The sequence below is a fragment of the Adelges cooleyi genome, unplaced genomic scaffold (genome assembly GCF_023614345.1).
Source record: "Adelges cooleyi isolate 19-005CV unplaced genomic scaffold, UGA_ACOO_1.1 ACOO_flye_CR_arks_rails_tigmint_CR_PRNA_31, whole genome shotgun sequence".
NCBI lineage: Eukaryota > Metazoa > Arthropoda > Insecta > Hemiptera > Adelgidae > Adelges > Adelges cooleyi.
In genome coordinates this window covers 1,086,234-1,158,322 of record NW_026095981.1, presented here as the reverse complement: position 1 = coordinate 1,158,322, position 72,089 = coordinate 1,086,234, and the positions used below count along the sequence as shown (strand labels likewise).

At 31.7% G+C, this 72,089-nt stretch overlaps 2 protein-coding genes and 2 non-coding genes across 4 annotated transcripts in view; all 4 read left to right on the top strand.

The window, feature by feature from the left end:
- Window positions 1-3,020, top strand: part of LOC126839945 (uncharacterized) — a 7,745-nt gene extending 4,725 nt beyond the window's left edge. Inside the window, exon 2 of the mRNA XM_050575413.1 lies at window positions 2,075-3,020. Coding sequence (XP_050431370.1) covers window positions 2,075-3,020 — 946 coding nt within the window. The remainder of the gene's footprint in view (window positions 1-2,074) is intronic.
- A 12,872-nt stretch (window positions 3,021-15,892) lies between these two features.
- Trnad-guc (transfer RNA aspartic acid (anticodon GUC)) lies at window positions 15,893-15,964 on the top strand. The gene has a single exon. It is a non-coding gene; the product is annotated as a tRNA-Asp (tRNA).
- A 7,934-nt stretch (window positions 15,965-23,898) lies between these two features.
- On the top strand, window positions 23,899-23,970 carry Trnad-guc (transfer RNA aspartic acid (anticodon GUC)). The gene has a single exon. It is a non-coding gene; the product is annotated as a tRNA-Asp (tRNA).
- A 16,349-nt stretch (window positions 23,971-40,319) lies between these two features.
- On the top strand, window positions 40,320-43,753 carry LOC126839943 (cytochrome P450 4C1-like). Its single transcript, XM_050575412.1, has 7 exons — window positions 40,320-40,330; window positions 41,304-41,498; window positions 41,685-41,934; window positions 42,063-42,357; window positions 42,977-43,053; window positions 43,137-43,326; window positions 43,405-43,753. The coding sequence occupies exons 1-7, from the start codon at window positions 40,320-40,322 to the stop codon at window positions 43,731-43,733; spliced, it is 1,347 nt and encodes a 448-aa protein (XP_050431369.1). The 3' UTR covers window positions 43,734-43,753.
- Window positions 43,754-72,089: the final 28,336 nt, after the last annotated feature.

The window sequence follows — 72,089 nt, the reverse complement described above, 5'->3', positions numbered from 1 at the left end:
AAGTATACTTACGTAGTGATTTTGTTTTCCGACCATATATTATGAAAATATTTAACACACATTGAAATCGATTTTTGGAAGTTGTTTAAACAGGTATTTTTTCAACAAGTGTATTAAACATGGCAAGTAGTAGCTTGAATTTAAGTTTTTAGTCGAGAGTATACATCAACCATATACAGGGGAAAAAATTGGAGTGACGTTTTATCAAAATGGCGTCTCCATTAATTACACAGGTAATTATATTTTGCACTATTTTTTCATTTCCATCTGCTAAGTCCATGAAAGATGAAGTTATGAGCCACGACGGATTAGATAAAATACCCGGTTTGGAAATTCTCAAAGATGTTACCATACGGAAAGACAACAAAGAAACATCTCTCAGCATAATGTTCGGTCCAGACCCAGAGAAATGGAGTGTCGACTTTCAAGTTATAGCTGATATGTCTTTTACTGCGTTGTGCTGTATGTGTTCTTCGAAAATAATTGATACCATACGAACAGCGGAAAATGATTTTGACAAATGCGGTAAGTTCCGAAACACATCACTAAGTAAGCATATTAAAGATTGGTCACACATACACAACTTTATCAAATGCTCTGATGCTGTAAAGTTGCAATTAAAAGCATCGCGACTTATTAGTGTTAAAATGTTAACGACAGCATTGAATTATACGAAAATATTCAATATACGACCCAACAAAAACGTGTTGAACGCGATCATGTCTTTTTACTTATTTGTAAATAGTATCAAAACCGAAAAGTCTGAGTACGCCACGTCAGTCGAGCCAAATAAAATAGAGGAGAATTTTTTTAAAAAACTTATGGGTGTTAAGTTGTATACGCGATACTTGATTGAGACGTTTGCAGTCCTAAACTGTTCTTGGTCGGCATTCGACGTCGATCATTTAAACAAAAGCGGTGGTTATAATTACGCAACGCTTAACAAATTAAATTTACCACAAACTTACTTTAAACACGTGTACTTTGATCAGAAAAAATTGTTTTTGCCCAATGTTTTGGAGATCCGGTTAGATCCTGACAATCATAGCAGCAAATTAGGATACACGCGTATGTATTTTGAACACGATGAACGATACTTGAGAGCATTAATCATCCGTTACGCTGAGGACTTTCGTTCAGAAGTCTTAACACAAAGTCAAACAATAGTGTTCCAGAGCATATTCTTGACAGCTTTCAGCTTGATTAGTCTAATAATTGAAAAGTCCTTAAAGAATTGGAAAACAGTAAATTCAGACACAGAATCGGAAGTGAATAATGCCATAAATATATTAAAAGATTTTAATTTTCCTGGACTGTTACAAGCAAAATTGAGAAAAATTATATATCAGAGAATGTTAAGTTTAAACAGCTCTGAAACGTTTCACGACCTTTTCGAAGGCTCACAATTCGATAGTGAAGTATTTGAGGACAAATTGGAATACCTAACCGAATATCGAACGAAAATAAGCGTGGAAGCGTTAACGAATATTTTGAAACAATTAACGTACGATTTGAAAGCCTTAGGATCTGACATAATAATAGTTAAAAATATAAATCAACATTTGTGTGACTATGAATATGAAGAAGTGGGCTTCTTGCAATATGACAGTTCGTTGTTGAGGCCCGATTCACTTAGCACATGTACAGATTGTAGTCTATCACATGAAAAGCAAGTAATCCCAATTTTGCAATCGTTAAAAGAAAATAATTGTCAGTTTTCCTATGCTACTGTTATTCATTTTATATTAATTGATTTTATAATATTACAGTGCGAAGTGATTTTATATGATGTAAATAATTTGAATATGGTTACGTTATTAGGATCATGTTTTGACTCGATAATCAAATCTATCAGATCAATAGGAAAAACGATGGATCATACGTTGGTTGCTATGATAAACGTATTGATATCGACTAGGCCACATAACAATGCCAACCGCAAAGTTATTGACGCAATTCTAGCAATGAAACTATATCTTAGCAATGGAAATATTCATAATAGCGCGGTACCGCTAACGGAACAAGAAACCGTAGACGTGAATTTGGTGGTTACTAAATTGGATATGTTTAAAAGGTATAATCGTTTTATCACAACCCAAATAGAACATTACACGTTACATAGCTGCTCGACACAATCACCACGCGAGTATTTTACAAAAGAGACTATGACTAAGATAGATAATCAATGTAGCAAACTTGTAGACAGAAATGACATAATTGACCTCATAAAATGTGTTGAGATTATCATTGAAGATAATTTGAAAAAATATGAACCTCTTGTATCCCAAATCAAAGTAAATGATTTTACAGTTGACAATTTGTTAATGACGGATATTTTAGAAAAAGCTTCGAATATTGATAACAGTTTATCGATGCTACGTGTTATAAAAGTTTCATGGGAAGGCAATGCCATGAAGTTAACGGAAGTTGTTGATTTCGTGAGAAATCAGATCAACCCAAAATACCTTTGTAAATATCAACTGACCATGCTTAAAGCGATTGTTTTTATAGCCTATGAAATAATGAAAACAATTATTCAATCTACTGCATCAAGCGACAATTTCTTTCTTTATTGTTACAATATGAAAGAAATGCTGAAGGCATTTAATGTTATTAGCAGAGATTTTGTCCCGTTAAGAATATTCCGAGTTTATCAAATGATTGTTAATAATTTCAAAGAGTACTTCCAAAGTGACGCTTCGATTAATATAGATGCACTCATTCGTATAATTGAAGTAGAACAATACTATTTGGTGTCGCAGAAAGAGTCATCTGATGCAAAAGTCGATGAATTATTACATTCAAACGTAGATCTTTCATTAGGTACGACTTCTGAGTCACCGGATGTCGAAATGACCGATTCTTCTGGACTTTGGGAAATGGATGTCTACACGGCCGAAGGTCAAAAATATATTAACCACTTACTAACGTATTCGGTTAATGTTAAAGAAATTTGGTCCAATCTTACAAATGTAGCACTTGTGTTGGATTTAAAACGAATGAGCAATTTACAGGTCTAGTATTATAAAATACTTTGATTGATGTCATATTTTTAGGAAAATAAATCTGTTATAATATTTTCTTATATTTCACAGTGTTAAATAAATAATATAATATTAAATAATTTAATACCGTAAATATTTTTTTTTTTTTAGTTAATACATGTTAAGATAAAAAAATATAATCCAATGTTTCCCATGCAAATTTAAATATTTCTGGTACTGTTTGAAAATAATAAATAATTATAATAATGATAAATAATAATTGTATTTTTCTTGTATTTCTTAAAGTGGCATACTATTCATTAATCGGCTCATTAAATGTTATTTTTGTAAACAATAATACTACGGCAATACAAACTTAAATATTATCGACACACCGAGATAGGTATTTTACAATTTGCAGCATCTATTAGAATAAAATAGCTACACCACAAAGAATACGGTTTTTCAGAATTTTGAAATAAACTTGCCTAGTATAAAACAAATCTATGCTTTTTTACACAGCTCTTTGGTTGTTTTTTGTATATATAATAAACATACTATGTTCAAACTTAAATAAAGAAATATGGTTAGTATGAGGCCACAAAAACTGTTTTTGATCTGAACAAATTGTATATTTTAACAATAAAAAATAAGAAGTAGCGGGCATGTAGACTATATTTATATTTAACCTGGAAGACACCAAAATATGTTACTACATAAATTTGGTATCGTTCTCTAAAATATTTTGCTAAGACAGATTGAGCAATTGTCATCAGTCTCTTCATCTAAGATTTTTTTTTCATTCAAGGAAAGAAAAATATTAACTTACAACATAGTGGCACAATACGTTGTTTGTACCAGATTTTTCGTAATTTTTACCAGTCTTCTATTAAACTGTGCATTTTTTAAATATTAAAACTCCCAAAATATTCAGACAAAAATTTTAAATTTAAGTTAGACTTATGCCGAATGTTTTAACCAACAAAGCATAAACTAATTTGTAAGATAATACTGAATGTTAATATTTGCCAAATTAAAATACTATATTATGTACATTTGTTTAATTATAATTGTATTTAAATAAATTCTCCTCATATGTGCATGAAATACAATATAAGAATAAAAACGGTTTTTATTCTACAACTATAACTTTTAAGAACAGTAGAATATTCTGACGATAATGGGAGTACTGGGTCTAAGAAAAACAATTATATAGACGGCGATGAACACAAACGTATCTAAGAACACACGATGTAACTTTTACTTTGTGTCAAAATATATACAATAAAAAAATAGTATGTCAATTATTGGCTAAATATTAGTTAACAAACAAACTACTTTTAGCCAATAAAAATAATTTGACAAATATTAATTATTGGCCAAAACAAATATTGGAGTAAAATTAATTTTCAAAATGTTATTCTTAAATTGTTTGATTACAACATACAACTATGGCAGTGTTGGTGTTAAATTTGAGTAGTTTTATATTAACTGTAAAACTAGGTATAAAGTTAGATTAGGTTACTTAAAATTTCCATTTTGGTATCTTACTAACAGAAAATATTATATTATATATTTTTTAGACCTACATATTATAACGCCTAACATTTACTACACGCTTGATAAACAATAATATTTTATTTATTTACAAGTATACCAACGTAGTGTTTTTGTTTTCCGACAAAGTATAACATTATTTAATACATATTGAAATCGTTTCGTGGAAGTTTCGTTCAAGCAATAACTTCATAAACAGATGTTTTAAAACAGCGCACGTAGTAACACGAGTTTAAGTTTTTAGCCGACACGATTGTTTTTGTTATACAAACATATTCTAACGATATCGCTCATCAGATCTAAAACAGAGAAAAAAATTGGAGGGACGTCATATCAAAATGGTGACTTTGTTGATTATCCAGGTGATAACGTTATGTGTTACTTTTTTACTTCCGCCAGCTAAGTCGACAGGAGATAACGCGATGAGCTATAACGAATTAACTCAAATACCCGGTTTAAAAATTCTTAAAAATGTAAACATATGGCGAGAAAACGGAATCACGTCTCTCAGTAAAATGTTCGGTCCTAACCCTGAAAAATGGACTAGCGACTTGCACGTTATAGCCGAAATGTCTTTTACTGCGTTGTGTTGTTTGCATTCGTCGAAAATAATTACTTTCATACAAACGGCAGAAAATGATTTCACCGAATGTGAGAAGTTACTAGTTCAGATACAGAAACGTGTTTGAATAATGCTTTAAATATTTTAAAACATTTCAATTTTTCTGGATTGTTGCGCGTGAAATTGAGAAAAGTGTTGTACGAGGAAATCATTAATTCCAACAACGATAGAGCGTTTCATAAACTTTTTGAAGGTTCACAGTTCGCCGATTATGACATTAAAGAAAAATTGCTATGCATGACCGACTATAATAAAACAAGAAGCGTGGAATCGATGATAACAATTTTAAAACAATTAACAAACGAATTAAAAGCGTTGCAAACTGACATCAAAATAGTTCAAGAGATTAATCAAAATTTGTGCGATTACGAGTATGAAGAAGTGGGCTTTTTGCAATATGACAGTTCGTTGTTGAGGCCCGATTCACTTAGCACGTGTACAGTTTGTAGTCTAACACATGACACGAAGGTGATCCCAATTTTGCAATCATTAAAAGAAAATAATTGTCAGTTTTCATATGTTGTTGCTGTTCATTTTGTATTAATTGATATTATAATATCACAGTGTGAAGCCATATTAATTGATGAAAATAATTTGCAAATGGCAACGCTTTTACAATCATATTTCGACATAATAATAAAGTCTATCATGTCGATAGGTGAAACAGTAGACAATTCGTTGGTCACTATACTAGAACTATTGCAATCGACTAAGCCACATAACAATGCCAACCGCAAAGTTATTGACGCAATTCTAGCAATGAAACTATATCTTAGCGATGAAAATATTCTTAATAGCACAGTACCGCTAACGGAACAAGAAACCGTAGACGTGAATCTGGTAGTTTCTAAATTGGATATGTTTAAAAGATATAATCGTTTTATCACAACCCAAATCGAACAATACACACTACATAGTTGCTCGACACCATCGCCATGCAAGGAATTTATTAGTAGGACTGAAATTGTTGTAAATGTATACTGTAGCAGCGGTATGAAAAATAATGAAAAATCACAGCTAATAAAATGCATTGTCAAAGTCATCGAGGAAAATTTGAAAAACTATGAAGCTGTTGAATCCGAAATTAAAATAAATAATTTTACAATTGACAATTTGTTAATGAAAGATATTTTAGAGAAGGCTTCGAATAATAATAACAGTTTATCAATGCTGTATGAACTGAAATTTTCGTGGGAAGGCGATTACAAAAGATTAAATGAAATTGTCGGATTCGTGAACAATCAGATCAACCCAAAATACCTTTGTAAATATCAACTGTACATGATAAACGCCATAATTTTTATAGCATATGAAAGAATAAAAATAATTATTCAATCCAGTAACACATACAATTTCTCAATATATTGTAATAATATGGGTGCAATACTAGAAGCGTTAAATGTGATAAGCAATGATTTTGTCCCGTTAAGGGTATTGCTGGTTTATGAAATGATTGTTGATTATTTAAAAGAGTACTTTCAAAGTAAAGCTTCAATTGATACAAATGCATTTATTCGTATAATAGAAGTAGAACAATATTATTTGGGATTGCAAAAAGTATCGTCTGATACAATAGTCGATGAAATAGTGCAGTCAATTCCTGATGAAACATTAAGAACGATTTTCGAGTCTCCCGATGCCAAAAAGACTGAATCGTCTGGAATTTTGGAAATGGATTTTAAATGGACTGATGGTCAAGATAATATCGATCAATTACTATCATATTCATCTGCTGTTCAGGAAATTTTGACCAATTTGACAAAGGTTGCACTTGTACTGGATTTAAAACGAATGAGCGACATACAGATCTAATGGTTTGCATATTGTAAAAAAAATAAACCTTCCATATTGTCTAATAGATTCAATATTATATTCTAAGAATTTTATAATATTAATACTATTACGATTTTTTTAGTCTTTTTTTTTAAAATGTGTAATTCGGTAATATCTATGCAAATGAGTTTATTCACAACTATTGTACTATTTAAAAATAAATAATGATTTTATTTAGCTTCGAGTCCTTGAAGTTCGAATAATATCAAAAAGAAAAAAAAATATTAGTAACTTTTGTAACTATGTGATGAGAGGTGGTGGTTATGTGCACTTGATATTGATGTGTTAAATATATATGTTTCTTTGGCAATGTTTATGTCCTACTTTTGTCTCTGTGACGATCTAGATTATCTCTTTTCGGCCGACTGTATCTTCTTTGTAGAGTAAATTTAATTATACGCTTTAGTAAAAAACACTGCTAGTTAAATTATACTAGACTTCGAATGCATTATACTGTCAGTATTTAAATAAACGCTGTGTGTAAAGTAGGTTCAAACTTCAAACCAGTACAGTACAAACCAGGCACAGTATAACCAGCATAGTAAGAAAGTATTTTGCGTAAGTGAGTAGTAGTAGTAAATAAAAAAGTAAAGGCCATTCAGTGTACTCAAAAAAAAAAATACAAATTTGGACAAAAGCGTTGTGTCTTATGACAATTATATGTGCTTAAAAAAAACTTTTAGGAGTTCGGTTGAATACGATTATAGCTGATAATCGTTTGTCTATAAAAATGTATAAAGCCATAGTTACCTAACTATCATGTATTAACGATGTGATTAAAATATTTTCATTACCCGTTGACTGTTGATTCACTCACAAACAGTAAACTGGATATTGACTACGGCCAATGTATAGTATATGGTTCATTTCATGTTACAATATCATCTTTCTAAAATACAGTAAATCATGCGCTTTAATATCGCAAATTTCGCACATTAAACAGGACATAATATTATAATATTCATTATATTAATATAGAATATATTTTAAATTCGTTGACAATTATTCACAACCTATTTTTTAAGTATCGAGTGATTATTAATTATTATATTTGTCACATTTATCTTCAAGATCGATATAATTCAAGGTCATTATCAATATAATTGATAGAGTTTATCCGATTACCTGAAAAAAAGATGAAAATCCTTTAAGACCTCGTTATCAGAAAATATTATATTCTATATATTATTTTTTAAATAACCCACCCAGAAGTATCCACATACTGCAAAATATACAGCTGCTAACATTTTCTACACATCTGATAAACAATATTATTGTATTTTGTTTTTAAAGTATACATGCGCGGTGTTTTTCTATAAAAATATCTAATACACAATGCAATCGTTTAGTGGAAGTTGTTTAAACAATTATTTAGTAAACAAGTGTTTCGAAACAACGCACGTAGCAACTTTAGCTTAAATTTTTTTGCGACACAGTTCTTTTTACATCGTACATAAGTATATTATTTTGACAATTTCGATACAACAGTTCCAATAACAGAGGGGAAAATTCAAGTACGGTCTAAAAAAAATGGCGTCTTTATTAATTATCCAGGTAATAATGTTATGGGTTACTATTTTTTTTCCATCTGCTAAGTCAATGGACGACGAAGCGATGAGCTACAACGAAATAACAGCCGAAATACCCGGCTTGGAAACTCTCAAAGATGTAAACATATTGAAAGAAAACGAAATCACGTCTCTGGGTAAAATATTCGGTTCCAATCCGGAGAAATGGAATGGCTATGACCTTAACGTCATAGCCGACATGTCTTTTACTGCACTGAGTTGTTTGTATTCGTCGGACGATAATTGATTCAATACAAACAGCTGAGAACGCGTTCGCCAAATGTGAGACGATACTAAACCAACAACCAACGCCATCTGCTAAAGATAATACATCGATTGTACAAGATTTTATCGAATGCTGCCGCGACGTAAAGTTGCAGTTAAAATCAATGCGTTTCTGTAGTGGTAAAATGTTGACGACGGCATTTAGCTATATGGAAAAATTCAATATACGACCCGACAAAAATGCGTTGAACGCGATCATGTCGTTTTACTTGTTCGTGGACAACATCAAACACAAAAAATCGGATTACGGTTTGACAATCCCAGCGAATAAAATCGAGGAAATTGTTTTAAGAAAATTCAACGATATGAAGTTGTATACGCGAAACCTGATCGAGGCATTTGCTGTCTTCAACTGTTCTTGGTCGGCGTTTAACGTCGATCGTTCAAACGCAACACACGAATATAACTACAACATTCTTAGACAATTCAATTTGCCAAACACTTACATCAAAAACAGTTTTGATCCAGAAACCCTGTTCTTGACCAAAGTCACTGATATTCGGTTAGCACCGCGGATGGCAAACAGTTCATTAGGAAACATGCTTGTGCCGCACGAACTGAGCACTATGCGGTTAAGTGATTATTACACACGTTACGCGAAGGAATGCCGTTCAGAAATGATATTGAAAAGCCAGGCAATAGTGTTTCAGAGCATTACCACGGTAGTTTTTTATTTGATTAGTGAAATAATAAAAACATCCGGTATGAACGGGCAACCGATTAATTCAAATACGGAAACGCATATAAACGATGCTATAAATATGTTAATCGATTTTAATTTTCCTGGATTGTTACACGTGAAATTGAGAAAAGTGTTGTACCAGAGAAGTATCAGTTCCAATAACGATAAAGCGTTTAAAAATATGTTCACAAGAACACACACTGACGGTTTTCAAATTAAAGACATACTGCTCAACGTGACCGAATACGCTAGTACAGAAAGCGTGGAATCTTTAGCAATGATTTTAAAACAATTGACATGCGATTTGAAAGCTTTGGAATTTAACATAAAAACGGTTATAGAGTTCAATCGAAATTTGTGCGACTATGAATATGAAGAGGTGGGTTTTTTGCAACACGATAGTTCTAAGTTGATAATAGACTCTAAGCCATATTTTGCGACTCCAGGAACCCCATCTTTGCAGTTATTAAATGAAAACAATTGTCAATTTTCCTATGTTGTTGTTGTTCATTTTGAACTAATTGATTGGATAATAACACAGTGTGAAGCCGTCTTGTCCGATGAAATGAATTTACCGACGGCTTCGCTCTTAGAATCATATTTTTTCTCAATGATACAAGCCATCTTATCGGTATTGGACACGATCGACCGTGCGTTAGTTACAACGCTTGAACTATTGAAATCGACTATGCCACATAGCAATGGCAACCGCAAATTAATTGACGCAATTTTATCAATGAAATTGTATTTGAACAACGACAATCTGCTCAATAGCAAAGTTCCGCTAACGGAACATGAATCCATAGACGTCAATCTGGTTGTTTCCAAATTGGACATGTTAAAAAGATGTCATCGTTTTATCATTGGGCAAATCGAACATTTCACGCTTCATCATGGCTGCTCGACACCATCGCCACGCAAGGAATTTATATGCACCACTGAAATTGTTGTAAATAAATTCTGTAGCAAATTTTTGGAAACAAATAACACGGCACAGATCATAGAATGCGCTGTCAAAGTCATCGCTGAAAATTTGAAAAACTATGACACCGTTGGGTTAGAATCTGAATTGGAAATAAAAAATTTTACAATTGAAAGTCTGTTAATGACTGACATTTTAGTAAAGGCTTCGACCAATGGTAACTGTTTGTCAATGCTGCGTGAACTAAACGTTTCGTGGGAAGGCGGTCACAAAAGATTCAGTGAAATTGTCGATATCGTGAAAAAAAACGTCAATTCAAAACACCTTTGTAGATATCAACTGTTCGTGATCAAATCTATTGTCTTCGTGGCCTATGAAAGCATGAAAATAATTATTCAATCTAGTAAAACGAACGACAATTTTTCACTATATTGTAGTAATATGGATGCAATACTAGACGCATTCAACAGTGCGTTCTATGAATTTTTTCCGTTAAAAATAACTCGTGTGTATCAAATGATCGTTGAATATTTTAAAGAGTACTTCCAAGGTTACGCTTCGATTAAGATGAACGCACTCGTTCGTATAATTGAAGTGGAACAATATTTTTTGGGATTACAAAAAGTATCGTCTAATACAATAGTCGATGAAATAGTGCAGTCCATTCCTGATAATACGTTGGGAACAATTTCCGATTCACCTGATGTCGAAATGACTGAATCGTCTGCACTTGAATGGGATACCGACGATGGTCAAACAAATATAGACCAATTACTGTCGTATTCGATTGCTGTTAAGGAAGTTTGGACCAATCTGACAAATGTTGCACTTTTGTTGGAGTTGAAACGATTGAATGACTTGGAGATCTAATAGTTTGAATATTGTTATAAGAAAAAAACTATTATCTATGTTATATTATTATTTATTTTAATTCAACTTTAAACTTTAATAATATAATTATTTCAATACTATTACAATTTGTCTTACATTAAAAATGTGTATTTTAGTATTATCTATGGAAATAAGTATTTATTATACAACTATTGTATACTGTTTTAAATTACATAATGATTTTATTTGGGTTCGATTTCTTGAAGTATTATATTTATTAATGATTGTAAAACATTGTTTAATTCACCACACATATTGGTTTGAAGTAACCTTGTCATTATATTCACTGCATCATTCTTGATAGTAATAAAAATAAAACGGTCGAAATAGATTGTTAGATTAGGAACGGATGTTTTAAACAAATTATTATTTTTTAACTCTGTCTTTAAATTAACGGCAAGTCCCATTATGTGTTAGACATCGTATAATAAATACAGCGAATGTACCAAAATTAAAAGAAATCAATAATAATATCAACTCGGGCATTCTTAAACACTAGAACAGGTATAGAACGAGACTCTAACCAATTTTTTTTGTACAATTAGGACCCCCAGAAAAGGGCAGCCCTGGTCCACTTATCTTTTTGATTCGTCTCTGCTAAAAGATTAATGCCCTTATGTCAATTTGGGGCCCATAGTACTTATGTATTGGTCATTTATGTGATTGTTATCAATTTCTCGTTGCATAGTCGTACTTATGAGATAGTTACAGATAGAACAGCATAATTTGCTAATATTTCTTTTAAACGAGTTACATATTATTTTATTAGTTTCCTCTATGTAAATTATAATTAGGTATTTGTGATTAGTGTTTGTAGTTTATCTACTATACAAGTATGAAATTTATTTTTTTTGTGAACTATTTGTGCATTATGTTGAATTAGAAATAGGCGATGTTGATATTGACATTAATAAAAACTTAAATGGTAACGCATATATTTCATTAGCTTTTTAATTGGCAATGATTTACTAAAGATTTTAACCGGTTGATAACCAGTTTTGACAACTATTTTTAAAGTTACAAGAGTTTAAAAGTTAGGATGGGAGGGTAAGTGCGGTTCGAAAGTGCATGCAGATAAAAATAATACTACACTCGACCTTTCCTCTTGGCCTAAATTGAAACTTCAATAACTTCAAAAATAGTTATCTGAAACTGGTTATCGACCAGTAAAAATGTTTAGTACATTATTCTTAAATTAAAAAGTTAATGAAATATATGCGTTACCATTTGAAATTCACAAGTTGCTATCGAGAAAACTAAGTTAGTGGGAAAAAACCTAAAAATGTTTTAAAAATTTAGATCACATTGTATAAAAACAATATGAAAAAAATATTTAATTTCTTATTAAACCCTACGAGATAGTGAGTGGCCCATGATGAAATAATCGCCTTGAATATGTATAGAATATGCATACCCATAAAGCTATAATTAAATCAATTAGTATTATTCTATTTTATCACTCACAACAAATGACAGAACAAAAATCATAATTATAATTACAAAGTTGTGACAGTTGTCTGTACAGTTAGGAATCGGGATTTTTTTTATAATTTATTTAGTTTCGACTTAAATATTTTAGTTATAACACCTTAAATTTAAGTAGTGTAGTAGTTTGTGTAGTAAGGGTCAGAACCGCAGAACTAGGGGTATAAAATCATCGAATTGAACGTTTTATTTTTAATGTATGGAAATACTTAACTACAGAAATCACCAACCCTAAAATGTTTAACTCCCTTCGTTTCTCGTTTATATTTGTATATATTATTTAAAAATCCTATACATATATAAAGGTATGTTTAAATATCGTGTCGTTTATTGTGTTACGCCACGCCGACTTTAAAATAATATATACACAATAAAGTAGTTTTGATATTTTTTGTTAACAATATTATTACTATTCAGTTCTTGTACATTAACCTATAAGCTCCAGAGAGAACAAAAACACCGAAAATAATAGAAAAGAAATTTAAAACAATTATTTTATATTATATTTAGTGCCAGACTAATCGTTAATTCATTCAAATGTACCAATTTTATTAAAGTCGGGTTTTTTTTTTTCATAATTTTATCTTCGGCTTTTGAGTAGTAAGGATAATAGTTGAATATTGACGAAATAAGAATATAATTCATTTTATGGGTATTTGATAAATATAATAATGTTAATATTATATTAACAATTTAATTTTATTGAACGAGTGCATATAAAACTAACAAAGTCGTGATAGATTTAATCGTTATTGCGTCTAATATAAAACTTGGTTAAGCTTGGCTCATCGTTGATGTGTCGCTGTTGTCTGTTGAATTCACGGTCTAATTAATTGTACCTACTCTTGAATGTCCTAAAATATTAAACATTTTTTCTCTTAATGTTTCTTACATTTCTTCGTTGCGTCTTTCATGCATTCGAACCGCCTATTTTATGTACCCTCCTTTTTTTTTTTTTTTTTTACAAAACAATCTATACAAAAATATGTACAACAAGTTTTTTTCTAAATTATACTACAAAGCTTGAATATCTTGAAAAGGAAGCCACCCATTAGTAACACCTCTACATGTAAAGTTAAGTTACGTTATTTAGTTGTTTATCTATGTTATACAGGGTGATCCAACTAACGTAAGACACTCATTTTTTCTGAAAATATAAATATTTTGTAAAACATTTTTTTCCTAAGCTTTTAGGTACATGTTTTACTACATTTTTCAATATTTTTTTATCACCAGTCCTTATAAGCCAAAAAGGGGGATTTTTGTTTTTTTTAAATTGCAACATATGTTTTTAATTACGTAAATTTGTAGACAAAAAATTAAAAATTATGTTAGCGTTTGAAGTTTGAATGTTCATTTATTTGTTCTTTTGTTATGACTTTACAAAGATTTGATTTTTTGACTGTATTTCTTAATATTTTCAATCGTTACTACAAAGACGAGTAGTTCTATTACGTTGCATACAAATAATTTGACATGTTACCGTACTCTGTATCATAATCAGATATAATAAATAACCTATAATCTAAGTAATCTGTAGATAAGACCTTTGGACCTTTGAATAGACCTTTGTCTATTTCAAAATCTTTTATAGTGAATTGCTAGTCGTTAGAATGTTATCGCCAATTGGACAATACTTTTTGGCTTATAAGAACTGGTGATAAAAGTTTCATCGAGTACGTTACTTCCGTTCAATGTAAATCTAAGCATACAGACCACATTTACATCGGCCAACGTCGAATAGAGAGAGAGAGAGAGAGCGCCTCCTCCTTTTCGGTTGTCGGTTAAAAAAAAAAAAAAAACAGACTCTGGAGAACGACGCGGTGACGGGTGTCGGCCGTCGCGCGACTCACCTCCACAGTGCGCAGCGGTAGGCGAGCAATGTGTTGACCCTTAAGCCACGCCCCCGCCGCCCTCGGCGCGGCCGCCGATCGTGCATCGTGTGCGCGTGCCTGTTTGTTCGGCGTACTCACCCCGCTCGCTGCCCGACTCGTCGCCCGTCGGCCGCTTTACTCCACTCTGGACCTCCACCCGGAACGCTCACGGTACGCTCACTAATAGTAAGTGAGTCGCTACGCGCAACGGTATTGCACGCGGATCGCCTGGCCGACAAAAGTGAGTAAGGTAAAGGTAAGTATTAATACGTTTACTTAACATGTCAATGACTAGTACCAGCTACCAGAGTGTAATGTCTAATTCGAATAATAATTATTGGCCAAAAGAAAAATCAATCAATCGGGGCTTTTTTAGGAAAACAAGGGGGGCGGTCGACAAAGTCCTATCCCCACCTCCACGTGGTGTCGGCCGGAAACGTCCTTAATTGGAACGGCTAACGGGGAAGGCGACAAACGGTGACCCTGAGAGGTCGCTCTTGTATTGTACAATAATATTTACTTAAAGACTTCAAATTTGAACACCCCAAAGGCAAACAACTTATGATATGCAAATAGATACAATAATATCACAGTACATATCAAATAATATTAGGCGTATAATCCAATAATAGTAATGTTATGCGGAACGAAAATTATCTACTTGAAAATAATTGGTTCTATTGGACTCACTTAGATACACAATTAATTTACCTGCATTATGGTTATCATGCATAATGTATAGGTGCAAAATGCAAATAGCAATAATTATTAAAAATCCAGAAACAAATCTCTTTAACGACCTTTCTTTATATTATACTTCTTGTAGCAACATTAATATGTTATATGGCAACGGACCCACTTAGTTTTTTACAATTTATAAAAAGTTAAGTTGAGTCACACGTGGAAATGTTTAGTACCCACCAACCTACCTATTATTAATAATTAAAAAACCCTATCCACAAAACTACCAATGTTGCCCCATCTTCAGCACGAACGGCTGACGACATTTACTATGCACTTACTTATGTTTTGTGGAATGAAAAATGAAAAATTCCTACACCGTAGACTTTTTTAAATATATTAGTACTTACTACTTATACAAGTTTGCGTATATAATATAAAATATAAGGCATAATAGCTGTTAATGCCATCGATTTAAAAGTAGTCTTTTTTGATCATTTTAAACAAGTCCTCGGTAGTATAGTGGTAAGTATCCCCGCCTGTCACGCGGGAGACCGGGGTTCGATTCCCCGCCGGGGAGGAAACTTTTTGCGTTTTTTTCTTATATTTTATTTTTATTAAACTATAACTATACCGAGCTCTATAGTTTGTACAAATAAAAACAATATTAATTAACAACTAATTATTTTTATAGTTGAGAAAATAGGCAAAAACATTAAAATAATATATTATCTACTACGCTTCAGTATCTAGACAATTATTTATTTTGAAAAACAATACATAAATGTAACAGGCACCTATTAAATCTTACAATTAATATGCATCCATGCTATTTAAAATATTTGTTTTCGATTTATTCTTTTTAGTAAATTATTTAATCCATATTATTATGATATAACGTACTGTATATTTCAAAATCATTTGCGCCATTCGTGTAACGGTATCATCTGGTGTGATAATAATTTGCAATCCAATTGTAACTAAAACAAAATAAAACGTAAGCAAATTACTATAAATTACACCTATTACACATTCCATAGCAAAATCAAAGGAATCGTCAATATTAAATTGTACAAAGAAACTATTAACTTTTCTCATGAAATGGGAAACGGCTTGTACTAGGATTAACCTAAAAAAACAACAACTCAAAGTTGGGAGTTGGGATGTTTAATAATTGTTAGAAACTAAGTAAAGGTGAATGTATACATATTATCATTATCCGACACGTTTATTTTCACAATAAATCTAGGCAAAACTACAAGTAAAAACCGATTACTTTTAATGTAAAAAAAGCCAGTACAGTGGGGACGGAGAGGTCACGTGTCTGCAGATTTTATTATAACTGAAAGTGATATCACTTTTAAATAAACGCTTCGATGCGAATCTGTGGATAGTATGTTTTAAACCAGCTATAGTGGTTTAGAAGATATCGTGGGACCAGCAATAATAATGTACTTAAAATTTAATATTTAGTCTTGTGCAGGGTGGATACGACGAGGGTTGATCGTCCGTCTATAAAAATGTACTGTCATAGTTACCCATAAATCATAATTAACAATATAATGAAAATATTTTCATTACCCGTTGACTGTTGATTCACACACACAAAGCAACCTAGAAACTGACTACGGCCAAAGTGTAAATTTACCCTATTTTTTGGGGTTTAATAAAAACAATTTTACTACAGATTTTTGAGAAAATTGTACATTTACAGTTTCATTTTAAATCCACCGTCGGTCTAATTTTCAAATCAAAATCTCCAAAACTTTGCTTGAAATAGTAAAATAAAGAAAAAAATTCTATCCCTTCTAGGGAAAAGTGCTTATGATATTTGTTGGTTTGTTAGTGTGTTTAATGAACAATTCATATTAATTTGGAACTTTTTCGACTGTTTTTAAAAAAGTTATAGAGCATCATTTTAAGTTGAAAAATTTGTACATTTTTTGGGTGTTTTTCTCAATTTTGGTGGGGAAGGGGTGACTTTTTTTAGTTTTTGGCCTAACAAAGTACCTTTCTGGTATGATTTCTGATCTATAGAGTTGCTACACGAAGAAATCGGTTCAGCGGTTTACAAGATATCGTAGGTCCAGACACAACAAAAAAAAAATAAAAACACAGCATTGTAAAAACAATACCTTCTCAGCTACGCATCAAAGCTAAAAAAATTAACTTAACTTCCTAACTTCATTTATATATTGAGTATTCACTATGTACCTACCTACCAAGTTTTGGATAGTAACAAACATTTTGAATACCTATAATTAATGATCAAAGTTTTAAATAATTGTGATATATGTTCCAACAAACAGTGACCTTTGATTATAGTTTATGACAAATAACAGTTAAAATTTTCAAAAATTCTTTGGAATTATAGTTCTTATTTAATTCAGATGACACTTTACTGATTTTTGTAATCAATTATTTTCAGCTATGATATAGTATTATGAAGATCTAAGTGTCATAATAGTTAATAAAAAATAAATCCTCAAAAAAAAGTGTTGAATCATTTTGTATTTATATAATAAAAAATATTATGTGAAACGTTATTGGCTTTCAATATTTTAAATTTGAATTTGAATTTTCATTGATTTAATCAGAGTTATTTTTCGGTGCAATTTATTTTACTAGTGTGAAGTTAGCCATAGACGAGCCAGCAATATTTGATAACAGCTCAATTTAGCTGTTTTACTTTTTCCCACTACTATAGAATAAATATATGCTATTGTAGTAAGCAGAGCTCACTACATAAAATTGAGGACCAAGAGAATATATATATAAACCACGTTTTAACTTGAAAGACTTTAAAGCTGTAATTTATAATAAACACACAAGAACAAATATATATATAATTATAACTTTTACTGACACACTATTACTGTCTATGATCTGGCATAAGTAACTGGCCCAATTGTGGTTAATTAAAAAAACAGTTTATATAGTAATATATAAATTAGTGAATGACGTTAAAACTTAGAGAACTAGGAAGACCTAATAATATTATCGTGGATGCGCGTGAAAAAGAGGTTAAGTCATCTTTTTGTACAAAATGAGTTAAATGCACTGACAAATTCACAAAAAAAAATCATCATTTGTGTTTTATAGTTTAAGTCTAAGTGTAATATTCAATGAATAATAAAGAAGTGTTTGATGAGATGTCACTATTTTTCTGATCTTAGTGTATTTTGTAATAAGTCGACTTAAATATTTTTGAATTTACAATTTAATAGTGTTCCAATTCTATTTTATACAGGAAAGTATAAAACAAGTTATTTTATTATCTTATTAAAAAAATATTTATCTTATCCTAATACCTGATCTTACATATTTATCTAAACTTTATTTTCCATTTCCTGAATAGTTCATAGTGGTTGACTTAACCCTTTTTTCACGCGCACCCACGAATTTTAATAATAATTACAAGGGGTAACTAGACGTGACCTAGTTTACAATAAGAAATACTGTGTAATAACAATTTAAAAGTTTAAGGCCTATGGGCTATGATGTCATTTAGCCAATCATCTCATCCTGCAAAACAACCTAACTATAATATATAAAATTGTATATGTGTAGAAATATTGTCGAGGTAACAATACGCTCCCGTGTTTTCTTCTTTTTTCCCGTGTAATTGCTGTTGTTTTTTTTTTTCATTTTATTGTAATAATCTACTAAAAAGTGCGCGAACAGATTGGTGTCGCTTTTGAGTCAGCCTGTCTAACCCTTTTCTTTTTAAGCAAGTTTTTAACAATTTTTAATTGCCTCATAAGCTTTGCACGGCCACCGCAAACGTAAGCTGCTATATTTATCTTTCTGCTTCTTATCGCACCGGATTTTACAATACCTGTCCATCTGCCCGTCTTATCGCCAACGAGCTGCGTCTTTCGTTGTTTTGCCATTCAAATATAGAAGCTTCGCATAATATTATATTAAGCGTTATACTGGTATATACAGAGTGTACCTAGTGCAGTGGTCCGAGTCATACTTTTTTGTACCCCCCATCTATCATGCAAAAACAGGATACTCCAATAAAACCTATAAATGTCGCATCCGGCCACAGCAAAAAAGCTGTTTCTATTTCAAATGAAGATCTGATGGCCGCTCTAAAGACTTTCAAAGGAGAAATTTTATCCTCCTATCAGTCTCTATCTGACCTCCAGGCATCCCAATATAACGACCTAAAAGCCGACCTCTCTCACGTGTCACTTCAAATGTCTGAATTTAAAGCTGAGAACTCTACCCTTCGTGCGGAAATTGACGTCCTCAAAGGAAAAGTCGCATCTTTTGAAGGTTTCAATTCGGTCGAACAATCGCAATCCATTATTAGCCTAGTTCTTCAAGAAACATTCGAGCGTGAAAGATGTCAGACGAATTTGATTACCTATGGGGTCCCTGAGTGATCTTCTTTGGATATTTCCTTGCGTATAGAGCATGACGAAAAAACATTCTGCAATATTCTCTCATCCCTTGGTAATGCTGTCCCTTCAAACTTCAAACTAGTCCGAATTGGAAAGTCAAGTACTTCTTCTTCCCGTCCACTAAAAGTTATATTCGATTCCAAAGAGGTGGCAGCTCACCTATTATCCACTTTCAATGCAGCTAAACGCTCTGGTACTGTATTCGTGGAAAATTTCCGTATGACTAGTGACAAAACACTTTTACAACGAAAACCACTTCGTTCATGTCATGCCGAACTCGAGCAGAGAACCAAAGGCGGTGAAACCGACCTACGAATTGTTTTTGAAAATGGATTACCTATAGTAGGAGTCGCCAATCCAAAAAAACGGAGGAGTTCGTCGTCACCATTCAAGCAAACATCCTTAGCTGATTCTACCGATTTCGCTCCGCTAACCGGTTTTTACCAAAACTGTCGTGGCCTTAATACTAAATTAACTAATTTTAAATGTAACGCATCATCTGTCAATTATATTTTTATTGTTTTATCTGAAACCTGGTTACAAGATAACATTTGTGATCACGAGCTTGGTCTTGTTAATTATAATATTTTTAGGTATGACAGATGTATCTCTAATAGTAATTGTAGTCGTGGAGGAGGAGTCCTAATTGGCATTCGTAAAGATTTTCCTTCGTCCCCCATTTTTGTCACTCAGCTAAATGTTGAACATATTTTTGTTCGTTTTACTATTGATTCACTCTGTTTCATTGTTGGTGGTGTATATATCCCCCCTCACTCTTCTCCATTAATTTATGAATCACACATTTCTTCGATTGAATACCTTATTACAAAATATCCTAATGACATTATTATAATTTGTGGTGATTATAATATTCCTGAAGTAATCTGGAGTAATGATAATAATGGCATTGTATATTCCTATACCTCTCCTGCTCGAGCCCCTTGCATTCCCGAATCATTTACTACCAACGGGTTTTTTCAAAAAAATAATATATATAATTCTCATAACTGTATTCTCGACCTAGTATTCAGTAAGGATAAATCTCTTTTCCAGCTACTTTTCTTCTGTATATTCTACTGAACACATGGATCCTGATATTAAAAAACTAGATACCCCCACTTTTGACTTGCCTAATAATGCCACTTTTAATGTAGATGATGTATTTCGCAGTTTATCAACATTGAAGGGCGTCTGGTCGATTGGTCCAGATGGCCTCTCTGGTCATTTTTTATTTGAACTGAGATCAATTATTGCCTATCCACTTTGGCTTCTCTTTAGAAGATCGCTTGATGAAGGTAATTTTCCGTCTTTATTTAAGTTCAGTGCAGTTACACCGATTCCAAAATCTGGTAATCCATCAGATGTGTCCAATTATCGTCCTATTTCCATCCAGTCACATATTTCTAAAATTTTCGAATCCCTAGTTCTAAACGCCATTCAACCAACGGTAAACTCTATCCTCATCGAGGAACAGCATGGCTTTCGCCCAAGACGTTCCACTACCACATGCAATCTTGTGTTCAATAATTATATTTACGAATCTTTCCAATGTCGGCAACAAGTTGATGTGATCTATATCGATTTCCAAAAAGCTTTCGACTCGGTCAACCATATGGCACTCATACATATTCTTGAAAAATCTGGCTTTGGCGATCCACTTTTGTCGTGGTTCAGATCCTTTCTTAGTGACAGATACCAATGGGTTAAAGTTTTTGATATTAGGTCTAATATATTTCTTGCTTCCTCGGGTGTCCCTCAAGGGAGCCATCTGTCGCCAATTCTGTTCTCTTTATTTATTAACAGCCTCCCTCTTGTATTACACCATTGTCACTTTCTTTGCTTTGCTGACGACATCAAACTGTATTTGCGCGTAGGCAAGCTTGATGATTGCGCAAAACTCCAATCGGATTTAAATCGTTTTTCTGATTGGTTTAATACCTTGGGTCTATCACTTAATCTCTCGAAATGCAAAATTATGACCTTCACTCGATCTCGATCTCCATTTTTGTCCTCATACTTCCTTAGTGGTACTGCTGTCTCTCGGGCTGTCGATTACGTCATAGATCTGGGTTTCAAGCTTAGCTACAACCTCGACCCGAGTGCTCACATTGAATATGTATGTTGCAAGGCTTTCAAAACTCTTGGTCTAGTCATGCGTTTGGCTAAGGACTTTCGACTTGAAGTGTCACTAAAAGCTCTTTTCTGTGCACTTATGCGCCCCATTTTAGAGTATGGAGCTGTAGTCTGGGATCCTTATACTGCCGATAATTCAAGACAGCTTGAGCGTGTACAACGTAGATTCTTACGCTTTGCTAGCTTTCTTCTTAATATACCTTGCTTGCCTCATAATTATACGCCAATTGCTACCCACCTTGGACTTTCTTCCCTAGCTGAGCGCCGTCGTTTTGCTGGCCTTAAATTCCTCGCAGGGTTATTAAATCATAACATCGATTCACTCGTCCTACTATCTCTAATCTGTTTTAGAGTTCCACCTCGTTCATCCCGTTCTTCCGCCCAATTCTATGTCCCCCATGCCACCTCAAATTATATGGCTAATGAACCTTTAAGACGTCTAATGTCGGCTGCCAATGCGGATCCCTCCTTTAATGATTTATTATTAATTTAATTTTGTAAAAACTATATTGTATCTATATTTCAATTTATATCGTATTATGTATTATGTGTTATCTCCATTGTTATATTCAAAAGGGCCCAGCCCGTAAAATCTATTAAAATAAAATAATATAATATAAACTAATATATAATATAATCCATTAACATAAATTAACAATAACCCTGAATTATGAGCTCATTACATAATTACATTGTGTTATTGAATTAATTTTATAATCATACTAGACCCGATAATCTATCGTCCCTTTGAAATAGTCCATGGTGGTTTTAAAAAACACATTTTGCGTGGCTAACTTATAGGCCGGTAAATACAAATTTAAGCAAAAATAAAAAAAAAAATCCCAAAGAATTATTTTTTTTGTAAGCGTACTATGTAGTAGACCTACAGCAGTAGGAAAATAAATTAAGCATTACGATTTCATAATATTTATTTAATATTTAGCTGTAGAATAATAATTTCCAGCAATTTGTACACATGCCCTACAGGCTACAGCCTACATCATTTTAATGTAGCATAAGAAAAATCATATCCATTCGTTGCAGCTGTAGTGTACGCGTCTGCGAAGGACCGTACAGTACACTAAACGACTAACGGTATCGGCAGGACTAGGGGTCGTTGTTAAATAATTAAACACTTTTTAAACTTAGTTAATATTAGTATGATAATAAAAAGTATTATTGGTTAAACTGGATATTTAGCATAATAAATATTTTAAACAGTTTGTAGTTAATATAATTTACCCGAGTACTTGTTGCAGTCGCACTACTCTACTAAATAAAGAACTTTATAATAAAGAACATCCAAATTGAACGGCGACAATGCAAAACGTGCTATTGCCATTTTTCGCTTTTTCCAGTGACGTCGATTTTCTGTTGTAGCACATAAGAAAGTCATAGACAAAAACTGTAATATTCTAAAAATGCATAAAAGAAATCTGAACTTATTTATGATAATTGTTAATATGTGAATTTAAATTTAGATACATTAAAACATAATTTTGTGAAACGAATCGCGCCAAAACGCACCATATCCACCACTTGGTTTGTTTTGGCAAAATTCAGTGGAAATTGTACGTTTTGGCAATATTTCATCATATATTTTTTAATTCATTTTAGCATACCTACTAAAGTTACGTTCATTTTGCAACGTCAACTACAGAGACGGATGACTATACAAATATTTGAAACAATATCAATCATTAAATATTCATGTTGTGTTATTTCTATACTATTTAAAACACTTTTGAAACCGTCTATTTTCGATACCCTTAATAATATCTGCCATATTATTTATACCTGGATGTTTACAAACACATTGGCTCATCATCGTTTACCTAGAATTAAATCATGTCTCTGATTGTTCTTAAACCTTAAAAGCATTAAAAAATAAACATTTTGTCAGTAGGTAATAGAACTGATTGCGACCGCGTTCAGTTAAATGCCACTTTTTTTTTCTTCTCACTCATAATCCTCGGTAGTATAGTGGTAAGTATCCCCGCCTGTCACGCGGGAGACCGGGGTTCGATTCCCCGCCGGGGAGGAAAACTTTTTTGCATTTTTTCCTGCTGTTTTTCATCATAATCAATCATTATAAAGTTGAAGATCTATTGCTTGGTACTTAATTTATGATAATAGATTTCTCTGAATTTTAATGCATCCGTTGTGTGCGTTAAAATCAAAATGCCAACTTGGAAATTTTTAATTACATAAAATACATTTATACTATTGCAACAATTGTAACTTTTTTTTTTTTTTATAATGGTTTCAAACAATATTTTACTATCGTTTTCAAAATCATAAATTTCAAAATTAATCATACATAAAAGCCTAAAATTGAAATGAAACCTTAACAAGTTTTCTATGTAAATACATTTACATTATTAAAAAAAAAACTGTTCTTGTGCGTGTCTTTAAATCCATTAATAAAGGAAGGCATTTACCCTCTCAATTTACCTCTTAAAATGCAGTGTCGGTGTTCATTAATTATTTTACTGTCTATGTGGTACGAATAATGACAATTTTTATATTGATGAAAATATTATCTTAGAAATCTTAGAAACTAGAAATTTTAATATTCTTCTGTTTAAAATTCGAACAGAGAGTATGCATTTTTTTTGTTCACTTCTTATTAATAAGTGTCAGTGTCATAATAATCTTATTATTATTATTAAAACAGCACAATTATGTAGTATATATTTTATAGTCAAATCGCAAACCATTAACTAAATATCTGCATTCTCTTTGACATATTATTATTATGTTTCAATTCTAACATGTTCGATGTTATCTAATTTGAAATCAAATTAGATAACATCAAATTTGATACATGTTGTCAAATTATCCCTTATCCCTTATTCCCTTATCAAATTTGTATACATGTTTTGTACTTAATGATAAATAGAAAATAAACATTAAATACTTTTGTGTAAGTAGGTAGTATAGTTTTAAAAATTGTCCAAAATTAATTTTTCAAATATTTCACAATGCAATTTTAATTTAAAGGTTCAAAACGACATGTTAACCATTAAGTATTTATCAACATTTTTTCCTTAAAATTATATGACAAAAAATGATAAAATGTTCAGAAAATTTAAGACGGGTCAAATAGTTAGCTTTTGTTTTAATATTATTAATTAGCAAGAAATTATTGTTTTCTATATTCCACAAAAGCATTTCTTATTATTTTATTTTCAATGGAAAATCATAATAAAATTAATTCTAAAAAAAAAACAATTGTGTTAATAGTTAGACCTAAGCCTGATGTTATAATATGATTATTATTAAAGGTATAGAATGTTCATCTGTTAAAACCAAAACACTTATGTTCAAAATAAAAATTTGTGCATAATTTATAAATTTATTACTCGATGATACAAAAAATACATAGTGAATAATTAAAAAAGTAATATTAAAACGCATTAAAAAAAATTAAGACCGAGAAACTTAAAATTATTTTCCCTTTATGTCGAGAAATTAATGTTTTTAATTTAAAAAAAAAAACATAATGTTAACTATTTTATTATTTAAGTAATTTAATTGATCATAATCAAAGTATAATAAATAAAATAGCTTTTATGCCAATACATAAAAACGTCTTTATTAATTATTCTTTTCTAAGTAATTTTCTATTTTTTTATACATACAAAAGGTTTGTACAGTTTTCTACCATAAAACATATTACATTTCTTATTATTACATTATTATTATGACTAACATTTAAAAAAATGACAAGCAAATTATTCTCAAGTTTGTTCTAAAATACTAAAGATTCTATTATCGTTTATTGGTTTAACTATTTTTATTATAATCATTTAGTAATGGTACTTAATTTTTACAATCATAAAACCATTATAAAATATAAACTAAAGTCTGTTAATAAGCTATGTAATGTATTTTTTATACAAGTCTTTATCTATAAATAACACACACAAACATATTAACAAAGTACTATAAGTAAGTTTAACAGAATTAGCATTATCTCACAAGCAGCAATTTAGAAATATACATTTTCTCAATGTTTTTTTTAAGGTTGTTGGAAAATATATTAACTTTTAAGTTTTCATTGCTTTATGGGGTGATTTATAAATTGATTAAAATGTATACATTGAAATCAGAAACACTACAGGTATTGAATGCTCTTACATTGGCATATAATAATGTTTATTTGAAAAGAGACAATTATTATTGTAAATAACAGTACAGTATAAGTATCTCAATCAGAAACATATTGCAGTCATTATAAATCAAATTAACAAATGTTGTCCTTGAATACTCAATAAACACAGTATATCATGACAAATAACTATGCGTATTGAAAGCGGGCGGTTTTTAAGGAGTTTTACATACAATTTTGTTTAAAAATACTTTTTTTTAATAAATAATATGTTCTGTGGTTACATAGCCGGATCATTTGCTTTTGAAAGGAGTCAAATTCGTATGATAGTTCATTTTATAATGGCGGTTTAAACATTTTGTTGAATTAAAAATATGTTTTGTATAATTTTTTTCAAGTAAAATTGTACGTGAAATAAGGCTATTTTTAATTTTATGAAAGATGAACTTTTTGGAATTAATCTCTTTCATGAATAATCGAAATTTTGACAAGCGTTTTTGGTATAAAAAAAGGCAAAATAAAAACAGACCGCTTTCAATATGTCCTCGATGACGTCATAATACTATATTGTCACAAATTAAATAAAACCAGATAGCGCACTCTGAGAAAATCGGAAAATGCAAACAAACTTTAATAACCTCAGGCCAATGTGACCGAAAAATAATCATCTTAGTTAATCGACTACTCGTGATCAGTAATACTTGACAATTAGCGTGCACAATATTTTCGACACTATAATTTGATTCTACTGCATTGAGTTTAAACCAATCGAAAATCGTTATTGGAAAATCTATCGTCGCACCGAGTGAAGTGCACTATCTGATTTTGTATTCTTTTAATCTGTGAAATTGTTTTGTCGACAAAAGATAAAAAAAAAACCTATTGTTTACATAGTATTGTTGAATTCAACGACATAGTTGATGACGTAGTCACACTGCGACATGCCAGTAGTGGATTTCAGCTTGTTCATGACCAACACACACAACTCGCCTGGGCGTACAACTTCGAATGTGCCGATGCTGTGTAGTAAACTATTGAACGTTTGGTAAAAGCGAGGATCCTTGGTGTAATGGCGTATGTCGTCGAAATACGGTCTGGCGTATCTTCTGAAGTCGCAAGTGCATTGTAAAGCCGTCGGGAGATCAATTCTACGGACAGCGTGATAGACGATTTCCTTAAATACAAAAAAAATATATATATATCAATAAAACCCAATATTATTATTGTACAATGCGAGGCAACACTCGTTGTTAGGGGAAAACGATTACATTTTTATAGATGTTTCTCTCGTAGGCGCAATTTAAATTAAATAAAACCGAAGGCGCTTAAGCTCTGCATCTTCCAGATGTTTTAATTAACTTGGTCGACGTTTTTTTTTTTTCATGCCAGGATGTTGGTATAACAATTAATCATAATATTTCAACACTTAAGTTCACACCCGACAGTGATAAGAAACGGCCAATAACAGATGCCGATTAGAGACAGCTGATAATGGCCACTGATAAGAGGCAGACGATAAGAAATCCGGCACGATGGAGAGGAGATTGTAGTCAGAGGAAGGAGAGGAACACGAACGTGAATTTTCCAATAGATTTTCCCTTAGACATATTCATGATCCAATGTATTCCTTCAAAGTCAAAACTAATTTTTCTTTTTGCACACTTTTTTACTAGTGTTATTTTATTTACTAATACAATCCTACTATTGTTATTGTACACAAATATATCATAAAATTACCAAACATTTATTCTTTTTCGAATAAGCGCTTCGTCGCCGATCTGTATGTATGATAAAAATAAAATTATCGAAAAATACATTGCAAAGGACATAATGCGCTGGAAATTGTATTTTCACTAAAGGGTGGTTACGAGGGGGGTTCACCATCTGCCTATAGGTATTTGTTGCCGACAGGGGCGGATCTAGGAATGAAAAAATGGGAGGGGGCTAGAAAAAAAGTTCCCTTTAAATACATTTTACAAGGAACTATCAAACAAAGTTAAAGTTTATATAGTAAACAAAAATACAATATATTTTTAATGCAGTTCAAGTACACAAGGGTGATACTTCAGATGCCTAAGCCCCCCGCCCCTTTTGTGTCAACCCCTTTGTTACCGTAGTTTCGTATGTATAGTTATGGTTGAGGGGATTGCATGCGGTTGGTTTTAAGGAGTTTTGTATAGGCAATATTTAAGAAAAAAGTGGTTTTAATAAATTTCGATCGTGTCAATTAATTAACCGGTTAATTTGTATAAGCTTCATGGTATTGTTTTTAATTAAAATTATTTTTTCTATGAGTAAAAACCATTTTAGTTAATATAACACACATTTTTTATTCCATCGCACAGGCTGAACCGGTGATCCGATAAGTAATCTGAAAACAGATTTGAATTCGTCATGAAGTTCAATTATGATCGGCCAGGGTACTTTTTTTATATCTTATTCCTACTATGTATCAAACACGTTTGAACATTATATAAAACGTCATATTTTAAAATCAAATTTGGACAGGGTTAAAATAAAAATTGAAAAAAGTACCCTGACCGATAATAAGTAAACTATCACTGGTTCGGTCTGCGCAATGGAATAAAAACGATGTGTTTTGACTGAAAAACCCGGTTGCATGCAATCCCCTTAGCTTTTTTACGGATACCCGTTGACTTATTAGTACCCCTTTTTTTTTTCCTTAATAAAAAAAAAAGTTTGTATATGTTATAACACTGTCTATATCTACTTTCAGACCTTATTAGCTCTTAAATTACACATAAAAAAGCGAAATATAAACAAATTTACCACCCGTTCTTGGCGAAAGGGGTGAACAAAGTACAGAAAGACAATTGATCGAAAATTGAGTTGTGTAGAATTTTATACAGTTGAAAACGCATACAATCAACTGTGATCGTGAGAAACAATACCTTCTCGGCTGTTCCGCGTCGAAGCTAAGTGTAAAGAGCACATAATAATTATAATGATAATATAATGATAATATAATGATAATATAATGATAAGACGAATGTTGGTGCCTACCTCTTCCACGTTAAGCATCCGTTTCCGCAACAAGTACCGGCCGTGTTGGAATGGATTTTGCACTCTTTTTATGGAACTCACTCGGAAGTTGGCACGGCTAAACAGCGGCCGGAGCTGCTTGTACTGAGTGCTGTCCGCCGACAAGGGAAACAGCAGATAACGGTTTACATACATTTCTTCGGGCACGGCCTCCCAGTCGGCCGGCAGGTTGTCGAACACCGATCTTATTATCGTCTCGACCATGGCTTGTGCTGTTGTAGAGGACCTTTTGAGTGTCAACACGACAGCGATATAAAAAAAAACACCCCGTGGATAGAGTCCCTGCAAAACAGCTAATATGCAGTACGTCTGACTGGTGTATCCGGGCAACGACTACGCGGGGACGAGCCACCACACGGTCCGCGGCTAACGGGCCTGTGTTCCACCGGGGAAACTGTAGTATACATCATGCGCGTACCACGGATCGATTCCCGTTTCCATCCCGGTCCGATTGCAACGACTCAAGTCTGAGTTTCCAACAATAATGTCCCAAAAAAAGTGTACATAATATATTTTCTAGTATCGTGTCCATTTAACGAGCATTTGTCTCGAGGGGGATGCATGCGGTCTGCTTTTAACGGGGTTTTGTACAGGCAATATTTAAGCAGAAAGTGGTTTTAATATATTTCGACCGTGTCGATTAATTTGTTCCCACATAACCTAGTAATGTTGCCAGACAACTCGTACATCTATTAATACGGATGTTGATAAAAGCATTGTGTCTAATGCCGCTATTATGTGCTTAAACAAATAATAAGTAATTTTTAGTAGGTATTGAGGTGGACACGATTAGGGTTGATCGTCTGTCTATAAAAATGTATTGCCATAGTTACCCGGCCATGTATTGCGGATGACAATATAATTAAAATATTTTCATTACCCGTTGACTGTTGATTCACTCACACATAGCAACCTGGAATTTGGAATACTCATCTAGATTCCAATAATTTCCAAATGCTATTTATTCGAATACAGTATAGTATTAAAAATTGTGTTAAACGATTTTGTAAACGTATTAAAATATATTTGTGTTATAACGCACTCAAAAAAACAAACAAATTTTTTTTATCTTTAACGTGATATTTTTTATAATTTTTATTTTTAATCATTATTTTACTACAATATTGAATCTACGATACGTTAGACAATATAACATGTTTTTCCATCAGGAAGTGAATACAACGACAAGGTTACTTCAACCTCGGATTTATTGTCAATTATAAAATTGTATATAAATTCTTATTAGATAAAATACTTCAAAACATCGAAGGTTAATAAAATCGTTATGCATTAATTTGAAACAGTACAATAATTATGAATATACTCAGTCGCGTATATTTCAAATGTGTATGTCGCTCATTCCTTTTAAATCTAATACACGTGCAACATTTGTTAGAGTCGTCCACATTTTCTTAAGAGCAGTTGAATACGATAATAATTGGTTTATATTTTCTTGACCATCATCGGTATCCCATTCAAGTCCAGAATATTATTCCACTTCAATTATACGTATGAATGCATTTATATTAATCGAAGCGTCACCTTGAAAGTACTCTTTAAAATATCCAACAATTATTTTATACACTTTAGTTGATGCTAACGGAAAAAATATACTGGATGCACTATTTAATGCTTCTAGTATTGCATCCAAATTATTACAATAAAATGAAAAATTGTCATTCGTGTCACTAGATTGAATTATTATTTTTATTCTTTCATATGCTATAAAAAATTAAAAACCATAGCTTTTATCATGAACAGTTGATATTTATCAAGGTATTTTGGTGTGATGTTTTTTTTAACAATATCGACAATTTCATTGAATCTTTTGTAGTCGCCTTCCCACGAAACGTTAAGTTCACGCAGCATTGATATACTGTTGTTATTAGCCGAAGCCTTTTCTAAAATGACATTCATTAACAAATTGTCAATTGTAAAATGATTTATTTTAATTTCGGTTCCAACAGCTTTATAGTTTTTTAAATTTTCATCGATGACTTTGTCAAATGCATTTTATGAGCTGTGTTTTGTCATAATTTTCCATAACGCTGCTACAGTATACATTTACAACAATTTCAGTCCTCGATTGGCCTTTTTATGTGGCTTAGTCGATTGCAATAAATTCTAGTATAGCGACCAACGAATTGACTACTGTTTCACCTAACGACATGATAGACTTTATTATAGAGTCAAAATATGATCCTAAAAGCGTAGTCATTTGCAAAAAATGTCTTCAAATAATATCAATTGGCACTGTGATATTATAAAATCAATTAATATAAAATGAACTACAGTAACATAAGAAAATTGACAATTATTTTTATTTAATAACTTTAAATTAGGAAGTGCGTATTTTCCAAATTTGACTGTGAAATGTTTAGAACGCTTAAAAGTACTGTCAAATTGCAAAAAACCCACTTCGTCAAATTCACATTCGCATGTTTTCCTCTGTTAGTGGATCTGATGATCGAAATATTGTTAGAATATATCCGCTAAAAATTTAAACTTGTGTTACTTTGTGCTGTGTTCTATACACTTGTTGGAAAAATCATTGTTTAAACGGCCTACGCGAAACGATTTTACTGTGTGTGTTTAATATGATCGTACTTTGTCAGAAAACATAAACACTACTTAGGTACCTACAGTTTTAAATAAACAAAATCATATTGTTTTTCAGATGCGTAGAAAATGTTTTGCAGCTGTACAACCCTAATGTATATTTTAGACATAAATGCAGGTCTACAGGCATGCATAAGTCGCCCAAGTCCCATTCCCAGGTGTGTCGCTATGTGTGAGCGAATCAACAGTCAAACCGTGGTAATGAAAATATTTACGACAATACATTTGTACAGACAGACTGTCAACCTCAATCGTATCCACGCTAATACAAAAAATTAATAACGTCATCTGTGATCACTGGACCTCCTCTACTTACAATAACACTATTCACTCGCGTGGAATAGTTCATAATACTGTGCTTGGTTTGGACAGTACTGGTTTGATTCTACTAGCCACAGGTTGGCATCGAAGCGTTTTTTATTTTAATGCGGTTTTATCATTTTCAGTTGTAATAACGCCTGTGGACCTGTAATTGCAGTAATTGGGTTTTCGCAGACGGCGATGGTGCCGGTATACAATTATCATACGCACCCGGTTGAACTAACGACGGCTGTGCAAGACCACATGGGGGGGGGGGATTTATTTATTTAAGCGCAAATGTTGAAATCACCCGTTGCCATGACGACTTAGGCCACCCGCGCAAAAGCCTCCCGAGATGATGGATCGATCGTCGATACAACGAACCCGAGGACGTTGACTTGGACTTGGAATTGTTGGACTTGCTTTGTAAGTAGTTTTCTAAAATTTGAGTCAACGCGGAATTTCTAGTTTTTCTTCCAAACGCACAGAGCACGCTTATAATATACCGCAAAATGTATATTACAACTGTCTTGAACAGAAACAAATAATATATTAACTAAACAGTAAAGAATAACTTATTAATTAAAAAAAAATAAATCAACTAATGGAGTAGACATATAAAATAATATAACTGGTCGCGAAAATGCAAAGTAATGCTGAACAAATAGTGGTCTTCTGCAAATTGCACTACAATTTATTTCAATCCAAGAATGTTTGATCCAATACGATCTTAGATCGGCGGATAAAATTTTTTATACTATTTTATCATCATCGATTTCATCCTACCAAGTCTACCCGAGTGGAAATTGCGGTCAGGAATGGTAATATTAATACAAGAATATAAATATTAATAAAAGTCATTCCTTTATTCTCAGGAGCATCGTGTTGAGCATCATGGGTGAATTTTTTCCTGGACTATTGAACTCATTAATAATAGCATCTGTAACAAACGTATTATATTTTAATTCCAAACAATAATTACTTAATATATTTAAACTATGTGACAAATTTATAGAAATATGATAATTTACCTTTGATACATTTAAAATGTCAGTAAAGACAAATTTATTTTTGTTTTAAGAAAATTCTTGAGCTACGTAATATTTGTCAAGGACTCGAGATTGAACAATTTCTTTTAAGAATCGAGCAATATAAAGAAATATATTTTACTTAAATTCAAGTTACTTAGTTCACTTTTCTAAGTGAAGAATTATATTAAAAAAAAAAAACCAAGTCCTTAATGTCCACATTCTTATTTACGTTGTTGACGATGTTATGAATACGGCATGTACCTTGAGTGAGATAATAATTCCTGTAGACTTGTGACCCCTCCATTGTCTCTATGCTTTGATACCGTTATACCTGTACTTTACTGTACTAGTCCTCTCGGATAAAATCACTTACAAATGAATGCTTTTGCTTTGATGCTTTTTTGTAAATACAGCAAATACATAATCACTATGCCCAGAATGATTATATAGAACTGCGTATACAAATGGACAAAAATAACAAAATATATCAGGAGGTGGCATAAATTCTTATTCCTTAAATTTCCAGTTTCTATTTGGTTGCTGAGCTGGTTGTAAAAATGCTTCCTGACAAGTACTATTACTGATAAAAGGAACTTCTTCTCAATTCACATTGTTATGATTCTAAAAAATAAATATAATAATTTATAATTTATAATTTATTGCTAATGTTAAGTAAAATTTGTTTTAGTACTAAATTACTATTCATTCATTCATTATTGTTACGTATCAGCAGTTTATATAAATACATATAGTGGGAATTGTCTACCATACGCGTGTGCTACACCGGCACAACTTGTCATTCGTATAATTTGGGTTTCATAATAAACATCAGCGAATATTATTATTTATATTAATCTAATTGTGTTTTACTTTCATACTAAGGTATAACAATTATGTATTATAAAGCAAACTTTAAATATATGTGAATACCTTTGTAATGGTTATTATTTGGCACCTATGTACATAGGTGCCAAATAATAATGTTTTTGTAAACTATATTATAATTAGTAAAAGGAATGTATTTCAACTCTCTTATTATTATTTTACCAGTTATAATGTATTAAGTATAATAGTTACAATAAGACATATATATATATATTATATATATCTAAATTAATTATACTTACGTATATAACTCCCGTTGTTGCTTATAAGCTCCATCCATTCATAGTGATATAATGGAAAAACATATTTACACTGATAACCAACAAATATACCAAATGGTTACCAAAGAGATTCCAAACAAGAAATTTCTATACAGACACAAAAAAAGCCCACATCATGGTAAAACCAATAGCATTTCTGCTTTGCATCGAAGCTTAAACCAATGATTATCAATGTGGAAGATGACTAAGACAAGAAGAAATTATCATGACGTCATACTCGAAACGGTGCTTCATAAAATGCTTATTTTGGACATCAGTACTGAATAAAAAAAAGCAATTATGCATTGCCTCTTCTTCATACTTAACAATATAATAATAAAATAATAATTTAAAATTGTTTTGAATGTCTATGTTGCTGTTATATAAATTAGTTAATGTAAATAATTAAATAAAAAATAGAACTTTTATACTTCATTGTGTTGTACCATGTGAATAAATATTTTTTTTTAATGACTAAATAAATGTTATTTGATTCAATTATAATTAATTAAATATTTTAGTTTTGTTCTCTTAACTATATACATTTATTGTGTTTCTCTTTTTACAATAAATTGGCAAGAAATAAACTGCATTAACTATTTAAACAGCGCTTTGGATCTGAACTAAACCCGTTTAACCAATTGCAAAACATTAGTTGAATTACATACCTTATAAGTATTAATGAGTTTGGCATAAAAATAATTTGTAAAAAGTTGGTACTCATTATTTATTTAACTGGGACGTGTGATATTAAACAAAAAAAAAAACGATCAAGAGTTGGCCAACATTACCGGCTCATACCAAAAGCCTAGCGAGAAAATTCTAGAAAATACCAAGTAAATACTATAACAAGAATGATAAAAATACCAGACATTATTTGACCTCGATTTTTAAATATGTATACCACAAAAGTTATAACAAATTATTTTATGTATAATATAATAATGTAAATCTAGATGTTTGTTTTTTTTTTGTTTTACAAATTTTCAATCATTACTGAGATTTGATTTTTTTACTGAGATTTTTTACTGACATGTGACAAAACCACGTTCGGGTTTGTACTGAATTTCAGGACTACAACCCGTGGTTTATCTGCTGTAATTAATTAGTTTAATATTATTACAGTAAAATGTATTTGTCTTTACTAACTCTGCTATTAGTCCCCAACGGCAGTCGTCAGAGCTGAACACCTGCACACCTCTACGAAAATAACTTATTATATAGTTATGTAATCGATTTACGCCATAATACATTCATAATTATGTTTATGATTTCTCAATAACACACCGATATCTTATACAACTTGTTTATGTTCAACAATGCTCTTAAAATATTCACAAATAACTATTACAGGGAGTAGACCGGATAAAATCAAAACTGATTTTATTTACAATGAAGCCGTCGACTGTTTAATGGTAAGTTGAAGTGTTCATCGACATAAAGCTTCTCAAATCCGAGTGGAGTTGAAGGGAAATTTGACCATTAAAATATCCTTTAATGATTACAAAAACAAATACACATTTACTCTGCAGCTGATCCTGCAAACTGAACACCTGCGTATATCTATAAATATAACGAATTATATAGTTATAAATATCGATTAATGTCATTAGACATTCGTATGCTTATGATTTCAACAACATTTGCCGATTAAAATTATTTTATTAACTGCTGAACTATGAGATTGCCTCTGACAATCATTTAAAAGTGACAATAAAAAAAATCAAGCACAGTGTAAACCAGCAAAGTTAGAAAGTATCAAATTGAGGTACTGTATTTACAAATAAGCGTCAAAGCGTTCATTCGAAAGTGATTTCATTCATAATAATTTCTGTAGACCTGTGACCTCTCCGTCCCTTCAATGCTCTGATTACATTATGCCTATACTCTACTGTACTAGTCCTCTCGAATAAAATCACTTTCAAATTAACGCTTTGATGCTTATTCGTAAATACAGCACCTCATATTTAATACTTTCTAAATTTGCTGGTTTACACTGTGCTTGGTTTGGACTGTACTGTAATGATTTGATCAATTTTTTTTAAAGATTTTAGGTGTTTTTGTTAAAATATACGAAATCTGCGAAAACACAGTTTCCCGGCAATTAAAAAAAAACTGTTGTGCCGAATTTTTTTCCCGTTTAATATGTTACAGTGTATACAGATAAAAAAAAACACACATCAGAGTGAAACCAATACCTTCTCGCTTTGCATCGAAGCTAAAAAATAATTTATGCCTAGAAAATTGTACAAAAAAGGTACTTTGAAAATAAAAAAATAAAAGATGCTACTACTTTCTTAAATCGACGATTTCGATACGTTGATAATTAATTTAATTGTTTAATAGTATATTTTACTTTTTAAATATTATAAATTCCCTCTTTTAGGAAATGTTATTATCAATATTATTTGTGTTCGGTTTTCTGATTAACATAATAGCCTAATAGCTTACTCATTGCACTATTAACGGTGATAGTCACTAACTAGCGAATTTTGAAATTACATATCATGTACAAACAACACACGTTGGTCCCAAATGTTTTAAGATTTTTTTTATACCTTTCAAAAATATTGAAAACAAAATTCGATAATCCCGTGTCGTTTACAATTACAATGGTGGCCCGTAGGAAACTACGAGTGTTTAGGGTAGACTGAAAATGATTAATACCTACTTAAACAAAAACACCAAACAAGAAAAGCCATCATTATTTTTAATTTATTTAATTATTGAGTTGCAACTGTTAGACATGCAACATACTATTTTATTTACATTTTAGTATAGTGTAGTAATTTAATTACTTATGTTTTATTGTAGACATTGCAATCGAATAGCTATGTTGTTCTATACTTTGAAGTTTCAGCAATGAGAAAATTATTTGAATAAATAATTGTTATTATTATATTAATTACACAATACGACAATTCCATGCGTTTTTTACTTAAGTGAGTTAAATATTATTTGAATAATTGGTCATAATTAAAATAAAAGATATTAATATTCATATTGATCAATATTCATATTGATCAATTATAATTTAGAATACAATACAATGATAAATAGGACATTACAATTGATTATTCAAAAAAGTTAACACACACATCATATTATAACAAAAAAATATAAATATGTGTAAAAAAAAAAATCAATTTCAATAATTTGATGGTCAATGTTTCAATTATACAATTTAATTGAAGGTTAGATTTTTGACCGATACTATCTGCGTCATAACTCCAGTTTATCACTTTTTTAAATTTTTCTTTTGGTTCGACTTGTTTTAACTGAATTAAATTGCTTAAAAAATACATGCATTAAATGTAAACTCTTTTGATGTTCACGTTTATGATGAAGAATCAACACGAATTATATTACCATGGACGATGCGGAACCTGTACTCACAAAATTTAAATGAACAGAAATGGGAATAAACAAATCCATGACATTTAAGACATAATCATTAAAAATATTAGTGATTGTAGCCACTTTCTAACCATAGAAAATGCTAGACCCATCCTCCATTGTTAAAGATGGTAATTTTTCAAATAATTTCCCATAATAATACACGAGGACTTCGTATGTCCTTATTCCAATGATTAAAAAGTTTTTACTTAGCATATATCACTGTACATTTATTGCATTGCAATTGTCAAGATATTTTAACATTTTATCTAAAAATATAAAAAAAAAAATAATAATAAAGATACATTATCGATACTACAAAATGTTTAATTTTGTACTAATAATTTTCAACTTTTAACTAATGATAAAATTCTAAAGCATGTTAAATCTTTTTAAAAATATAAACAATTTCTAGAATTTTATTTATAGTTTTTAAATGTAATTGCTTTATCTCGGTAAAATAATATTTATTTTACCTCGAATGTACCATTTAAAGAATGTAAATTGTAAAAATACATTAAAAATTGTATATTATACAAATGTCTATATTTATATAAGTATTTTAACGTCAAGTAAATATGTCGTTAGATTTATGAACATATTATTAATTTAAAATTGAGGTGCACTAAGTACAAAGATCAACTATGCATAGATTTGTAATTAATCAATGACAAATATAAGCTTGTATTACCTTTCTTAATTTTAAGTTTTATTATCCTGCCACTAATTCTTATAGCCGAAACTAAATTTGTTTTCAGCGAAAGCTACAATATATGAGCAAAATTCATCTGTCTATTGAGCACTATAGCCACTTTCGATATAATAAATATGGTAGTTTTTATTAATTTAGTTGTTTTTTAATTATTATTTATTATAAAGTAAGATGCAGGATTCATGCTTACTATTAAATATTTTTTATTACAACAAAATATGCTAAGTTTTTAAATATTTGTTGATAAAAGCATCATCACGTTTTTTTTTTCACGGAATAAATAGGAATTTTATATTTTTTTCCAATAACTACCAAATGGGGTCTAAACTCATATATTTCGGGCCCAGAGCGCCGCTGCTCAAAAACGTACAGGCGTTGGCTATCTATTTGTATTTAATCAATGGTACATTTAAACATAACAGTTGACTCTATCCAACAGCTGACAACAACAGTAATACGGAGAACCACTGAAATTTACAATATTTAGCCACGCCTATCGGTCTTCAAACGTTCACTTTTTTTGAGCCAGACTATAACAATACTGAAGTTACTAATTGTGTTTTAAACCCACAACGGCGCAGCGCATAGGTACCATCATATTGTCATAGGTCAGCAACCAAAAAGATGATTGTTACTCTTCAACAAGTAAGTTTTATCATATAGATTAAAATCAAATTTTTTAATTAGCACTAAAATTCTTCAGGTTAAAAAAATATGATTATTGACACAAATGTTATATTTGCAGAGAAATGTTCTCACTGATTTCGCTACCGCTTGACCATCTTAATATGTTAATATCAAGTTAAATAATTAACTAGTAAATTTTACTATCGTTAACTTGACAATATTAATTATTATTACACTTTTAATACGGTTATACAGGTGGATCAATTTGTCGTCATTTCACGACACTTTTTGAGTAATTTAAGTTTTAGAGATTTTACACTATAAGGAATGTATTATATTATTATAAGAATATAGGAATAAATTATTTATCTCGAGTAGTGGTGATGGGTTAAAATATTAAAGTATGCGCTCGGAACCACTAGATATTTTAATAAACAACTTTTCTTTTTTTCGGTTCTTTCAACAGAATACTTGCCGTAATATGTTTGGCTTACAACTAGATTTGGTTTTTTCTAATGAGATGAATACAAGTGTTCAGTTAGGAGAATTGTACCCAGTACCTTCGAATGATTATTATCCCGTGTTAAATATAGTTACCCAGTTAGCAGTTAAAGCCAAACAAATAGTAATACACCCATTGAACGCTTTAATTTTATAAAGACCGATTACGGCGCAATTGTTAGGTCACTAAACCTTATACAATGGGATAACTTATTTTCAAAAAAATGTATTAATACCGCATTAAATTATTTTTATTCAGTCCTTAGTACTGTTATACACAACAATGTTCCACTTTATCATGCTAGTAAGCATAATAATTTTCCTACCTGGTTTAACAACGAATTACGCAGTCTAATAGGTGAGAAAAACAAAGCACATTGGCTATGTAAAATAACTAAAAGCGCTGTTGATTGTCTAACGTTTTCAAACTTAAGAGCTCGTTGTAAAAAAATGACAAAAAGTTGTTACAATAAATACTTAGTACAAACACAAAAGCAATTAAAAACGAATTCACGGGAATTTTGGAGATTTATTAAACACCGTAAAAATGATAATAAATTGCCCGCTATAATGAATCTAGAAAATTATCAGTCTGATAACTCAGAATCGATTGCTCATTTATTTAAAAAATATTTTTCTTCTATAGGTATGCTCCTGCGCGGGGTTCTAATCATATAAATAAAGTTGTAGTTGGTATTACCAATTTATTTGAATGCCAATTTTCACTAGCTGAAATTTTTCATAGCTTAGAACAGTTAAATGAACACCCAATACCCGGTCCTGATTTAATACGTGCCTTGTTTTTGAAAAATAGCCGCTATGCTTTAGCTTATCCAATTTATAGGTTATTTAATCGGTCATTACAGTCTGGTATTTTTCCCGATGCCTGGAAGGTAAGTTATATATCTATATATAACTTATATATATTTTAATATATATAGTTATATATATATTAAAATTGATATGAGAGGCCGCCCAGTTGTCGACATTGAGAGTCGTTGAAACTTGATCTCGTTAAAAAATAGACGTTTATACATGGATACACTTTTTATTTTTAAAATGTTTAACGGTTAAGTTGATAGCCCGGAACTCCTAGAGAGATTATCACACTAGTAGTGCCTAGTGTGAACGCTCAGCATCATAATGTTTTTTTTTGTAGAGTATCGGTTAAAAAAATTATGTTATCAAATAGTCCTTATGTCGAATGTTAAATGTACGTAATAAATAAATTGTCCGATTTTGATTTTATTTTGTTGATAATATCAGTAAATTAAAATTAAGTGCCTTAAATGTATGTGATTAGGTATATGTTCCAGTGTATATTATACATTATTGTATTGCACCTGTACTCATTGCCCCCTGCGCGGCATTACTCTTATAAATAAATAAATTTATGAATAATATACATTTTTTAAACAACTCCAAATCGACCAGTTAACATTTTTCGTAGATAGTTATAAATATTTCGTAGATGGTATAAAATGTCCATTTTCTTGTTATCACACTCGTATAATTATTTATTTTAGCTGTACAACGTTGTTAAACTTATTTTTTGCTTGAATTGCAGCTTCAAAATATCACTTATTTTCACTGCTTTATACTGACATCTGTGTTGATATTTTCAATACTAATAATGCAAAAGATAAAAAACAGAAGAAAAATTACTTTGGCTGCACGGATACCAGGTCCAAATGGACATTTTATTATGGGATATACACAGATTTTTGCTCAAGGAAATGAAAAGTTATTAGATTATATGTTACTATTGTGCACGAAGTAAGTAATCGTAGTTAAGTATTCATATTTTTTGGTATAACGTGATTCAGTAACATACAAGTTATAAAAAATGAGTTTGTTGTGTTTAAGATACGAGCATTCAATATTTAAATATTGGCTTTTTCGCGACCTTTGTGTTTGTGTATCCAAAGCCGAAGATGTAAAAGAAGTAATGAGTAACTCAAATTGTTTCAAAAAACCAATGATTTACTCTGTACTTAGAGATACTTTTTCAATGGACGGACTACTTACAACCAACAATATACATAATTATAAAAATGGAAGGTACAACATCATTGTAATATATTATGTTATAGGTATTACATGTAGGTTAGAAAAAAAAAAAAATACATTACAGCTGAGTATTAAAATATGGACATTTTTAAGCACAGTTTTGAATTATTAAAAGATAAATTTTTGCTTTATAGACAAAGAACGAATTTGACGATACCCGAATATTAACTGTTTTAGGAAAATCATATCTTTATGGCTAAAATATTCAAATTTAAAATCATTGATACCTATTTTTTACGAGGAATTCAAAGTTCTAGAACACATATTGTCTAAAAAAGTCGAAAACAAGTCATACGAATGTGACATAAGCCGAGCTATCGAACTAGCATCGATGGACACAATTGGAAGAACAGCGTTTGGAGAAAAATTTGATTCACAAAAAAAAGAAAATCATGTATTCCGACATAACTATGAACGTCTGGCAGAGGTAATAATTATTTGTAGTAAACTGATAGGACCATGCGAAATTTAGAAGACATTTCTTATAGATTTAAAAATAATCGATTTTTTTTTTTAACGTTCGTTAGTTAGTGCTTATCGTTGTTTCATTTTCAGATTTTCATATACAGAATTGAGCGCCCGTGGTGTTATGTTTCAAGTTTTTTTTCACTATCACCGCGAAAACGTGAACAAAGAAAGAGTCAACATCTAATACATACATTTTTAAATGATTTAATTCGAAAAAATCAAGCTGAAGGTAATGAAGTAGCAAATACTGCGATAGACGGGAGTGATGACGAGAACAGTATTTGTCAACAAAAACCAAAACCCCTAATTAAAAATCTACTAGAAAATGGACACGGAATGTCTTATAAAATGCTAAGGGGCCATTTAACTACGATTACAGTTGGTAAGTTAAACATTTAATTGTCGATTTGGAGCTAAGTAAACTTTGACATATATTTGACTTGCAATGGTTTTAATTGTATTGTTCACCTATGCATCCACGATATCTCTTAAATCCTTGAGCATCTTATCGTGTAGTAACTCATTGAACCCAAACGTACTTGCGATACAAAAGTACAAAATATCTACCTCTCCCTCATCTAGCTTTTCAGTAGCCGTTTATCATGAAATTATCATGGACATTTGATTGGGCTGGATACAAGAAATTTCATGTCACTATTTTCGCGTTACACTTTCACTCTGAGTTAGTGATAAGAGATAAGAGATTAGAAAATAATGATAACAGATAACGTATACCTATGATTACATGTTTTTCCGCGGTGCGGAGAAAATGAATAAGGAGGATATTTATTTTGATTGGATTATGGAGGAGCATGGAGGAAAATGGAGGAATATTAAGGAATTATGGAGGTGAATTAATAGAGATAATAGATTGCAGGACATATCCACATGTGTTGATGCATCTGCACGAAGTGTGGATACTCTTAACTTTTTTTTTCTAAATTTCAATTAATTTTATTGATCAATGTGATATTAATGATAAGTTGTTATTACGATATTAGCCGGACACGACACGACCGCGATAACAAATACAATCGTCATATTCATGCTGGCTCATCATCAAGATGTTCAAGAAAATGTAATTTTGACCACGATAATTAATTATTGTTACATTTTCGGTTAAAACTCATACGTTTAACCTATTATTTATTTGGAAACTAGGTCTTTCGGGAAATTAGTTCTATATTTTCGGTTGACGATTCCGACCGGCCGCCAACATACGAGGATTTACAAAAAATGGAGTACTTGGAACGCGTGATCAAAGAAACCATGCGGTTTTATCCAGCCGTGCCCATAATGGGCAGAAAAATCGAAAACGAAATGAAGATCGGAAAATACGTAGTCCCGGCAGGTAGGACTCGACGGGGAACATGATGAACATGATTTAATTTAAACGTTGGTACCCGATTAATAGTTATCAATGTTGTAGGCACAAACGTTATGGTTCCCATTTATTGTTTGCATCTAAATCCGCAACACTATAAAGATCCAAAAGTGTTCAATCCAGACAACTTCTTGCCTGACGTGTGTCGCAGTCGTCATCCATTCGCGTACATTCCATTCAGCGTGGGCTCAAGAAGCTGTGTTGGAAACAAATACGCCATGCTTCAAATGAAAATAGCGATTTCCACGCTGGTCCGGGCCTATCGTTTTTCTCCATCTGCAAAATGTCCCACGCCCAAAGATCTCAGACTATCGTACAACATGGTGCTGAAATTTGTCGATGGATGTTACGTTACAATAGATCCAAGAACATAGTCTGTTACGTTCTAATATTATTGCACACAACGTTATAATTTCAAAACGAAATTTTACTCAAATGTATTACTGTTGGACGACAAATTTTGAAATAAAGCTAGATAAAGACAAATGTCATAAAAAGTTAGATTAAAAGTTTTAGACGGAATAACTAATTTTACATTTATATGTGTACGATTTCTAAATAAAATGTTATTATATTTTACATTATTATTATACATTAACATTTTCCTAGATTTTTGTTTCCAAATAAAGCCGAAATTACTTTTACCCGTAGAAAATATTATAAAAATTAAAAATAATACCTTGAAGATTATGCAAATAACCCGAAAAATTAATTATAGTGGTCGAAATTTATTCAAACCAATTTTTTCCCTAAATATTGTCTACACATAACTCCTTACAAACTGACCACATGCAAACCACTTTGACTACGAACCTACTCGGCTAGCTTGGCTAGTTTGTGTAGATATTCTTCACTTGTTTGGATAATTGTTAAAAATTAAAATTAGTTGTATCCTTAATTGTTATATTGCTTCTACTAGTAAATTACTTCTATGAAACACTTTAAACAAAAAATATGTATGTATAAACATATTAATGGTTCATAACCCATACAACTCTATATTGATATTTACCTAATGTTGCAAAAAATAATAAAATTAAAAAATATTTTAGTTGCATGTTAGCTACATGTTAGTTATATTATGACCAAACAGTATAATAATTTATATAAATTTCCTTTCTTCTTCTATTATAGTTTATTAAAAAAACGTTTGTTATTTGAATTGGGTAAACGCACATTTAATGCGTTCTATATTCACTATAGAACGGTATACTAATACAAAATTCAAACCGATCTGTTATTGTTATTGAAATAAAATAATGTCCATTTCATATCACTAACAGGTCAGCCTACATTTTAATGTAAATGTGTTAATGACATAACGTTATTCAAAAAATTAATTGTCATATTTATTATACGTATAAATTGTTAGAAACTTCTTTGTGGCTAAAAAAATGTAATGTTTTTTTTTTTGTGGGCATCTCAAGAAGTAGTTATTTAACCTTTTAATTAAGCAGTTATAAAAAAAAAACATTAGTCGTCACAAGTTATTGAAATCATAAACAGAATTATGAATGTATTATGGCGTGAATCGATTGTATAACTATATAATTTGTTACTTTCATTGATGTGTGCAGGTGTTCAGTCTACGACTGCCATTGTGGACTAATAGCAGAGTTAGTAAAGACTAATACATTTTCCTGTAATAAAAGTACACTGATTAATTACAGCAGATAAACAAACCACGGTTTGTAGTCCTGAAATTCAGTACAAACCCGAACGTGGTTTTGTCACTTGTCAATCTCAGTAATGATTGAAAATTTGTAAAAAAAAAAAAACAAACATCTAGAATTACATTATTATATTATACTCAAATGATGTACATAATATAATTTGTTATAACTTTTGTGGTATACAAATTAAAACAATCGTGGTCAAATAAATATAAACGTCTGGTATTTTTATCGTTCTTGTTATAATATTTACTTGGCATTTTCTAGAATTATCTCGGTAGGCTAATTGGTATGAGCCGGTAATGTTGGCCAACTCTTGATGGTTTTTTTTGTTTAACATCACATGTCTCAGTTAAATAAATAATGAGTACCAACTTTTTACAAATTATTTTTATGCCAAACTCATTAATACTTATAAGGTATGTAATTCAACTAATGCTTTGCAATTGGTTAAACGGGTTTAGTTCAGATCCATATACGTAGCTATGCCATTAGACTTGGTAGGATGGAATCGAAATATATGCCAAATAAAATATTGAAAGAAATCCTACAATTTTATTCAAGTTAATAATATGTGCTAGTAATTTTTTTGTTATAAAGTGTAAACGAAAAATAAATTGGACTTCTATTATTATTATTTTTTATTTATTATAATTTACAGTAGGTATACGGAATCAATTCGATCGAAGAGTAAAAAACACACAACCATAATAAATGTAAATACCTATATGGAAACTAGAGTAAAATATTATAATTTATTAAAATGACCCAATCCACAAAAATAATACACTTTTTTTTTACTTCTAATAAATCATATTAAATTTAATATCTATTTTAGTTTCTACTCGTTAAGAAAACATGAGGAAATTGTGTGTTTTTATTATTATTTACTTCTAACTGGGCGAAACTGTTCAAGAAGGTAAAATAATACCTGGGTCGTAGTATAATTATAATTAAATGTTGTTATTTTAAGTGTGATAAAACGTCCAACTGGGTATTAAATACTAAAGCGCTACAAAGTATAAACTTTTAGCAAACAAAATGTTAATTATCATAATCCTATTATTTTGTGTCTCGCTGTATGAAAGCCGGCTAAAACGTCTAGGGCTTATTTGCATTTATATAGGTACTACAACTTGTTTATTTAATTTAACTCAGACAGTGAACAAACGACCAGCTGCCCCGGATTTAATAAATTATTACAACTACATAAGTACACAGTACTTAGAACTACATTGCATATTATTATTTGTTAATATTGTTTAGTTATAATCTTATCAATATTTTAAGATAACTTTAAATACTGTTAAGATTTTGTGAGAAGGAGGCATATTTGTTCAAAATTGCCTCATAAAGAGTTTGCCTTGATATTATGGTTTTTGTTGCTTCGATATAATATTTTAAACATTAAACGATAACCTATTAAAAGTGCACATACATGTTTGCTTGTTCTATAACACTTTATGCAAATTTTCAGCTTTTAACTCAACTACTCACTACGTTCCTACAGGTGGTATTTTTATTGTTTTCAAATTAAGCAAATATAACAACTTATATATAATATTTTTTCCAATATTAGTTTTTTATTTGATATCGTGGAATATTATGCCAGAACGCATAATGGACTTCACTGTAATAAGAAACATAATTTTGTTTTACTAAAAAAGGCGCCTAATAAGTGTTATTTTATAAACCAAAGTACAACTGTGATTAAAAAAGTCTTACAAAGTAAAACAATACTGTGATTTCATTTATTTATTTTATATTGCAATGGACTTTTTAAAGTTAATACTGTTTTCTATATGACATTTTTATTTTTAAGCATGTTAATTTAATATAGTGCATGATATTTAAAAAATAAAAATGTTACATTCCATACATAGAACAAGCGTTTTTTTTTTATTAAATAAATATAAACTTTTAATTTTAAAAGTTTCGATTAAAGGTCCAATTTTACAACTTTTAAAAAATTCTATAGGCTAAATCAAATAAAAAATTAATATTTTATAAGCTAAATCAACCCATTAAATGGTAATAAATCAGGCAAAATTATAAAGTTTTCGTTAAAAAAGAAATGTACTTAGAAAAACAGTTTTTTGTGTCTCCTGAAAAAATATATCTCCTCTATAAGTAGTTTCCCAATTATTTTCTTCTATATTTCTTATTTTTTTTTTTATGTTAAAAAAAACCATATGATTGTACCTTACCAAATTAGGATCATATAAATAAAAAAGCTACAGCAACTTATATAGGTTTCAAACAACGCAATAATATTTTATTATCGATTAAATATAATATATATATATATACCGTAATATAGTTTCATAATAATAATATATTAAATTTATATAATAATGATAATTAAATATATCAATAGAATTTTAGAAATATTAATTAATTATAATATTAGTATACATACACCCAAATGTACCAATAGTACATAATATGCTATGATCAAATGTCTTTATACAACAACAAAGGCCAATCAGATCATAGTTTTAAACATTAACTATAACTTACTTAATTTAAAAAAAAAAACTACAAGTATAATGGTATGTTCGTATTGACAAAAATCGACATAAAACAAAGTATAGTCATTTTACAACAAAACAAAATATATTATTATATAAATTAATACATAAGGTACTTTAAGAGTAATTTTATTAAACATTTTTTTAAAATTTTATTTACATGTAAACAATTAGAAATAATTATGAAACAATAATAGCTTTTAAGACATTTTTCGCACAAAAACTGAATAAACTTTCGAATTCAAAATAACACAAAAGAAACCGGATTTTAAAGTATGATTTAATGTTGCAAAAAATAATTAATTAAATAATTTTTTTTTTCATGGCAATCTTGTATGTATGTAAAAAAAGACTAGTTTAGTGGAAAGTTATTTTTTTTTTTTTCGGTTGTTATAACTAACAAAGAAATAAACGACTATCTCATTACCGACACGTCTAGAAGAAACACTAACTACATGTTTTTAATGACTAAACTACCGTCGTTGGCAATGCTAGTCATTACTATTACTAAACATCACAGCTACAAGCCATTTGTATGAGCGTATACCTATGTTAAAAGTATTACGAATTACCTATATTAACAACCGCCATAGCCTGAGAAGAGGCGGCTTTAAATACTTATTGAATACCTTAACAAAGACCGTATTGTTTTTATAGTTACCGTATTATTTTTACGACTTAATATATTATCCTATAGCGTTAGTTTAATATTATATAAAAGGAAAAAAGCACACCACGACTAAGTGTTAGCGCCTAGCTTTACGTGGTAATTCACTTAAAACAATTTTCAAACGATTTAAAAAGGCCAAAACGGGAGTTCGAGACATATGGTAGAAAAGAAGGGGTAGAGGGTGTTTTGCAAGTCTACGGGAATTGTTATAGTTGATGGTGAAATAATTGACGCAATGACATTATATCAGAGTGGATATGATGTGGGTTGATCGTTAGCTGTCAATAATAATAATAATAAGCATTTTCTAAAACTTCTTCTGCCGAAAAATAGAGAAATAAAGAAAAAGTTTCCGCCCTTTTCTGGGGAAATGTTTTATGATTTTTTCACAAGCAAGTCTAAAAGAATATTGCGCGTGGAAATTTTATGTTGAAAATGATGTACATTTTTATTTGGGTGCTGTCTTTGCGGTTTTTACTTTGGGAGGGGTGAATTGTTTTGTTTTGTTTTAATGTTAAAGACCAATAAACCTTTAAGTACAATTTCCGGTGCACAGCATTGTTGCATAAACTAAACACGTTAGTGTGAAAACATCATCTCCTATCTCCTAATGAGTCAAACAGGGTGAATATTATAAGCATAAAAATGAGCTATTGTGACTATAATATGATAATATGATAATATAATAATATTATTAACACGAGTATTAGGTTTTATTTTTCCTCGGCATCCTGGTTGCCGGGTTGTCTGTTGTGCACGATCACTATCATGAACGATCGAATGGTTCTGCCGTTTATTTTGCCCATGGCCAGCTCGGTCGTTAAGATTTCTGCAATAATTATACAAAAGACAAGATGAAAATAAAGGACGGTAATGAAAAAATATAAAAAGTCACTCGTTTTTTATTTGTTTCTCACCGATGACTTGTACGTTGACCGTGGAACGACCCAATTGTATCTTGATGGTATTCTTAATGCCCCCAGTTTTGGGCCTTTTGTCGGGTTTTCCGTTAACTTTCATAGCTGCCTGGAATAAAAAAAAAAACAAATTTCAATTTAATTTGAGTTCTCGTCGGTGAATATATTTTAATACAATAATAATCTTTCACGGTTAGTTCGTTCGCCTTCCCCGTTAGCCGATCCGCTCAGGGTCGTTTCCAGCTGGCACCACGTGGAGGTGGGGATAGGACTTTGCCAACCACCCCCCCCCCCTCGAATTTTAGAAAAACAGTCTGGTATTATTTTTTTTTTCGGGCCCAATCGTTTAGAAGGTTTTACGACGGCAGAAATATTGCTAGTTGACGTTTTATTTTTTACGGAATTTTTAAACGAAACCTACCGATGATACAGTTCAGACAATGTGACCTTTGTTATGAGGACGAGATACTTGTTGTATTTAAAGATAATTGCAATTTTTAGAGTTTTTATTATTTTTCAGCTAACTTTTTTGATAAAAAAAAAAATTTGCTAAAAAATTGTTGATCGGTCGATAGCCGTTAGCCAGTGTCGAATAGTTATTTTCAAAGTTATAAACGCTCAAGGTGTAAACAACTTCAAAGCGACTATCCAAAGCTAGTTATTTTGTCTATTTCAAACGTTTGCAACCGTGTCAAACTAACAGCATGTTAATTAATAATTCACTATCAGACCTATCAAATTCACGGGCTCGGTCGAGGTATGAATTATTTCTATTGGAGCGAACGGCGTGAAAAGCAAAGCATGTATATTTATGCGCAGTATCTGAAAGGAGACAAACCGAAAGGGTCGAACGTCGTTGTACAAAATAAATAATAAAAATAGTATACCTAGTATTATTATTGTCCTCACTACTGACTGACTAGCGCGTACCGCCGGGCTTTCCTGGGACGACGGCTGGCTGCTGGCAAGGAGAGACTCGGTCGACTTGGCTGGCTGTGGGCTGTGACCGCTGTGTGTGACCGCTGCGGGTACGGCTGACGGCTGTGCTGGCTCGGGGCGTATTGAGTGCGAGTGAGTCGCTCCGCAAGGGTGGCGCTGTTTTATAGCAGACCGGCGCGGCGTGGTCCCGGGCGTGGTTCGGCTGGTACCTGTAATCGGCCATTGCCGCGACAAGGGCAGGTAGGTCGAACACGAAGGGTAATCGGTCTCAAGCCGTCCGTAGGGGCGCGGTGGGCCCGACTAATAAACTAATAATTACACATCACATAGTTTAACCGTTAAATTAACGTGCCATTTTGGTTTGTTTTAGACCAAAAATCCAGACAACATTTCTACTGCATAAGATGGTCAAATTTAAATTCTGTAAAGAGATTCGAGTTCTTTGGCTAACATATTACTATGTTATGTGGGAAACGGATTTTCGTTTAAAAATTTCAGTTTCTTGTAATTATATAAATAATATTTGTAATTTTTCAATATTAAAGCCTGATTTTTTATGTAAAAAAAAAGCAAAAATTGAAAAATCTGTTTCCTACATAGCCTAGTTAAGTTGCCAAAGAACTCGTTTATCTTTACAAAATATTGAAATCGGCCCATTCTAAGTAGTCAAAATTTTGTCTGGCTTTTTTAGTTTAAAAAGTTAAAATAACAGACCACGTGCAATCCCCGTAATTCAATTCAAAATAATTTGAATTTGTAATTTTAATTGTATTGTAATAATAAAAATAACAAGTTTAATGTGACAAATCGCACCTCCCTGCTAAGCATAGCTTGTGATGGGGGATGAGGAGTTCAACATCTAATTAAAATAATAATAATATTAGAAATTAAGTCTGGCCAGTCCTGTGTATGACAATGACAATTCTTATCACTAAACTTGACAGATAAAACCAATATCCAATGTGCAAACAAGTTGTTGGAATTCAGTTTCACTAAAAATAGTTCCACGGACTCTATTTTTCTCTTCGGATGTTACAGTTGTGTTAATTTAAAAAAATGTATATAGTTTAAAAAAAAAAGAAATACCAAAAAACAACAAATTGAATGTTTTCAAATTAACGAATTTATATCATCATTTATCAGTTATCGCATTAAGTGAACGTTGGAATCAAGATGACCCAACTGTCATTTTGCTGACTTAACAAATATGATTTAACAATAATGTAATGGAGAAACTTACTTGGTTTAACTCTAGATGCTGAATTTAAACAAAATATTACCTAACGTTGTGTTAAAGAGTTTGTTCAATAATACTTGGTGAAACCGACTGAATATGTTTAGAACTTACCAAGTCAACGTTTTTGTTGACGTTTCTCCGTAGTACTATGTTTAAAGAACAATGTAAAATACATTTTGCTCAAGTCTCCCGTCATGAATATTTTATTATTGCGTTGTAGACAAGTACTTGCCAGGGAAATAGCGCTTGTTTTTTGTTTTGTCCCGAGGGATATTTTCGCCGCAAAACCCCTGGAACCAGCGAGGGTTTTCTGGGAATTTCCAGGTCAATAAAATTGCCCGGGCGATGCCATTATACATATATGTATATATATATATTGTATAGCTGGGTTGATTCTTTCTTGTCTGTAATTGGTCGCCGTCGCACGTCACCATTCGTTACTTATCGCCTCTTAAAGGTGGGTAGTATACTTAACCTATATCGCTGACGACTACGCGCGCTTTTTACAAAATTAATGGGATTTCGATATAGGGTGTATAGGTCTTAATATAATATACGGATGGCTGGGATTTCAATCAGCCATCCCTTTCATTGTCGGTCAAGTGTTCTGACTGTCACAAAATACACAGGAAAACCGTCTCCCGAAATACAGTGTACAGACCGTCATAACAGTGTAATAATAAAAAAAAAGAAATTAAAATCCATTAAGGGAATTAAATGCGGTCTGGGCTTCAGTTCTTGGGCATCTTTACTAGAAACAAATTATTATTTAATTTTTTGTTCTAGCGATGCTGAAAATTTGCGTTTTAATATTGAAAAATGTTGACATTTTAAATGATTTAAAATTACGAAACACTGAATTTTTTTTTAACGAAAACTCTTACCTGAGGCTGACAAATTTGCTTAGTTTCTTACAGAATTCAAAACGGATAAGCCAAAGTTTCACAATTATGTCACAGCGAAAATATTTTTTACCATCAAAATAACGTTTACCGATAGAAACCGATAGAGTACCATTAAAAATAATACCTTTAAGCATTTGCAAATTAACCTGAAAATTTACTGACATGGTCGCCATTTATCAAAACTGACTTTTCCTCGAATATTGACCAAATATAACTAAAAACCGCCCACTTTCAATTATTTTCTTTAACATGAATTTAAAACAAATATTATACTTATCCAGGTTTAAGTTTTGGATCTATTGTCAAAAACTAAACAGGTGGTTTATGTGATTTCACAATAAAAATACTTAGTTTAGCTTATTAATATAGTTACCCTAACCACAATATACAGACATACGATGAATAAATAATTAACATATACAATATCATATAAAAAATACTAATTTATAACAAACTATAATATACATTATTTATAATAATAATAAAATATCTCTTTAACTGTTACAAACTACATATGTAAAATTTGATTTTCTTCAAATCCCATTATATTATATAAACAAAACATGTTTTTTTTATTGTTAATAATTTTTTTAATTTTTCGCAATATTTCTTGAATGTAGTATGAGTAAAAAAATTGGGTCTGTTGAACAAGTTAAGATAAGAAATTAGTACTCTAGATCTACCTACGGTTTACTTTCAATTATAAGTCCTAAGTGTATAACAAACAAAAATTGTCCATCCTTCTGGGAGAAATGGTTTTTGATATCATAAGATATCTTAGTGGACATTCTAAGATGTCATATTTTTTAATATTCCACTTCCTTTTCATAATCCAGAAAAATACCCAAAAGTTTTCCCAAAACCCCTTTTTTCTAGAAGAGTTGGACGATTTTTCTTTATTTTGCTATTTTAGATCTTAGGGACACAAATACGGTTTTCTCAAAAATCTGTTGTCGACATTTTTGTTTTGACATTTTCATGTCTTTGCTCTGGCACATAACCGAAAAAGCGTTCGTTCCAAAAGCGTTGCCAAAAATGCGTTCTTTACCAAACCGTTACAGGGAGTAGGAGATGGGGGTGGGCGATAGGAGATAGGAGATAGGGATGAGAGAGGAGATAGGAGTGGGAAATAGGGGTAGAATATAGGGGTAAGAGATAGGGGTGGGAGATAAAAGATATGTTGTACGTTCAACGTTCAAATTAGAACTAAATGATAAATTCAAAAAAAATTAAGGGCCCAAATTCTCTATGTTAAATTACTTTTGGCTAGAACATATAAAAATTTAGATTAGTTGTAGAATTATAATGAAAAAAAAATATTCCATGGAGCTTCCAGTTACAGCATATGGCCAAGGAGATTAAAAAATTATGTACAATCAAATTTCTGGCTAATATTTTAGTGTTTTCATAAAATCTGGCTTGAAACAATTCGACCTGTTAAATGGCATTGAATTTATTTTTTAATAATATCGAACCATTGTGAACACAACATCTATGAATTGTTTTAAGCCAGATATTAAACACTACAATATTAGCCAGAAACTTGATGTTTTAATATACTGGCTTGATACTGCTTCTTAATATACTATATCATTATCTATAATTCCACCATTATTCTAAATTTATTCGGTACTTCAACGAGACATGAAAATGCTCTTTCGTGGTTGCAGACTCGGCTGAAAAACTATTTTTATTTAGCCAAACCCCAAAAAATTGTAGGGAAATTACACTTTGACCGTTGTTAATAATTACAACATTGTTATGTGAATGTGAATCATCAGGTATCCATAACAGGTAATGGCCAATAGGTATCCAAAAAATATTTTCAAATTATTTTCATTGTTATTGTTTCAGGTTGCTTGATTTTCGTTCGTCTGTAGATTAAGAAAACGTTGATATTTTTTAATAGCGTTTTAATAGAACTTTTGTGTGCAATCCGTTTTTCTGGGGTCCTTGATAACAAAGCCTCTTAAAATATAATTTTCGATAGAAAATATTGTTAATCATATTTTACAGCAAGATAAAAACGGCAAACAAACAAATATTATTTGTTGTTAACGTCCGTTAAAAGTAAACAGTGCTTGAGTAATAATTGAAGAAACGCGGCTTTTGTGCGGTTATTCATATTGTTTACAAAACGAAAGAGCGATTCAAGCATTTTCAGTTGTAATCATTTCTGTGCATTCTTTTTTTTTTTTTTTTCCTTCTTTTTACAATGATTTTAGTCGCTCGAGTTATTCTTTTTTTTTAAATCTGCCTTGTGCGGGGCATAAAATTAATATTATTGTTATTTCCCAAAAGTTTTCACTGGAATTCGAAGAACAAAGAACAGTATGGACTGTATTTTTCTCGGAGATAAAATACATTGCACACACAAGCGTCGAGGGAGGAGAGGCAGCTGGCGGGGGGGGGGGGGTGCAAAACGTTTGACCCCGTCGCAACGGCGTCCCGGCTCGTGCCTGGCTTTGTCCATTGTACGCTGTACGCACAAGGAGCCGTTGAACTTTGCCTGGAACTCGAAGAATTTCCAGACGACCCGTGCACCAGCAAAATGGATTTGCATTAAAGTCGCCCACAACCCCACCCCTTCCCACCCCTCCCCACCCCTCCCCACCCCTCCCCCCCGGGAACTCTACGCCCGTCAAATTAATATTACATTACAGCAAATATAGCTCGTTGGCGGGTTTATAAAGCTAAAACATTTTCGGTTTTCGGCACAGACAAAGATAAAAAAAAACAAGTACAGAGAAACCGTCCAAAAAACAACGGCACATGATGTTATAAACGACTGTCAAAATCGATTGTATACACATTTAAACGAAAAATCTACCCGTACCCTGTTTAAGTTTTTGGATTTTGTATTGGTAAAATCAAGGCACGCAGGCAATGTAGCTTTACAAAGAAAATATTCATTCCGTTTCGCGTAGGTAATAATACTTAAGCAACATAAACAAATAAATGATAACAATTTGTCAATTGTTGTATAGTATATTTTGTAAATCATGTCGGGCATTTTTTAACAGCCGTTCTCGTTATTTTTCTATGTATAATTATTTAAAAATTATAGATCAGAAATTTAGTATGAAACATGCATTACTCGCGACAAAAAAAAAATAAATCGTTTAATAAATATATTTTTTTTAAATTTATTTTTAACAGGCCAGGCACATTTTTATGTTAATAATTATTTTACTTGCAGACTGTAGATCAGAAATAATTGTTGTCAAGTCAAAACAGTTCCTGTAGTCCTCTCAAAAAGTGAAAAATGAGAAATATTTTCAAATACACCCAAATTTTAGAAAACCTAGGAAAATATTATCAGTCTCTTGTCCCGCTCAAATGGTTGCCAATACTAAAATAATTTGTACACAATACTTAGCGTAAAATACTATTTTGACTCGGGGGCATTTTTTTTTATGTGGAATTAATGATTTTTGGAAATTTCCGAATCGTGGTAGCTCGTTTGATTTTTAATAGTGACGTTTTGTGTTAGGCCAAATGTTAAAAAAAAAAATGCTCAGCGCGTATGGTTAATATTGAGAATCGCCCTCGGCGTTACTGACAAATAGGAATCCCGAAAATATTATTGCTATTCAGAATACAAAAAAAAATGCTTATTTTATTAAGAGAACAGAAAGAGCCAAATTGCATCCAAAAATACACTAAAACATCCAGAGGCCGATTTATGTACTTTTTTTAATTATATCATAAGCGTTGTTATTTTTACTTTTATTTTAGTTTTACAAATAAGTCCAGCTAAATAAAAAAATCAGCCGTTTAGCTCTCACAGATAAAGTAGTAACCTTCACAGGAAAAAAAACCCAATTTAAATCCTTTCAATAGATACGTCAAAATTAACTTTGAAATGTTGTAACTAGAAAACTTGTTATTCGCTTAACTTCTAATTAGCTGTTGTCATATTATTTGGACCAATTAATTGTTGTCAGATGTTGCCTATACTTTTTCCATTAATAAATAGTCCTTCCTTTCCATACCCTTTGACTTTTGTGACGGTCAATGGGGCAAACTGAAAATCAGCAAAATCAGCAAAATGATAAGATACAATTATTACTGTACAAGTGAGAAATTAAAATAACAAGTAACCGCAGTGTTCTGACGGTGGTATGTTTAGTAGTTGACCATTTTATGTGGTCACGTCACTTCTGACCGACGCCAAAAGTGTGATTAGGCGATAAAGTGGTCGTCTACCTTCAACCACCGCCTTTAATAGGCCATGAAAAAAGCGTTTCATACACTAACTACCGTCCGTCAAAGAGTTACCGTGTGTTTTTCAGTAAAAAATACATGAATAGCTGGTCCGTGAAATTTCCAAACCTTGTACAAAGTCTGCAAAGGGAAGCGTGTAACGATTTTCAAACGCCGAACAGAGCGCAAGGGTGGTTAAGGGGTGGTTAAGGGGTGGTAAGGGGTGGTAGTAAGGGGTAGTCGGGCGCTATGGCGACAACTGCAAAGGGTGTGCACGGGAGACTGGATGTCTGGCGGTACACAATAGATATATGTATAGAACCTTGTCGTGGAAGTTCCAGGAAATTTCCAATCGCCTCCAAAGGCGGTTTTTCCCGCGAGGGGGTATTGAGGGGGTCGATCAATAGAGATCTGCAGCTCTATGTCACCCCCCCCCCCCTACCCCGCCCCCCTTCGTTCTTCTGGCCGGGTTTTCGGCGCATCCGAATAAAATAATATTATAGGCAACACTTCCACCGGCAAACGGGAAATTTATCAAATAAACGGCGTCCGTAATCGTTTGCCCGAAGTCCTTTGGTATCGCCGCGCGCCGTTCGCACCGAGTTGGCGGCATCCTATTAAAATAATTTACATTCAACGCTTTTTAACAATATTAATATTTAAACACACTCGACAACACGGGCAATCTTAGGATATGACAATCCCAAGATTGTGATTAAACGGCTACCTACCACGGCGGTTAGGTCACATAAATTAACACGAAATCGGTTATGTTGGGCCAAATAAGTGCAAATGGAAAATATCATAATACGTCACGTGTCGTCAACAGTTATTTAACAATGAAACGTGTGTCAAGCATATTAAGCATATAATGTAGTTAAAGAACCCTCTCTATAACGTATAAAGAACCATCCGATTATACGATAATATATGTGCTGCCATCTAGCGGCCGATTAAACGTTCAAGATATCAACCCATTTGTTTTAAATAACACCGCCAGATGGCAGTACACTAACGGTATCCTGACGAAAATCAACAAAGCCGCGTGAAAATTAGTAATTACTGTATAGTAATAAAATAAAATACTTTTTTCAGCTTTATCTTTAGCTTTGGTCTGTCTACGCGGCCACCAAACCGTACCTGGAAAGTTTTTTGATTGGGCCAAACGTTTAAAAAGTCATCCGTTCCCGTTCAAAGTCAAGCGAAACACCCAAAAATAATAACATTTTTTCTAAACTTGAAATTACGGCACGCTTAAACTTTTAAAATAATCAAAAAAGTTCCAAACTCTGTTGTGGTCAACATTTTTGTTTTCATTAAGGAACCTCCCCCACAAAAAAAAAAAAAGAGGGCAGTTACACTTTGTCGGTTGTAAGCTCCTTGGTTGCTTTGTGTGAGTGAATCAACTGTCAACGGGTATCTGACAAATAGTTTCAGATAGTATAGTTGAAAAAATGTGTTTTACACTTTTATGGGGCATTTGTGAAGGTAGAAATTAAACGTTTTTATTGGGGTTAACAGTGGTCCCTAGCAGTAGTATATAACAATATGCAAGCAATTTGTTTGCAGAATCTAGTACTGACCAAGTATGGACATTCATGAGGTATTCTATTGACTTCCTGTAAGCAGAGTTGTGTAAATTCTTATTCGAATAATAATTATCTCACAATTTAATTTTATTAGAATGATGCACAACAACTCTGCCTGGTGGTCGGGTTATGGGCGTTCGGGTATGTGTTCGCCTAGACACTTTTTTGATGGACCGAAAAACCGGCCTTTAGCGTTGTCGAGGTGGATAATAATATTATTATCCATCATAAAAATGTGAAAAACGTCTACCCAAACGTTATTACGACATCAAACCTGTGCATAGTGTTATACCTTACGGTAGTAGGCATTGGTAATTATTACAATATTATGATTGCGGTTGTCCGTCTCGAACAGGTGTTATTATACTGATTTAGTCGTCCAAAAGGTGTCGGACGAGCACTATAAAATACGGTTGGTAAGTTGTAATTATTATTATTTAACGCACACACACACACACACAAACGGTTTGTGTATAAGACAAAACTCGAATTAGGGCCTTAAGCGTGATTTTTTTTTTTTGGGGGGGGGGTTCTTGCAAAACAGAACGGGCAGTCTTATTATTTTTTTTTTTTTAACACCTTTTTAGAGAATTTTTTTAACGCAGGTCGACAAAACAGTGTTAACTTTTTCGATAAAACCGGCAACGAAGGTATGCGGCCGATATGTAATTACAGTTTGCTGAGCGGTGTCGTTACTTTATGTTGTGTTGTGTGTGTGTGCGAAAATGATGGATGGGTTTAGTTGGAAAAAAAAAATCGGTTATAATATTAACCGGTAATAGTGCGAGCGTGTAATAAAATACTTGTGCCGGTAATATGTTATTAAGGTCCGTGTAGTAGCGATTTGGGCGATTTGGGCTACTAACTGCACCCGGCGGCCTTTCTAGCAAAAGGTGTGCAAAACACCTTTTTGGAATTATCACTACTATTAGATACCCGAGGAACCGCATGTGTTATATTTTGTCGAAAAATACCGGACGCCGACAGTTTGACCGTTTAGCCATACAGGGCAGGTTAGGTTGTGCTTCATTCGTTCAAGTAAAAAACCATACGAATAATTCCAAATATAATGACATTTTATATTAAAAATAGCATCTCAGCTTTGCATCTCAGTCAAAACTCTGTTGCAATGAAAATGTATTCCGATAACTTTTAAACAATTTTTTTAAGTAATTATATGTAAAAAATCATCATTTCCAAATAACGAATATAATATACAGAGTGATCAATTTGTTCAAAAGACACGTCTTATTCTCTCGAAAAATATGAATATTTTGAAAATGAATTGTACTCTTGTACTGTCGTAGGTACATAATATTTTACTATATTTTTCAATACTTAAAAAATGATTACCTTCATCGAAGAAGTATGGACTTAGATTTTTTTTTAAATAGGAACATATGTTTTTAATTCCATAAATTTGTCATTTTTATCAGTCTGTTCGATTACTAGGGCCCAAAGATATTGTAAAGATTTGATATAAAATTAGTTTAGTTTTTACACCAGTAGCCTCCCCATTAAATAATAATATTGACACCTGTCTACAACAATGTCGACTGTGACAGAGTTTGAATAGGTAGATAATAACACACCATGTAAACTAAGCCTTGTCGTTTCACTAAGCATTTATATTGTTGTATTGTGTATACATTACTGTTAAATTAATGTTGATGTTTTTTTTTACCTCTAATATAAATCGTTCACACTAATATGCAAATTATTACTCGAACGATAATCGGTTTATGGCTGTCATTCAATGAATACACGGAACACGCTTATGTGTTCAATACCAGTAGTCTACATGTATAATATTATATGCGTTTGTCTATACTCTATTAGTTTTGATGTGCCGCCACGAATAGTATAAAAAACGAGGTCTTTAAACGGCCATAAAACGTGCGCAGATTGTGGTTTTTTTTTTATAGTTAAAGCTCATAAAAATATTCTAATTCTATTGAACAAATTGCGTCCACATAAAATTATGTTTATCGAGCGAACGTTAAACAAAATATGTCTATCTGGAAAAAACATAATATAACAGTATAAAATAAACGATTTTAATAAAAAATATTAAAAAAAAAAAACTCATTGATTCTGGGAGGTCTTACATGTATTACAGGCGCGCAGTCTATTTCATAATATATATAGATATTATTAGGTTAATTATTTTAATTTGAAAAATATGTACACTTTGTTGAGAGTTTTCGCCGGATTTTGAAGAGGAAAGGGTGAAATTTTTACATTTTTGACCCAAACAAAGTATATATTTTCAGGTACGATTCTCATCTATATACTAGTCTTGCCACGTGAAGAAATCGGTTCAGCAATCAGCGGTTTAAAAGTGATCGTGGGTCCGGATATCCGGTGGATATTATTAATTAATTGAAAATGATTAATCTCAATAATATCGGCTGTAGGTACAACTTGTGTGGTTGATTTATTGTGTTTTTTTTTTAATCGGCGATTGCTCAAAACTTTCAATGAAGCACACACACACACATTTAAGTAATTGAACCTTTGGGCGTGGTGCTTTGTACGGATTTCCAAACGGATGTGTACAATTGTGGGTTTACGCCCCTCAAAACAATCGCTTAAGGCTGATAACAGCTACCTTTCTTCGACACAATGCCTAACGCGGTAGAAAATATTATATTGTGTATAATTCAGTAAATTGTATATTACGCTTTAACAAAAATTGAAAAATCTATAACCATTTTCAACGGTGTGAGGTGAGAATCTCAAAAACGCACCACCCCAAACTCCAATACCATTTCAGCAAATAGACTGCTAGTCATAGCTATATATAAAAGCAATTTTCATAGTTTTTTTTTTTTTTATGATTACATAGCACTAAAGGTTTTGAAAGTATTACATATAAGGCTAATATTTTTAGTCGTGATCATAATATTATTGTATTGAAATTGATTGAAACAAGTTTTATTTAGATTACGTTCTGGAAGGCTATTGTCAAACCACGATTTGATGACATTCAAAGTGTTAGCAGATTTATTAACAATGCCATTTTTATTTATATCACTGCATCTACAATAATAGAGGTGCCATCAGCAACGATATATTATATTGATCCTTTACAACATAAAACTTTGTCATGTTATCGTCAACGTTTCAACACTGATTTTGTGCACAATAATAATTATTATTGTTGAATTTCACATCGAGTAGAAACTTTTGCTGAGCAAATAAAAAAATAAACCGTTTGTGCCGTTTTACTCGAACAAAACTTATGTTAATCCAACAAAATATCATACAAACAAAAAACGGTTGTTATAACTGTAAACGAGGCGTTTTTTCAGTAAAACAGTAAGTTGATATAATTTTGTTTTTTTAGTCTGTAGACTCGATCGCGTTATGATAGTATATCGTTTTTGAATTGTGTTTTTTTTTTAATGTGGTTTTAAATTTTCTATTATTATTTTTTTACCGCCCATCGTATTAATAACGCAATTAACAAAAAAAAAAAAACCCCAACCGTATTACAGTGCCAGCGCCAAGTGATATTTGAAAATAATCGTTTTCTACAAACGATCTTGTGTACATGGAAAACAATAGTTGTAAATCAATATTGCATTTAACCACACGACTAAGTGAAATAATTATATAATATTATATTTTAATGTTCGCGTTTAGTCACGCCTGTGTACGTTAGACTTTTGTTTTGTATTATAATAAATAACCCGAAGCCAATAATTAAGACAGCTGTAAGGTGTATTAAGTTATAAATTATCTCAAAGATATTATAGTATATACCTACAATACTATGTGAGTGATCCCTTCGTATTAACCTGACCGGTTTCCGGCGATCGGCCAAGCGAGGAAACAAAATTAATTATACTTTTGTAATAATTGCCTATGATTGCTACAATATTATGGCTATGGCAGCCATGTGGTCCATCAAAATATGCTTAACACTTTTCAGTAAGACCAAAATCTGTCCGGTCGGTTCTAAGATCAAATATATTTTGTAAAACCATATATTGATGCGAGAACATTTTAAACATTTTAAATGAAATAAATTTAAAGAAAAAAGCCTGTCCCATTGTTGAAAAACGATTGGACGGTTGCTAATATTTATTGGAGATTAAACGACCGTTTACTTGATTTATTTACTGGTTACTCGTCTATTTCAATATTCTAAATTATTCTTATTTATCGTTTACTCGATTAACTCTTTTACTGTGACTATTACTTGGCTACAGCTTATGTTACTTAGAAAAACTCTACTTAAAATGTAAGTATATTTGGTGCAAACGGCCAAAAGTATATTGTTTCCTATTAACTCGATTTAGTTACTTGTTATAATACTTTTTCAAATAAACATCCTAAATTTATCTTAATTTAAAATGTAATCGTTCCTGTTTCTCGTTAACACGATTTGGTTTATCGTTCACTCAAATTGTTTACTTGATTGGTTTACTCGTTTTAATACAATATGATATCCTCAATTTAAATGAATTTTATTGCTACTCGTTTACCCAATTTAATTACTTGTTTACTCGTTGAATTTAATATCTTAAACAAATTTTAAATGCACTATTTCTTGTTTACTGGATTTATTTACTAAATTTGTCCAATCATTCGAATCATTAAATGTATTCACTCGTTTGTTTAATTTATTTAATCGTTTATTTCTTTTAAACTTTGACTTGTTATCGGTTTACTTACCTCGTTTACACATTTACACATTTACTCATTAATTCACCTTATTGTAATATGTATCGTTTTTTGTTTACTCGTTTATTTGATGTACTTATTTAATTTGTTATTTGGCCCTCTCGATTTAGTTACGCGTTTAAATAAATATCCTGAATTTACCTGAATTGTAAAATGTATTATTTATTGTTTACTCATTACTGGATTTTATTACTTATTTGTTCGATTTAAATACATATCTTTAATGTACCCGATTATACAATTTATTGTAACTTGTTCACTCGTTCGAAATTAATATCTTTTATCTACCTAAATTTTCAATGCGCATGTTTCTCGATTTCTCGGTTTATTTACAAGACTTATTCACTCGTTTAACACCTGATTATAAATAGTATTGTTCTGTGTTAACTAGAATAATAATTGAGTGAAATTTCCAGTTAAGATTACGAGTGGGCTGGCCCCATACAACACAATATTTATGATTCATGTGGTTTTCCTCGGCGAGGTGGACATTTTTCAAATAAACCCGAGCAGATTTCAAAATTATCTCACCGCAACGATTTACAATATAAAGTCGCCGTCGTTACCGCTACCCAATTTCCAGTAGATTACTGAGAAACAATATTTAATATAATTAAACGGCTCCCGAACAATAAACCTCCCGAGAACCCTCCGGCGAATCCTTTGTTCCGGAGGGTAAATAATTTGAAATAATTTAATTGTATCGCTTGGCGCATAAAGACCAACTACACTGTATATAAATATACATATAGGGTGATCCCAACACTATTACGCACAGTTAAATAAGAACAGTAAAAAATGCATTCAATAACAGCGAATACATAAAGGAAAATGAATCACTCAACCGTGTTGTTAATGTAAAGTTCTGCACAGAGTGTTATTCACTTTGTGGGCTTAACGGGCTATTTTTTGTACAGGCACGACGTATGTGCTCGGCCTTAAGGAATAAGTCGAGAACGATCTGAGCTTTAAGACATTTTGAAAAGCTAAAAAGAATGAACGACAACGGTGATAAAATTAACACTTCAGCAATTTGTGGAGTCGGCCAAACTTACTGCTGTAAACTAGAAGACCACAGGAGTTTTTTCCATGTACAGTGTACACACATTATGACACAATGTATCTTTGAAATTACTCACAAACGATACTTTACAACATGTTTGTGAAAAGTTTGTTAACTTTACCCACACTCAAGTATACAGCGATTAATTTATTTTTCTGCTCGTCAAAATAGCTTTTGTAGAAACTTGCACGCTCATTGAATTTGCACGCAGATTCTAATGAAAATAAAAACAAAACGCCTTCCATTTCTATTTCTAGCTAATTCAGTTTTCCATTCGCGTTTTGTTATTCCGGGCCAGAGCATATGATTTCGGAAGAAGTTTTTAATTTTTAATAAAAACAAAAATGTAACCAATCCTCTACACGAATGCCACGAGGTACGAGTGCGGATGACGTAATGCAGTAAATTTTAAAATAACAATACTAATTACTTCACCGTGGACCAGTTTGTCGATTGCTAAGAAAAACGTTCCTTGGTTTTACATATTAATATAATATATCGCTACTCTTCCAGAATTTATTGGCCGTTACTGTTTGTTTTAGTAGAATTTTTTATCGGCCGGATCCAATAAAACGTTCCTCGGCCAAAAATTGGTAGAATTTAAATTACCCGTTCCCCTTCGCGTGACCTGTGTATATGTTTAGTACAACAACCTAGTAAATAACTCAGAAATATATTTTATTATGTGCTCTTTTATGATGAGAAAATTAGCTCTAAATGAATAACCGGTTATCTTTTGAGTTTGAATTCGGTATTTTCAACAGAGCCAATACATGATTTTTTTGTCCGTGTATTTGTACAAATTTATAAGCATCACAAAATGTAATAAAACTTTACAGCGGCCAATTACTTTTATTATTTATTAATTTTAATATTTCAAAACACACAATTAAACAAAATAGTACACACACTAATACAACGTGTAATTAAATACTTGAAAACTCAAAAAAAAAAACACAGTCCTCCAATTCCATTCTTTTCTTCCCTCCAGGTTCAACCCAATAGTCTTCTACCTAGCCTAACCTTATCTAAACCTGACTGATCTCTTGTCAGCTGTCTCTTAACACGATTCTCTTATCGCTCATCCTTTATCAACTGTTTTTTACAACCATCGGAAAAGTCGTGACCGAGAGCCTACAACGCAAATTTTGGAATGACTCTCAGCAGTAAAACAGAATATCTATGTTGAAATGAACGTGTAGTTTCGGTAGTTTAAATTGCTGAAATAAATTGATCAAGGACAATTATTTTTTTTTTCAATTGGCAATGCCGGAAACCGTTCACGAATGGTTCTAAATCTAAAGGAGTTACTGTACAGCGTTCATAGAAAAAGAAAAGGTGTGAACAATAATTGCTATCACATTCGCGTGCTTAAGTTAATGCGTTTTGCACGTTTCCTGTGCCGCTACAATGGACACCTACATTGGCTGGAACCGGATGTTTCCTTGAAATTATTGTGAAATAACATGTAATATGTTGTTATCCTTTAACGTTGTAATTTGGTCGTATGATATAATATTTTCAAATAATATCGAAGCTGTATATTTAGATACTTTGTTAAACATGATTAATTTAAAAATCATACTCGGTACAATTGGCTAAAAATATGGAAACTATTTTTGAACTTATGTACGCTAAATTGTAAGCATATTTCGTGCAGCATAAACATCTTTATCCGTAGAATTGTAATTATTATTAAGTTGGATCACCGCATTTGGGTCGACCGTATTTGTTGAATAGATGCGTTTAAAATACTTCAAAAGCCATTAAAGTTTATCGACGTAACTTCCCATTCGCAGGTTTGTCGTTTAGACCGATAGAACGACTTCGCTTCAATGTAATCATTAAAGTTTTAGTTGAATGTGTTGACAAAGAAAAGTGTAAAAAAAAGTTTCGAGTTCAGCGCACTCACAATGTTGAATGGTATCTATTTTGTATTAATGCGCGAACTTCTCTCCAAAGCGGTGAAACGCAATTGCACGTTTTCAATGGCACAACAAGTTAAAAATAATTGTATTCGTTTACAGAGTAAAGAGAGCCGTTCATTGGCGGCTTTGAGAAAACAAAAAACAAAAACTGACACTTATTCGTTTCAAACAGTTTTTCAATATTGATATGTTTTCATACTTGACATAATTTCTAAACCATAAATTACATAAAGTTAAATTATTTAATTTCATAATTATTTATTCATTTTTTACTTTCTTAAATTTTAAAAACCATGAATGATAATTCAAACGAAAAAAAAACCACAGGGGCAGTAGAGGAGAGAAGTAGAAGGAGGTGTGTGTCGGGGAAACGAGAAGAGAGGAGATATCGATGAGAAACTCAGCTAACAAGAGATTATTGATAAAAGAATCGACAGATAACAGTTAATAATTAGTCGTTAATTTATTGGATGAAATGTATTTCATCTGTTACAGTTTTGTTTTCCTTTTTTCCAGGTACTTCAAGACGCATTCACCGTCCAAGAAGTGTTCACTTAGAGGGAAAACTAAAAGGTTGTTTTTTTTTTTAAATCCAATACCTTCTCAGCTGTTTGTCGAAGCTAAACAAATTACCATCAGCTCGGTGTTGGTAGTCATCCGAAAGGATAGCAGATGATTTGTTTTCCATAACGAGTCTCAAGTCAGTATTGCGACATTTGCGGAGTCGCTAAGATCAAACGTGGATGATAATATTAAACTAGTCAAGTATGTAACCTTAACCGAGACAATAATTGAACGATAACATTTATAATAACAGGAGGTACTCGTTTAATTCCCGAATTGTCATTAATTTGCATCGGTGCACGTCGATTATGATCTACAGAACGCCATAAAATTACAATAATTTCATAACAAGTATGTAAAACAACAACACTAACAACACGCGCTGTCGGCATGCTGATTCGAATAAATTTATTTAATTCTATCGACAAAATTTCAAAGCACTTACAATATTTTTTTGTACTGCTCTTTTTTACATTTAAAGTTTATTCAAATTAAATGAGCGAAAATAATTTATACCGTTCTGATTAAAAATAATATTTTAAATATATATTTTTTACTGTTTTTGTTTCAAACCGTTTTTTTTTGTACATGTGCATTTTGTTTTCAAGCGGATAAAAATATATCCATGTGTATTCACAGATGTTTCATATATCAGTAGGTACACGTCATAAAGTCGCAAAACAAAATATATTCAATTTTAAATTAAAAAAATGTGTACCAATGGCAGACAAGGTACACATGAGGGCCGTTATATTTATTATCGGGCCACTATACCCCGACCCCACTGCACTGGCTTCCTATTATTAGAAAAGCTGAGTGCAAAAAAGATATTCTTAAACGTATGTTTGACAGGTAAAAAATTAGGTCCGGATAAATAAACCTACAGCGTACATTGTTTCTCCTTGTTAAGTGTCATAAATAAAAATAGGTATTAAAAGTAAAAATAATAAGTATTAAACTGTTGTCTTGTTAAAGATAATATCTTCAGTCACAACATGTCACTTCCTAAAGAACTAAGTAAACGTAAAATACTCTGACCGCTCCAACCGTTTTCAAAACTTCAATATGTTGCACCCTAAAGTTCAGACGCTATTCATTTTGGGTATGACGTTGTTCGCTTACACTTCAGTTCAATCATTGGAAACCGGATACGAATATACCAACAAACATACTATTGAAAAAGATGAACTCCACGAGGATTTAAAATGCGGATATCTGATTGGCTGGTATACACACTACAATTTTCTCTATCGAAATATTCGATATATTTTCTAATAAATATTTTATTAATAGGTATTCTACTCATTGTTCAATATCTAACTATAAATGTGTTTATTGTCGTTTTTTGTGTATCGTTTGAAGGGCGTTCTCTGAAAATAAAAGAATTAAAATGAAAAAAGTATCTAATACAGCTTAGGTATATGAAACAATAACATATGACTAAATTGCAACGTTGACGACACTAACATGTTGTATTATTTCACAAGAATTTCAAGGAAACATCCGGTTGTTGCCAATGTAGGGGTCGATTACGGCCGTATTCTCGTTTTTAATGAACAATGTATAGATGCTCCTTTAGTTTTTCTACTAATCGTGATGGAGTTCCGGCATAGCTAATTGCAAAAAAAAATAAAAGTCCTTTCAATCAAATATAAATTATTCAATTTATTTCAACGATTTAAACTATGGAAATACGCATTGGTTTCAACAAAGATACAATATCTATGTTGAAATGAATATATTATATTGTTTATATGTTTTACCGCTAATGATTACATTATTAAGTTGCTTAAAAAAATTTGGTATTTTTTGCAACTTTAGCGATGCTTAATGTAGGTATATAATGTATAGTTTACTGGTTTGTTTTCAATTGGTCTTAAGCATAGTTTTTAAATCGCAAAACACCAATTAATGCCGCCAAAATTAACATCTGCTGTCAAATTATATTCACGAAACGGCAATAAAATTTGGGACGGGTAGCGAGCACAATTATACCTTATTGTGTATACGGGGTCAAGTGACGTTTAGGGGTAAAATGTAAATGCTTTGATTAATAAACATTACTAGGACCTGTTGTGAAGTATTATTTATGGTTTGTTTCAAAGATATCAAGTAACGTATTTATGTTCATGGAAAATCATGAGTCATTATCATTATTTTTCACATGCCTCAAACACTTTATATTCAATGTGCATTGAGTCAAAAAAATGTGGTTACCGTGTAATCATTATTATTATGCTTTAATTGACACGACTGTACTGGCTTTCTATTATTTAAACAGCTAAATGCGAAAAATACATTATTTAATATACGTTTGACAGTTAAGGAAAAAATATGGTCTAAACAAATAGACTTGCAGCGAAAAATGAATTTTTTTTTGTAAAATGCCAAAAACACGAATAGAAGCATTAAAATTTTGTCTCGTCATGTCCTCCGTCGCCACATTAATAAGAACCAAGCAAACGTAAATTAATACTCTTTGACCGATAAAATAGTTTTCAAAACTTCAATATGGTGCACACCAAACTACTGGCTCTAGTCGTTTTGTGTTTGACATTGTTCGTTTACACTTCGGTTCAGTCATTAGAAACCGGATACCCATATACGAGCGAACGCGTTATGGAAGAAGATGAACTCCACGAGGATTTAAAATGCGGATACCTGATGGGCTGGTATACACACATGCGGGTATTTAAGCTTTTACTCGGAGAACCTTACAATTTAGAATTGAGAGGGCTGATCAATCCAATCAGTAGTACCAGCAACGTAGTGAGATCCCAGATCATTTCTCTGATTGGATTGAAAAAAATACACATTGGCGCCATGTGGTTAGTGTATCTGTTCACGGGCTTAATAACTGTTTTTTATGAGAAAATAAAAAATCCAAACATAGTACATACGAAGATTGTCGAAACTCTTTTCTACGTGGTCGATAAACTAGAAGCCGACCAAGCTGGTTGTCGTCCAGGTAATTCGTTCGATTCCTACAAAAACGTATTGAAATCACTTGGAAAGTACGGACCCGCTTATTATAAAACAAACATACTGGTACAGCACTTGTACAAAGCTAATGTTCAGCTGCAGACGAATGATATAATCAGTGACGGTTCGTTGAAACATAGGCTGGAAATAAATATGAAAATTAATACTCTTTTATTAAACAATTTGGGCAATCACATCAAGCTCAAAAGCGAATTACAAAACGTGTACAACTTGAAAATTAATTGGCACAACACTAGTGCGGTACTGCTTACGGCTTGGGACAACGCGCGGTATCTGGATTGGACTAACACCAACGTTTACCCGCTTAGACTATACTATAACGCGTGCTATGACTTTTTAGAAATCATCATTACCCGTCTGTCGTTAAAACACATGACATACTTAACGGGCTACCCTTTTAGGTCACTCCCCTTCTTGCATTACGTGCAACAATGGTACAATATAGTGGTAGAATTTAGCACTAAGTTGAAGTTGTCTGGTGATTCAAATGTATACCGCTTGCTGGAAAATCTCAGGAACCTCATCGACGGCACAAAGACATTAGACATTGTGATCAGATTTTTAGTTACAACACTAATTACGCTTTGTCAGCCTTTCGGATGCGACGCTGGCAACGAATTCGTTATAGACAATCAAGAATTCACTTGTCCGTATACAAGCCTGATAGGACAAAAAATATTATCTCAGAAAAAACCGCCCAGTGACGTGCCGATTGAGGACAATAGTTTGGAGAACGCGAAATGTTTCTTAACTCATCTGGAATTGGCTTTCGACACGGTCAACTTTAGCGTCATTCGGTTACTAATAGAATATATCGATGAACTCAATCCGACACAACGTGTTGTGAGGTCTGAAGAAAGTACTTCGGAATTGCAAAGTTTAGATTTCGATATGGAAGGTTACGAATAACAATAGTCGAATATTTCCAACATAACACAAAATTATATTAACTGTAAAATTTCCATTAAAATAACCAACTATTGTGTATGTGATATAATAATTTCTATACAAATAAACAATCTTTTAAAAATTTAATATAATAATATAGTTTTTTATAAACTATGCCAATGGTATTGAATTTAGGTTACAGTCACTTTCTGGATTTAACATTTTATTAGTAAGGAACCTTATTCACAATAAATGATTCAGTGGTTACTGGACGCCACTTTGGTAATTTGTTATTGTACTGGTTAAGATAATACTTGGTTTGTACTATACTGGTTTAAACTTTACTTGTTTCGGCTCTACTAGTTAAAAATATACTTGGTTGGTCTTATACTGGCTTATACAGCTTGGCAAAAAACGATAGGAACAAGTTAAAATTGTTATACAATATTTATTAGCTATGTCCCTATCCACAAATAGCTTGAAATCAGGAATTAACATTTTTCTTACAATATAGGTTTAATTTTAATTCTTAAGAGCTAAAAATTTGATTGGAGATAGGATTGGTTTTAAAACTTTTTTTTGTATGCATTTTGTTTTTTAATGAATAAAAAAAATTATATCGATGTGTAACTTCAGTAGGTTCACATCATAGACATAAAACAAAATGCATTACACTTTTTTTTATGAAAAATGTGTACTTATTACAATTAATAAGGTACCTACACATTACGATTATTGTACCTCAGCAATTTTCTGAACTAGGAGTTCAGATACTTTATTTTATATCCCAACAAAAAAAAAATATATTGGAAAATTATTATTACAAGACTGTAATGTCTTGTAAAACAACCACATGTGTTTTTTTCATATCAAATACACGTTAACAAAGGAAAAAAAATCAAAAACTGTCGCTGTAAAAATACCATAACCGATAAAAATTATTGTGCCAAATCACAATTCTGTACATAAAAATATGTGCTTTTGTAATTATTTATAAGGTGGCACATAGTAATCTAGAAATTTACTACAGTGAAAGTGTAATATTTCCATTTTTTATTCCTTTTATTTTCTTAATAAAACTAAGCTCAGTTAATACCAGTACAGCCCAAATCAAGTACAGCATAAATTATAAAAACAACATACTTAGAATACAGGTATTTAAAGAAGGTCTCGTGTAAGACAGATTCGGATCGTAGGGTTTAGTTCGAAGTCGTTTTATCACTTCTAGTTATAATAATTTCTTTAGAACTGTAACGTACCGTCTATGCTCCGCTGCCACTATACCCCGACCATATTGTATTGACTTTTTATTATTTAAACAGCTAATGCAATATATATATATAATTAGTCATACGTCTGACAATTAAAAAATTAGGCCTACAGCGAAAAATGCCTATTTTATAAATATGAATAGAAGCAATAACATGTTGTCGGGTTAGCGAAAATAACATATTCAGTCATAATATTTCGTCACCTTAAAATCCAAGCAAACGAAAAACACTTTTTGACCGATTAAATCGTTTTCAAAATAAAAATAATATGGTGCACCTCCGACTGCCGGTCCCGCCCCCCCCCCTTATGCTCCGCTGCCACTATACCCCGACCTTATTGTATTGGCTTTTTATTATTTTAACAGCTGATGTAAAAAACAAATATTTAATCTAACGTTTGACAATTAAAAATATGGTCTAAACAAATAGATCTTCAGCGAAATAGGACTTTTTTTTTGTCTCGTTAACAATAAGATCTTTAGTCGCCGCCTTAAAATCCAAGCAGACGAAAAACACAATTTTTGACCGATTAAATCGATTTTAAAACTTTGACAATATGGTGCCCCTCAAACTACTGAAGGTAATTTTTTGGGGTTTGACGTTGTTCGTTTATACTTCAGTGCAGTCATTGGAAACCGGATACGAATATACGAG

What these genes read in the sequence shown, in the direction of transcription:
- LOC126839943 (XM_050575412.1), top strand. An exon ending in CATAATTATAAAAATGGAAG is followed by an intron (nt 41,499 to 41,684) that starts GTACAACATCAT and finishes TAACTGTTTTAG; the next exon opens with GAAAATCATATCTTTATGGC. An exon ending in AAAATACGTAGTCCCGGCAG is followed by an intron (nt 43,327 to 43,404) that starts GTAGGACTCGAC and finishes TCAATGTTGTAG; the next exon opens with GCACAAACGTTATGGTTCCC.